The sequence below is a fragment of the Anopheles coluzzii genome, chromosome 3, assembly GCF_943734685.1.
Source record: "Anopheles coluzzii chromosome 3, AcolN3, whole genome shotgun sequence".
NCBI classification, from domain to species: Eukaryota; Metazoa; Arthropoda; class Insecta; order Diptera; family Culicidae; genus Anopheles; species Anopheles coluzzii.
The window spans coordinates 39,269,993-39,342,081 of NC_064671.1; the positions used below are offsets into that span (position 1 = coordinate 39,269,993).

The 72,089-nt window shown below is 40.6% G+C and overlaps 1 protein-coding gene and 1 long non-coding RNA gene across 2 annotated transcripts; one reads left to right on the forward strand and one right to left on the reverse strand.

Moving 5' to 3' along the window:
• Positions 1–7,859: 7,859 nt before the first annotated feature.
• Positions 7,860–29,030, reverse strand: LOC120958290 (neural-cadherin-like). The gene is made up of 8 exons (XM_040380976.2): positions 28,944–29,030; positions 28,640–28,804; positions 13,886–14,023; positions 9,394–13,013; positions 9,142–9,312; positions 8,808–9,049; positions 8,500–8,709; positions 7,860–8,242 (listed from the first exon to the last, which is right to left on the reverse strand). Exons 2-8 carry the CDS (start codon positions 28,787–28,789, stop codon positions 7,992–7,994), a joined length of 4,782 nt encoding a protein of 1,593 aa, XP_040236910.2. The 5' UTR covers positions 28,790–28,804; positions 28,944–29,030; the 3' UTR covers positions 7,860–7,991.
• A 15,912-nt stretch (positions 29,031–44,942) lies between these two features.
• LOC125907536 (uncharacterized) lies at positions 44,943–45,776 on the forward strand. Its single transcript, XR_007452754.1, has 3 exons — positions 44,943–44,997; positions 45,075–45,151; positions 45,460–45,776. It is a non-coding gene; the product is annotated as an uncharacterized LOC125907536 (long non-coding RNA).
• The last annotated feature ends 26,313 nt before the right edge of the window (positions 45,777–72,089 follow it).

Below are 72,089 nucleotides of genomic sequence, written 5' to 3' on the forward strand. Positions count from 1 at the left end.
CAGCAAAGCAACAAATAAAAGCTACAACTATCACGTAGTCCAGTCGACTGTAGGGATTCAGATGGGATCGGAATCAAGCTAATCGAAATCGATCTAAATTTCAGCTTATCTAGAGCTAGACTTAGCTACGATAGATGTAATTAGAGTTAAGTTAGAAAGTAAGGAAGAATAAACTGTCTCTTTGATCGACAAACCACCGAGTAGTACGGTTGACTGTGTGAAGCTCCCATACGACCATTACAAATTATGCTCTGAATGGCGAAACTATTAATGGGGTAAAAATGATTCGTGATTTTGGTGTTTTTCTAGATTATGCTCTAATTTTTCATCTGCACAATGAGGATATTATAAATCGCACAATTAGAATTTTAGGAATTATGTTTTGGATAACATGGGATTTTAATGATCCTACTGCTTGAACCTCATATATGTAATTGTAGCTTGATGTATTTAAAAAAATGCGTTTTTGTGGAGTCCTCACGAGAATGATTTAATGGTTAGGATATAATCCATACAACGGAAGCTCCCTCGTTATGCTTTCCGGGTGTTTCGCTGAACGACCGTTCTCCACCGCCACCCGTTTCATCGCGTGGTTTGCTACTAGGTGTCACGACGTTAAACAACCACAGAAACATCCCCAGGCTTTGTTTGCAGCAGGAGTTCTCAATAGAACGATAGACGCACCGCGTATTCTAGAGCAAATTGATACTGACGTACCAGATCACCAACCCGACACCGTGTATTTGTCTCGATCGATCGAGGTAACACGCATTAAAGGGAAAATAGTCCTAAATAGCCCATGTTTGAGAAGATTCAACTTCACCGCTGATTTGTAAGGCTTTGACATAGCTCAGACCGTCCATTTCATTTAAGGGTCACGTAAAACATGTTAATCAAATTTTATGAATATACATGCACGCGTAAAAATAAATTGTTGCACCCGTTTAAACCGGTTAGTTTCGATTGCGAAAACAAATCTAGAAACCCTCAGTAAACGTTTCTTATAGCCAACGAAGAAGGAACACTTTCTGTTAAAGTTTAGCCGGTCGAGTATTTACCACTAACGAAGGATGATTGGTTAAATGGGAACACCATTGCGTAACCATCTAAGCGGACATGGCTGGGAAAGTTGAATCTGCCGAACTGACAAACAAAACGGTACCATGCTAGCGACTCCCGCTTCTTGCAATCCATTTTCTTTGGAGTTCTGAAGATTGTTTAAAAATTCTCTTAACCAAGTGTCCGGCAATGTCCGGCTTCGGGCATGAACAAAAACTTGTCGTTCCCGTTGTAGATATTGGTCGGCGGTGAGTTGTCTGCAGTGCTTCACCGGAGAGCGGTATTTTTTAAAGGAAAATTTATGCTAAATTGTTGTTTATAGTTTTCTTGGCTAGTCCTGCTATAGCTCCCTGAAGGTAAAAGATTACAACGATGAACCACATAATATTGTAGACACAGTAATACGAATGATGAATAATGAATAATGAATAATACGAATGATGAATAATACGAATTTCTTGTGACGCATCGTTCTTTGACGCTTGCGGGCTTAAATTTACTTCGTTCAGGACAAAAATCAAACACCACAAAATGAATGCTTCCTGTTCATTGAGTGAATTTTGAAGTTAAAATGGTTGCAAGGAGGAGCCATTTTGTGAGGCATTTATTATCCATTGGTGTTCGATAAATGTTGCGTCAAACCGTAAGAGGTCAAATTCAAGTTTAACATTTATTAAAACTACAAAAAAAATAATTCAGTTACTAATGAAGGAGCATCTTAATGGTTTGGAAAAATACTGTAAGTATCGTTTGAAGAATTCTTATATCCAATTGGATTTTTACTACCTGGTTTCAACGTACTCAATCATTTGACTCGTTTATTTTTTGTTCATGTAGGGTAAATGTACCAATAGTGGTGCAATTTGTAGTGGTACCGATGTGTTTTAATGGATTTAAAGTGTCAGGAAGGATAATTTCTGAATATTTTAAGACATATATTTCGGAAAATGTTTTATCTTCGCAATCACAACCATTTTTACCCTGAAATACATCAAATTTACTAAAAAATACATATTTTTGTGACTGCTTCGTTGTACCTATGGTGGTATGGTTCCTATATGGTGGTATGGTTCCTATAGTCGTCGTATTGTGTTCCTATAGTGGTGGTAAACAAAGATGCATCAAAAATGGTGTATAATATCAATGAACCTTAGTTTAGAAGCTGTTTTCGTATGAATGGCAAGGATTACTGCCATAATATTTATTTTTTGCGTAATTTGATCGTAAAAAAAAATGTATAAATTTGATTGATGAAACTATTCACTAAAGTACTGCATCACACCTGTCGTCAACCTACACCCGGAGGAGTGTGCTTGATTTGAAGTCAATTTTTCATTCTGCCAGATAACCGAATTTTGGCCTGTTTTTGGTAAATTACCTACATAAATTTGTAGGATTGACTATCCTGCTATGGGGGGAAATCAATTAGTCACTGAAAGCCAAAGCCCACTAGTGGTACAGGCAGGCCTTGACCGACAACGGTTGTTGAGCCAAAGAAGAAGAAGAGACCTACATAAATCTCATTTCTGTTGCTTATTTTAGTGAAATCAGTACATGTCAAAATTTTCCTCGAAAAAATCTAAAACGACCTGTTTTTATTGATTTTATAACTATAACCACTATAGGAACATGCCTGTTTTGTGTACCTATAATGGCACTACGGTAAAAAACACTTAAAAATTTATAAATATGGTAAAAAGGCAAATAATTTTAGTAAAACAATAACATTTCATAACAGTAATGTTGAAAAACTAGTAATTGCGTGGTTATGTGGTCGTTTAGAACGTTAACAGAAAAATGAGTTTCGTTATGAAATCCTAAGGATTTTGGAAAAATGTTGACACATTTCACAAACTAATGGATATTTCGGTCACTAAATAACGGAATGGCCCCATTTAACTTTTAAACCCTTTGTAAAAGGCTAAAGAACATTTCACACTAACGTAAATAACTTAATTACTTTTAATTTGGCCTATAAACCGCATTTTAGAGCAATAGCACCACTATTGGTACTACCACCATTATAGGTACACTAGCTGGCCCGGTAAACCTAGTTTTACCCCACATTTTATTAGTTGCCGATTAAGTATTTGAAGTTGCAAATTACTTATTCGGCAATACAACCGCTTTGCTTTGTTTACACTTGCGAGTTTAACATCAGTAACCAAACATGTTTATGTTACAATTATTAAAGCAAGCATATTTGTTCGTTTTGGAACATCAAACAGCAAATAGGACAAAGCGAAATAGCATGTATTTTTTAATTCATTATTCCCAAACTAAAGTACTCCATCCTTACACCGAGTGTAAACCGCGCTTCACACCGACTGTCAAAGTGCTTTATACAACAACAACAATGATGTCCTTTGTATGGGAGTTAGAAAATTGCTAATAAATTAAGTTTAGTGCAACTTCTGAAAATGATGTGAGTCTTAAAACCTATTCTCATACCACCATAAGGTGTGTGCAAAGTTTCGTTGAAAATGATCCAGCCGTTTCGGAGTTTGCTCGCGACAAACACCGTGACACGAGATTTATATATATATAGATTTACCCTATACAGGTAAATTTTTAATCATTTTTGAATTTCACATTAATATCATATTGCCTGCTACCTGTTATTTGTCGTAACAATTTTTTCTTTCATTCTTAGAAATATTTTAAAAAAATGCACATGTGGGCAGATTTGTTTGTATTAATTTTTTTTATTAAACTATTATTTTATACAAATTACGTTCTTCTCCCATGTTTTTGTTTTTTTGTCTTTGTGATTTTTTGTTTTTTTATTCTTTTTGTCTGTCCCTGAACCACTTGTACCACAATATATATAAAAAACCTATAATCAAAACATGACTCACAAACCAATTCTTAGTTGAGAGTGCGTCTTTTTCCTTCCAATAAAAAATCACGCAATGTTTTAAATGACTTGTTCACTTGGTAAGTTTTGGTTGTCTTCTGTAACTTTTATTTTCTCTGTGTATCATTTTATGTTTCTTCTATAGTTCGTGTATGGCCTGTTGTAATATTTGCTTTCTTTTGGACTCTGTTTTATCCACACGCCACCAAATCGTTCGTATGTACTACCGTGCTTTAAAATTTACTCATTTGTTCATTTGTTTATCCATCATTCAAGCACAAAAATGATCGATCGAAAATGCACCTCTTATCGTTTGTCAATTACCATTGGAGTATGTAGGGGAAAGCGGGGCAAAATGGGCATGTTAAGCAGTTTACTGAATATTCCTTTGAATATTCCACAAAACACAATTTTTCTTTCATTAATGTATGCCTCAACCATTTATCTATGGATTAAAATTGCCACATAGAATAAAAACAACTTGAAAACATGAAAATAATGTATAATAAAAGTTGATGTTTTACGAGAAGCTATTTTGACACGCGGGGTAAAATGGGCATAGCCCTGGGGCAAAATGGGCATATGTAAACAAACTGTGAAACGTCAAAACACTGGGGCAATTTGGGCCACAACAACTGCGCTTAGGTAATGGTCTATGCTTTTTCGTGAAATGTATTTTTCGTTCTATCTTTTGATTTGCTGGTCAGAAAAGCCCTTAAAATTCTTCCAAAAATATGTTATCAAGATTAAAACAGCTTTTAAACGTTTAAATCTACAAAATCGAATCTTATGAAGCTGTGTCTGTTATCATTTTGAGGCGACAAATACAACACCATAGCCTCACCAAGCGCCGTATGTCAAAAGCATCTGGCCATTTTGCCCCAAGCGTAACTGCCCATTTTGCCCCACGTGAAGCACATTTGTATTTTTTGTTATATTTAAAAAAAATACGCATTCAATCGCCTTGCTTTCTTCAGACAAATTGTAAAGAAATATCATATCTTTAAAAATATATCATGTAAAACTTCAACGCATCCCTGCGACACTAGTTTAAGCTTATTTTAGAAGTGGCTAAAATTACATCAATATGCTGCTAAACCATATTTTGCATTTTTCTTGGTTATTTGTTATGTAAGGGTTATGAAAACTACATGGTGTTCATAGAACACTCTAATGAATACATTTTGAGCATTGGAAAGTATCTTTGTAGTCAAAAAATGCTGAAATAGAGGGTGCCCATTTTGCCCCACATGCCCATTTTGCCCCGCTTTCCCCTATGTATGAGTATGTATGTGTATGTAGTTGCCTTTTTGATTTATTTTTGTGTTCGTTTTTGGTGGGAGGGGGGAAATAAATTTACTGTTTATTTTTGGTATGTTATGTTAGAACTCCCTTCATCTCGTTTACAAACACACACACACATACACAATTAGACAAATTAACTGTATTTGCGCTTCGATCAAGCATCGTACAAATTGTTTGAGCTGGTTTCCCTTTTTGATCAACGCTACGAGTCGTTCACGTTTCATTATTCCTCTTCGTTCGCCGTTCAAAAAACTTGAAACTATTGCTAGATGAATGATGCATAACAACTTGAGAATCAACAATTCGTTCATCTTTCGATAGTCAAAGTTGCCACACCCGAAAAGCAAGAAAAGCACTCCTTCTAACCAACATACCACCTCAAATGGATTATAAATCAATAAAGTAAACACGACTGATCCTTGAAGCGTACTGCGGCGGTAGCTTGTGTGTCCAATAATCTTATAAAATATGTAAATGTAATGCTCAAACAGAACATAGATGAAAGAGATCGATATCGATAGGAAGTCCTTTTATTGGCGTACCAAACATTATCAACCATCTTTTCAGTGTGCTAGTTGTTCAACGAAACTTCACTGCAAAGTCTGGATACATTTTCGCCTTGGAGACTCTTAGGGTTGCTGAGTGAAAGGAAAATGCTACAAATTTCACTTCACTAAGGTTCATTCATTGCAGCGATTGAAGTTGTGTCGTGCAGCACGTTCGAACAATTCTCAAATTTTCTTTTGATCAACTTTTAAAATACCCTGCTCCTCCTCTCGCCCCTTGTTCATCAGTATCATCCTTATCGTGCAGTTGATTTACCGGATCATCGTTTAAAGTGATAGAAATACTCATCATAATTGATTGAAAACACAAATTACTCATTACCCTGCACAAGTGAGTGGCTTCATTTATCTTACACTAGAATGGAGCTAGTTCCATTGATCCTTCCGAGAAAAGATGGGTGTAATTAAGCTGTTGTGCAAAACACAATGGAATCCATAGTTGTAAGGTTTCTCAATAAACAGAGGAGAATATTTTAAGAGACGTTTCATTCGAAAACCAAACCATCGACCTCAAATCGACCGATATGTGGCATTTTAGAATTAAGCATTATGTGGCTTTTTTCATTCTTAAAGCAAGGTCTAAAAATATAAAGAACCAAAATCGACCCATGTCCTATCGAAGTTTGACCGAACTACGGTTTCTTGTTATAAGCTTGTGCGGGTGGATTTGTAGATGTCTTTGCTTTCATTCGTGCATAAAAGTTTTTATTCGGGTCAAACAAGTAGGTTGTCTGGTAGTTTGAGAGGCTGGTGAGCACGTGTTTGCTTTGTAATCTGTACCGGTCCCCGGCTTTTGTTTCTTTTGTCAGAATTTTTGATTGATTTCGAGGTTTGTTCGTAAATTTTGTCCACTTGCAGTCCATTTGCAGGTGAGGTTGTTGTGCGCTTATTGGTTCGTTTGATTTTTTGTTTCTGCTTTGATTTTCTTGGGATTTTGTTTTGTGATTTAGAAATATTTGGAGTTTTCCTATTTCATGGAGTACGGAATTTTACCTTGTCAAGGTTTCTTGAGACCAATACAGAATTCTATTGAGCAGAGTTTTTGTCTCTCACTATCTCACCGGAAACAACGTTAACGATTTTAAGGATGGGCTACTTCTACCAGTTACTGCATGGGTTTCCTTTCACAGGATCATCGTCCATCTATAACGTTGGCGATGCATTTACCAACATGGCAATATTGTTTCACTCGCTGCGTGAGGCTTTTGAAGGAACACGTGTACATTATAAGTGTACTCGTGTACATTAGTTATTTTCATAAAAATGAAAATTTGTTGAATATTTTGACCACATTAGCTAATAACCCCGTTGTTGTGTCATTTTCTGCCCTGGAACATCGGTTTTTTTTGCTCGTTTTTCCTTTCTTCAAGAACTGTCCAATGTTTTTACAGTGTCTTCCTTCGCACTAAACTATTACGTGTCTGTACGCAACGTGTAGGTTGTAGATTTGATTTTATATTCATTAATTACAGTATACCGACCTATCGTAACCGAAATATTTACAGTGATGCGCTTTTCCTTACGCAATCAAAGCGAGCATATGATGCTCTTGTTTTCTGAGCAATGCAACTCTGCGTGTTGCACCGTTTGGCTGTTTGTAGCTTCACGGTACCAGCTATTGGATGTTGATAGAATCGATTTAAACTGCATCTGCTCCAATATACTTAAATTTTTGCAACTTCTTCACTTCTTGCAAACTGATGCACTGCTGAAAAACAGTGTTGAAGTCCCGCTTCGGCTCGAACGACTGTGTCCACATCGTAAACGGGGATTTATATGAGTTTATGGATTTTAGTGACTATTTTACAAAGAATATCTTCCGATTAGCTCATACACCGCCGAGAAAACCCCTAAATCGTAAGTCTTATACGACAAATTTGTTCTTTTATCTCCTTGGGGGGTTGAAAGTTTTGAACGCAATTATTTATCTACAAGTCCGTGCGCATCATTCAGCTTCGTCTGACGGTATGTCATGATAAACTAAACGAGCGTGCACAAACGTTGATCTCAGGAACAAAATACCTACAGCCCCTGCGACAGATACAGCTACTCTTAACTAACATCTTCATCTTCGATCTGCAGTTTGCTTGGTTCGTAAATATTGAATAATTTATCGAAACGAGGACCACATGTGGTTAAAAAGCTAAACTCATGGGGTTCATCGTCCGTACCTGCGGTGGAACAGTAGGAACAGGGAGGACAGTTTAGGTGTTTGTCGTCGTGTGCTGTTCGTGGCAGGTTTGGAAGATTATTATGGGTTTGGGCGATTTTTTTGATTTACCTGACTGTAAGGAACTTAGCGAACCCAAGGTACTCCCACAACCTTCGTGGGCGTAGTTACGCAGATCGTCGAATGGCCCGGAGGCTGAGTCGATGTCAACGCGTCGCTTCCGGTTGTCCAGGAACACGTCCACCTTGCCGACGACCTGGTCGGACACGACGGCAATATCTGGACATTTTGGTGTGTTCATGGAATGGACAGAAAATAATAAAACATTGTTAGGAAAGCATTGTTGGCCCACGGATATAAATGAGCTTCCCATTAGATTACAAACAAAGAACTGACGCACACAAACAACACGTAGCACTGATTCAGCAAATAATAGCAATTAATAGCAAATAAATAGCAGGCGATGCTGGAGAGGGTAAATCGTGCAGGTGCTTGGCGCATAACTACCTAAATGGCACATGCAAACGAAACACGCTACTTACGTACTGGCGGTGCCTTATGTTGAACGAGCTCTGGCAGCGGACCAATCGGGATCTTGAGTGTCTTCATGTCAAACGCGGTCATGTCGTTCTCGCCACCACCTTCGTCGCAGTAGTTGATGATGTTCTCGCGGATGTCGTCCTTGGTGACTGGCTTCTTTTTGAAGTTAGCTGAACGACGCCGGGAGCAGGAAAAATAAACAAACAGGAAAACTGTTGCGTGTAGCAAGGAAGACACAAAAACAAAACTTGTCTTTAAAACCGATCTACAAAATAATGTTTAAAGCACATCAAGACACGCTTCCACTTACTAATGATCAGTAATAGGCAGGCTATAACGGCGGCCAAGGCACTGGTGCTGAACTTAAGCGCTTGTCGTTCCTTCAAAAACTCACAACTCGCGCCCCAGTACGAGTCTGGACAGATGCACTTGTACTTTAGGCGCGGCTCCTGGTTGATGCAAGTGCCTCCATTAAAACACGGATAGTCCAAACACTCATTTCGATCGATGCAGGTCTTGCCTTCCGGTGAGATAATCATACCATCGCCACAGCTGTAACGAAAGAGATGGAATTCAAACACTAGCTGTTAGCTGTGTGACCAAAAAGACACACGATCTTTCACAGTGAACATTGAGCTACTTACGCGCACTCGTACTTGTTCCATAGGTCGACACACTCGAACGGATCCGGACAGTACGCGTTCTGGCAAGGATTGTTGGAGGAACAGTAGCGGTCGATGTTCTTTGCCATCGTGGCCTGACCCCACTGGGTACCGTTGGTGGCTGGCGGAAGTGGCAAGCTTTTACCGTCCAATCTATTGGCAGGGCAGGAACAGGAAGAGAACATTATAAAACAACACCCAGAAACGCTTTGCCGCCATACCCGCTAGACTTACCTGATATCGTCGATGCAACTCTTCTGATAGTCCGATTTGACATCGTACGTCTTGACGCCAGTGAACTCAGGCTTGCCGCCCGCATACACACCCTCTTGCTTGTCCACTGACAGCCACTGATGTCCGTCGAACGAGAAGCTTTGGTTGAAGTTAGCACCTTCACCCCCGTCCAGTTCCAGGATGGCCGCTGAGCCGTACCTTTGCACCTTCACCACGTGCCACTGTCCGTCGTCCACCTCGACCGCAGTCAACGCTAGCTCTTGCTCATCCACCTGACCCGTGTTTAAGCTGTACCGGAAGTACACCTTGGCACCCTTCAGCTCAATGATGCCGTACTCGCGCATATGCTGATCGCTGATGCGGAACAGCTCGCCGTACGTTTCACGCGTGCGGAACCGCAGTTGAATCTGCGTCACGAACTTATCCGGCTCGAAGCTGAGCGCGTACTTCACGTAACTGTGCTTTTTGAACGTGGTCGGCGTGGTCGGCAAGCTGCAGTACGTGCCCGTCCAACCGGGATTGCATTCACACTTGGCCTCGACATAGCTACCGACACACTTGCCATGCTCGAGACACCGGGCGACCTGTGGATTCAGATCACACACCTCCTGCGTGTACAAACAACCGGGCGCACTACCCTTAGACAGTCCCGGGTGTGACAGGTCGTACAGAATTCCATTGTGCTTAAAATTGCGTATGCACCCTTCGAAACCGACCCCAACCGGCATGTACTGCCAGCGGCTGTAAGTGTAGTCAAACTTGTTCCTAAACACACCGCCAATCTGGAGCGGCGTGTTGAGATTCAGATATTCGTTGAACTGCGGCACCTTGCCCAGCGCTTGGCAGGTGTGGTCGACAAACTGGACTAGGTTGCCGTCGTCGCTTTCGGTGATTTCTGCCGTCTTGCAGAAATCGACCACCATCTTCACCTGCTCAGTGTCCCAGAACAGATCGATCCGGTGCCATTCGCCATCGTTGAGCGGATGTTTGGTAGCGATGCGTAACTCTAGCGTACCCGAGCCGTAATCAATGAGAAACCGAGGATAGCCCTGCTCCAGCTCGAGTGCAATAAAGTCGGACAGCTGCTTGGACGTTTCGTCCTCCTTCGGTGGTTTGATAGGTCCGTTGTAGAAAATTAAACCATCCGGCTTCGTTGTGATGATCTCGACGCTAATATGCGACTTGTCGCACATGTCGAGCGGTGGGTACCAGGCCCAGCCACTGCCGCGGAAGCTACGTACGACTTGCTGACAGCGGGGCCCCGTGTAGCCTGGTGGACACGAGCACTTGATACCCGACTTGGAATCGGTGCAGCGACCGCCGTTCAGACAGGGATGGGATTTGCAGGTCTGTTGCTGCTTGTACTCTCGCGAGCTGCATACACACTCCGCCGTGGAGTTGATCTGAACCCCAACCAGGGCGGTTTTGTTCGCATTCACTAGGCAGGGGTTCGATTGGACCTTGATGATGCTGGTGCACGACCCAGCACAGTCCGCATTCTCCAGCAGGCACTCATCCACGTTTACCATCGTGATGCTGATGCCCACCTCCTGCTCGATTTCCTCCTTGTGCAGCAGTATCACGCCGTTCAGCTGCACCGCCTTGTAGAAGTACGCGCCATGCACGGCGAACCGCACATCAATCAGCGGCACCGACCGATCCTTCATCTGCACACTGAAAACGTCCACATTCTTTACGTCCACGTTCAGCAGCTCCGCCAGCTTGTCCCGGAACCGCTCCAACTTGCTGCGGAAGATGTTCTGGGTGCGATAGTTCCAGATGCGTATAAAGTCCTCATCCGTAATGCCGATCAGCCGGATTGAGCCGGAGTTGACGATCGCCTCGTACGAGATGTGCTTCACCACCACCGACATGTTCGCGTACGATTCCTGTGCGTGCTTGCGGTCGTAGATCTTGAAGCGCAGCTTGTAGCGTCCCTCGCGAGCACCGCGCCGCATCGTCACCATGCCGGATTTGTCGTCTAGCTTGAAACGTGGATTCTCGGTCTCATCCCAATAGAACAGCTTGTTCGAGGTGTCCCAATCGTCGAGATCGTTAACGAACACACGCCCGATCGGTGTGTCTGGCGCCTGACCTTGGTAGTTGTACACGATTACCTCCTTGGAGCCGGGCTGCATGATGTTATCGTTCAGATCACCGATCGTGATCGTCAGCGTGCTGGTGCCGGTTTGCGGTGGCGTGCCGGAGTCCTTGATAACGATCGGAATGGTGTACTGCTTGCGGTATTCGCGATCGAACGAGCCGAGCGATGAAATGATCGCCATACCGTCACCCTTGTTACTCTGCTCCACCTTGAAGGACGTCCGAATCACATCGTCTGCGTCCGGGTCCATGCGGAACTGGAACGGTGCTCCGTTGCCCTTCAGTCGATCATCCCTGTCAACGGCGGAGATTTCGATAATCTTCGACGGCGGTGAGTTTTCGAGCATAATGGGCCGATAATCTTCCGCGAATACCGGCGCATTATCGTTGATGTCCTTCACCAACACGGTCAAGATGGCAGTGGCCGTGTGCGGTGGAACACCGTCATCGGTGGCCAAAATTTCAAGTGAGTGTTTCGCCATCGCTTCCCGATCCAGTTCACGGTGGATCGTCACCGTACCTTCCTGGTCGATGGCAAACTGGCGCTTCCGGTCTGTAGCACGGTTAATGCTGTAGGTTATTTTGCTCTTACCGCCCTTGTCGATGTCGACCGCCTTGAAGGTGCCCAAGTTTTTCCCCACGTCCGCGTTCTCATACACAGCCGCCTCGATGTGCGGCTTCTTGAAACGAGGCGTATTATCGTTAATATCCTTCAACTTCACAATCACCCACGAATGGTCAACGTGGTATTTGTCGCTCTCGTCAATCTCATCGTTATCGATCACCTGTATCCGAAATCGAAAGCCATTTATCTGCATCGGATCCTCGTAGTCTAGCGGCTGGACCACCTTCAAACTTCCCGTACCGTCTGCGTTCTTTACCATCGCAAACTTATCCGCCCCGTAACCGCTGCTTTCAATGATTTTATACTGGAAATTGTTTATCTCATCATCGTCATTCACCGTCACGGTCAGTATCGGTGCCTCGGGCAGCGCACTACCGTCGGTTTCCTCCACCTCGACAAACCACTCGTCCTTGGTGAACCGAGGCGGCATATCATTCAGATCCTTCACCTTGATGGAAGCTGTCCCCGTACCCTTCAAACCTCCGCCATCTGTGGCCACTATCTGCAGCGAGTAGTCGGGTGTCTTCTCCCGATCGAGACAGCATACCGCCGTCGTGATGAGTCCCGTGTCCGGGTTGATGTCGAAGATCGGCAAACCAGTATCCTCTTGGATCGCGTTCTTCTCGATCGAGTAAATGATCTTCGCGTTAGTGCCTTCGTTGATATCGTCATAGTCTTCGGCCTTTATTGTCATCACGTGCATGCCGATGGTGCCATTTTCGGTCACGTTTCCATACGCAATGCCGTTCGTGAACTGGGGCGCATTGTCGTTGACGTCTTTCAGGTTGATCTGTACCTCCGTAAAGCCCACCAAACCCTCGCCTCCTTCGTCCTGCGCAAAGACGGTAAACTTCCAAGATGCTCGTCCGTGTGGTGGATCTCGGTTAAGGGGCTGAACATTTGGAGGAAATGTTGGGGAAGGAGAACAATAGGCAAAAGAGGAAAAACAAGTTATTAGTTTCCATCATCACGGATCTCAAAGACTGGAATGTATTATTCTATTAAATAATTTCGAAATGAAATTTTGTTTGACTTCATAAAGACTAACAAAACTCGGGACATTGCTGGTCCGTTGCGTCGGTTTTGTTCGTTGCGGCAAGAGAAAGTTTACAAAATTGCTTTATTTAATAAAATACAGTATTTATTTGAGGTTTGTTTACTTGTGCCCGGTATATCGAGTCCGATGGATTGTACCTTTGGTCCCACTCGAATCATTTCCAGACCCGGCACATGGCACAAGCGGGAAGTTTTTCAAAACTGTAGAGGAGACCGGAATCCAGTTTCACCATCGAAAAGTTTCTCCGTAGATCCAAGGTTTAATTGCACAGTAGAGGCACATTAACTCTTGCAGACGTTTATGTTTTTATACCGGAAATTACCGGTGGTAGAAAACTGTTCCAAAAATGTTCGACGCTCAAAATATTCCAAAACAAAACAGTCATCTTACCTCTGTTCAGGTTTCAGATGGCAAACGGGTTGTCCCGTGAACGTTTGCCCCGCTTCGGTCGAATCTTATGAACGTTGCGAACCCAAAAGACCCATTCTCACGGGTTGTCCCGTGAACGTTTGCCCCGCTTCGGTCGAATCTTATGAACGTTGCGAACCCAAAAGACTTCTCCCCGTTTATTTCAATGTTGCCACTTTTTTTTCTATTCTCACTTTTTTTATTTCTTTCAAGGTTAACTGCACTGATTTTGTTATGTTAGCCAATACAACGTGGTGGTGCTTCCAACATAGGCTTCTGAGTCTACAATTTTGACCTACCTTAAGTACTAATATTTCCCCCGTGGCCTTGTTGATGTCAAAGTTGCTATCGGAGGGATTTTCGATGTCAATACCGGGCCCGGTCAGGAAGTAGATGATGTTGTTCGGCCGCTCCACGTCAGCATCCGAGGCGGTAACCTGTTCCAGGCGAGGAAAAATATATCAAAAGAGAGGTAATAAGTGGCCAGTGGATGGAAAATAAAACCGAAAAGAACACCAAAACTTGACCAAAACCTGAATTTGGAAAAATAGACAAAAAGGAACACTTGTTTCTACGAACTAACGAAATCGCTCAACAAAGGAAGATTGACTCAATGAAATTCAGAAAATGTAAAGCCGCCAGGCGTACGATAGCCTTTCTCGAAAGTTTTGCTGTGTGCCCTGCCAAGCTCAGTCAGTACCGTAGCAAACGTGAACGAAAAATATGAATGCTTCGTGAGCGAATGATTGGCATCACCATATTTTACCGAATGATTTGCTCGTCCATATCGGTGAGATCAGACAGATAACATGACGTCTGCCAGTTGGAAAATTAATTTTCATTTATTACTTCAAATTGCACTGCTCGATGATGTTATATACTAAGGAGTAATTCGTTTGGTTGGAGGTGAAATCGTTCAATATAGTTTCCACTAACACAGCAGTCTAACGTGACGTTCGAGTCCAGCTCGAACCTGGAAGATTTATAGTAGCTCGAGCCAGCTATGACTTCATAAGTCCATGAATGTTGTTTCAAAATGGTTGATTGAGTTGTAGCAATTACATTAAGTCTGACTTGGTCGCTGGAGGTTGTTATTGATTTCTGTTTGTTTTATTGCCTTTAATACAAACAAGACGAAGAGAGACATAGATAAAGGAAGATAATGCTGTGTTGATTGATCGTTTTGGAACGGCCTGTACAATTGGTACAGGCTAAGTAATTCTCATAGGCTTGGCTCATACGCAGGGTATTAAAATCGATCCTAAGCGTTAACTCGTCTCTCATAATATATTGAAACAAAAAGTCAATGGTAAATAATATCATCGTTAAGGTAGGATTGATCTTCTACCTTTTGCAACGATCGTAATTATTCTCCACGTGTTCGACACAAGGAATGCTTGATATAATGGCACGTACGACACGTACCATCCGTTAACAAATTTGATCTGCCTCGTCAGGAGCGTTGAGCCGGCCTAGATTAAGGGTTTACCCCGTTACCTGCGATGCACCGAGACACTGTGCTTGCGAAGTTAGAGTAAAACAAACCTCATGTTTACTGATGCAATTACATCATTACACTGACGGAGGCACAAATGGATGCACGGAAGATAGATAGACCAATCAGTTGGATGCATCGCGGTAAGAAGAGGCCCGTCGAGCACTTAAAAGCTAAGTTCCATTACATCGTCTGAGCAGCGCGTTGTGAATTTCATCATCGCGTTAGCGCATCGGCACTGCAAAGAACTTTTCCATTGGACCACTCCCAAAAAGTTCCCCGCTGCTTTAGCGCACCGTAAGCACTGTACAATCGGTTCAGTAGCAACGAGGGCAAAATAAATTTCCCCCTCCGAACACGAGAAGAAGCGTGCTAATCGTTATATTATATGTTCATCCTGTTTCTTGTTTGATTCCTGTTCGTCCCATTCTCATGAGACAGAGAAGGTTCAATGTCGTGCCGCTATATCCCGTTTTAGCTGTATGTTTGTGTTGCAGCAACGAGAAGGCCGAGCATTAAAGTGGCATACAATTGCGGAGAAAATTGGCGTCGAGTAAATAGAATAGAGTTTTTGTCTCCATCAGCAAAGAGCTGTACGCCTGTGTCCTCATGGCAAGTGCAAAGGAAACAAGAAAAAGTAACCGAAAAGCAGCCAGCACGACACAACCAGTTCGCTGGTGGTTATGTAAATGTTAATGAAATTTCATTCTCCTCGATAGCTGCATAACTTTTTGTCTTCTCCTGGTTTCGTTTTCCACGTGGCGACACTTTCCTTCCCCAATCTACTTGTATTTTTTTTGGCCTGTGGGCCAGATTTTCCATTCTAAAAGTTTGTACAGTTCTCAGCGTTTTACCCTGTGTCGTTGCGTTGTCGCCGTCGGTGCAGCTTAGAGTGGACTTCATCACGTTCATGCTCACTCGATCCTTTTAATGGTGCACACATTGTGTCAAGGACACGAGTGTGAAGGACACCTTAAGTGAGCTTTCGGACAAGGCGTGCGAGTAAGTGCAACATACCGACGCCAACCGGAAGCAATGTGTTACTAGTATGTATTTATATTCATTAAAAGTTTACTTTTAGGATTTCACGCTCATTTTAGCCAGTATTAAAAGCGAACTGGCCTGGCGTTTCCCCTACGGAAAGACAGATGGAGTAAACTTACAATCCCAGTTGGCCCAGCAGCCAGTTGGCGAAGCGTTAATTTTCGGTGATAGCCTATTATTAGATGGAAAGCATTTCACAGGAGTTACTCGACGCGGCGACCGGATGTAGCTGGCTGACCAGATTTGCAAAGCGCCTGCAACATAAAATAGCGATCTGGTTTTGCGAAATCGCTTGTCAACAACAACAACAACATCTTTACCACGTTATAAGATTGTTAAAATTTATCCTTCTTTGGTCCAACAACCGTTGTTGGTCATGATCTGCCTGTACCACTTCTGGGGTTGGCTTTCAGTGACTAATTGATTTCCCCCCATTGCAGTATAGTCAGTCCTATGTATGGCACCACAGTCCATTTGGGGATTTAACCCATGACGGGCATGTTGTTAAGTCATACGAGTTGACGACTGTACTAAGAGACCGGCACATTTATCCTTCACCTCGTTAGGAATGCGAGCGAAGGGGTCCCTTTGACGTTTAATGAAGCAACCAATGGCAGTACGTGTCATTCGATTACTGACTTATAACGACATCAAACAACTGGAGCGACGGGGACGTTGTTACGGACAACAGGATAAACTAGACAGCGGGTTGGAGGATTTGGTTCCATAGTTGCTTTGATTGAGCACCTGTTGACGTCATTATCATCGTGATCGTTTTCCTCGAGCGAAAAAGGCTGCATGCAATCCAAGTCACGTTGTAAAGGAATCATGCGTGGCCACCAGAGACACGGCACGGTACTCGGTAACAAATATTATGCTTTTGCTTGACTGAAAGTGCCTTTACTTCTGTGCAGGGAAGCGAGAAAGAATTTTTCGAATCGAATTCGAAGAATTGGTTAGTATGCAAAAAAAATAATTTATTTTTGTTTGACGTTCAGTATCGGTTCAGGCAGCCACTATCTCTTGTTGCCTCCATTTAAGTGGAAGTAATAATTAAGACAATAATTTTCAAATAAAAGGTGTAATTTTAATAAAAAGTCAAAACAATAATCAAACTTTCGTTTCAGTACCAACTCTGTACCAAGCCAACACTGACGACGATTCGAAAACACGAAAGTGGAGACTAATTTCTGAATGCTTCCTAACATAAACAAACTAAATTTGGTTTGCTTTAATCTGAAAAAGCTACCCCCATTGGCTTTGAGCGATGCGAACTACCAAAAGCATGTTTATTTCATTCAACCTCCTCATCAGTACCACCGTTTCTTTCACCATCGCCACAAGGTCACCAGTAACTTTGTAACCGTTCAGTAAACTATCTCATAAATTAAATACATGTTTTTCAATGGAATGCTCTTTCAACGGGTGAGTGCGTCGCAAGTGTCGCAGTGGTGCAATGGCATACAGCCCTGATAAGCCGGCTCATCCCTGTGTCCATCGGAAGCGTTTGCGTTGGCCCAGTGAATGCGTGAGGCTGGTGTAATGAAGCATGCCTCGTTTTACGACCAACTACCATCGATCAAGAGCAGAAAGGAAACGGTCAGAGCCATAATTGAACGTTCGAAACCAATAAAATTGATAAGTGTCTTCCATCGTACGGAGTTCATTTATTTCACTTCACCCCAGGAAAGTGCTGCCAAAAGGCTGCTACCATCACACATGTACGTCCTTGCTGCAGGGAGTATCTTTTCTAAGCCTTTATGAAGCTAATAGAAATACAAATTATCTTCTCAGTGTCCAATGGTCTTTGGGCGGATTGTAATAGTTGAAACTACCTATCGATGAGTACCGGGCTCTATCTGCAGTGGGACACTATGCCACGTACGCACCGTCGTTACGATTTTGGGGAAGACAAGTGCTGTGTTTCTGCTAACAGGACACATTTCCCTCTATAAGGTACTAGGCCACGTGCGCATGTTTGATGAGCTTTTGGGCAAGACAAGTGCTCTGTTTCTGCTAACAGAACAACTTTTACTTTGATCACAGTGCACGTCGTGGGGAGAGATGCTTACGAGCGGGCTAGGAGATAAAGAAAGACGAGATCTATCTCGTGAGGCCACCTTTAGAGTAATGGTTACCAAGTATGTATGAAAAGTTTGGTAACGGTTTTTCACTATTTCTGTAAAAACCTAGCGCCATGCTGGTTGTTTAATGTGAATGTGAAAGTTACAGTATTAGGCAGCATGTAACATGGGTACGTATATGCAACCTAAGAAAGTCTCCAGCATCGTGCTAAAACAACTCGACATTTGATATCTGGAAATGAGTACTTCCTCCAATTCTGAGGTAATCTAACCTATGCAGGTGTACCTTGGGAACTACCTTTGTTTGAGAAAGTCCTTCATTCATTCATCTTCCAGCCAACTGCGGTCAAATGTCAACCGAGGCAAGATGAAGCTGCCTTTCGCTGCTTTTGCGAGTCATGAGCAGATTAGTTTCGTTACGCCTTTCTCTAGTTTTTTAACACCTTTTTCTAAGCCGTTTCTTGTTAGTATGGGACAATCAAACCAAATGGAGAACCACTGGAAATGGACCGTATTAGGGCTAATAAAAGTTACGCTTTATTATATAGTTTAGCCGCTTCTTCGGTTCTTCAGGACCTTTGTATGCTTGCTCTTCTTCAATGCTTCCAGCTTTCCTATCGATTCGACATGTTTGCAGTTCATGTGTTGCGATCCGCAATTGAGGAGGCCATGTGTGGCTTAGCCTTTGGTGCAACATTTTACGTAACTGTACGGACGTGATTTGTCGGTGGCGGTAGTCGTGTTCTTTCTCATTTTTTGGAACAATTTGTTTTCTTGGATTTGTTTTTTACTCCTTTCTGTTTTGGTGTTTCAAAAATGGTTATTGCCATTGTTCCATAGGCGGTTTGATCGTGTCTTGAGTCTTTAAAACGACACGTTTGGGAAGTTTATAATTCCGTTGAAGGTGAAACCATATATTTCTTTCTCGGAGTTAGCAGAACCACGGTGAAAGTGTGTTTGTGTGTCTGTGTGGGACGTGAGTAAATTTGTCGTAAAAGAGTGGAATTGTTTTTTTTTATGTTTCACGGCATCCGTGCACGTCCCATGTGCGGTAATTCTAACCAGCCCTAAGCAATATGGTATGACAGAAACACTTCGTCTTTCTCTCAAATACAAGACACAACGGTTTTTGGGTGAAATAATGAAACCAATAGCAGTGTGTTACGTGCAGCACATGACCTAGGACAAAGCGAACCGGATAGCTTTAGCTTGATGACAGTACCGAACCAGTACACTGGCTAAATATTGTACGAGAATGTTATGAATCTATCTTTAACTACCCAAAAGTCGTGTAAGGGAGTGCATGTATGTTTTACGGAATGTATGATGCATAACCGTCGATTGCATGGTATGTTTCGTAAGATAGAGTACGACCACCTTTACGACACCATTCGGTGCTTGGGCACGATCTCGACTTTCCAGTTGGGATGGGTAGCAGTGAGTTAACATAAGTGAAGCTAAACAGTCTTCGTCACTTGACTGTTGCAAACATTTTCTATCAGGTTGTTGCGTGCCATAGGTGGATGAAATCGTGGGAAAGGGATTATGAAGGTGGGAATGGGAGGTAAGAGAAATGTTGGCATTGTTTCGGGTGTTTGATTGCATGGAGAGGATGCTCCATTCCGTTGATTAATGATCGGTGGAATCGAAAAGCTCGTGGAACGCGCAGATAGCAAGGGTACAAGTTTGTTCAAAGCAAAATTATCAACAAAATTGAGCTATTGAGTGCTCGAGAATGGAGTATGTTCAGGTCGGGTAGTTAGGAAGCTGGTATTTGAGTTGTTGTGAGGAGGAAAAGTCTTCAGTTTAAGAGCCATAACTTGAAAACTTTGTAAACTATGTGGGGTTTTGTGTTAGTCGATATAACAACTTCCATCTTATAATTACATTATGTTAATCGTATGTTCCTTATATACTGATTTGTAATTGTGCTTATGTATCTTTAAAATAAATATAAAACTTGTTATATATGTATCATTTAGCTTTTCCATATAATTTCTATCAATGACATTTCATAATCATGTTTTCTATTTTTAACTGTTATCTAAGTAAATAATTGTGTAAGACATTCTTTTTGTCAGATTTTTTTTGCGCTTGCATGAACTGCATGAAAGTGCGATATTTACTAAAGTATCGTCCGTGTTGATGGACAACGTTTGTGCTTATTTAATTTTTCGTGCGTTATTTTGTAGTGCGGTATCAATAAGAGCGTCTGACTTCAAATGACTGCATTTGAAAATTGTACGGCATATGCAACATGGCTTCAGTTTTGTACAGCATTTTCTACACAAACATAGTGCTACAGTGCATGCACCAGGTTGCTGCCTTGTAAGTAAATAAACAAACAAACAAAGCAAAAGCACAACATGTCCAAACAAAGAGCCAAGCAGAAAAATTCTACGCATCACTCACAAAAAGATGCTGCCTGCTCAAGAAAATACAAACAAATGAAGAATCCTGTAGCGTTGCACTACAGGCTGGATCGAGCGGGCATACTGTCACGTGGCAGTCTTTTATTTTGCGTTTGCAGTGCAACTGGGCAAGATATATTACTATGTTACCAGAATGCAATTGTTGTTCCTGTTGGTAGATGGAAACATCGCTCATTTTCCGTACAGCACAACATTTCACTCCGACAAAGCATATTGTTTGTTTGGCGTTTGCCGTTTGTTTCTCTATTGGAATATTCTCTAACCGAAAGCTTTGCTGCTTGATTTCTTTTAGCTGCTGCCCCACTGGCTAGCCTTATGTGGAATTGTATACACTTATAAGCGTTGCAACTTTGTATGCTGTATTTCTCATAGATGCGTAGTCTTCTGGAACTTCAGCCCTATCAAACCAGCAAAATATAGGAACAGTTTTGCTGTTTGTTTTACTGTGTCATTTGCAGACGATAGGTACGGTCAAACAAAGTGGTATAGCTCAGGGCCGGTGAATATGTTTCATTTGTCGTGAAGTGGTGTTTCACATGGTGAGGCAAGTGCAGTTGCGAGACATAAATTGCACATGAAGTTGGGGTAGCAACAGAAGAAAACAAAATGTATAAACAGCCCTTCCTTTCTCGAGCTATCCTCCAGCACGCAAAGCGAGGGAAAAATGTTTATAAAAAGAATAATATATAAATGGTTCGCCTTTGTGGAGTCAATCAAAATTTTGAGAGCAACGGTGGTGCGCATGCAGGCGATGATTTTGTATATGTTTTTTTTTTTTTCAGATGATTTAGCATGTTGTTCGGTGCAGCTGGTTGTATAATCAGACGACAGCGACAAGAGTGTCCCACAGCGGAACATAATTCAATGCACAAATGCCATTCCCGTACATGTATGTACAAGCTAAACGAAACGTGAAATTCTGCGAAAGTGTGGCGCAAGGGTAAGCACAGCATGACGCACATTAAACAATAATGGAGCAGACTATAATGGAAATAGCAATGGATCAATGTTATTAATATGAATCAAATTACATTTTTGCTGCGCAACAGTACCTGATTTCAGCGAAATCATACTATTGTAGACAAGCTTTTGGTTTTGATTGATTTTGTACCCTTGCTAAACGAAACAATCTCAATATTGACGTCTATCACCTTGCCATCAAAGATTGATAATTTCTTACGATCAAAATCATTGGAATCAAATCATTAACAGCTCTTCCTGTCGCGATGTTATAGCTTCCTATTTATTGTCCTAATGATAATTCTACTTTCCGTGTCCCATTAGCAAACCATCCCAAGTGCTTCGATAACGGTCATTGAATCTGGTCATTTTCCATTAAAAGCCAATAGCGTCCGCGTGGTTCACCTTCACTAGAGTGACAATAACCATTACCGCCATCGGACAGGTATGAGTTAACTATCTGCTCACATTGCAGTTAATATGCGAAAGCAGGATAGTAGAATATTCCCATTTTTCGGAAAGTTTCTCCCTATCCCGATATACTGGGATCCGAGACTTTAGTCTCAGGGGACATTAGTTGGTAGTGGACAATGGCTCACAACGTTTGCCCCTTTCCCGTTCATCTCGCATAGAAGCTAAGCCTCAGAAAACTAACGAAAAAAAGCATAACGAATCTTATCAAATTGCACTTTTGCTTCGACCAAAACCACAGGCAGGTGAAATAGGTTTCGTACCCGGTTTGTGGTGGTGGTTGGTGATTCCAATTTTACTGATATGGGGGCCCTTTCCGTTTTAAGTTTGTAGGCTGACATTTCAGCCTGTCAGCTGTTTGCATTGTATAGCAGTTTTCGAGCAGATATCTAAATGGGTATAATATACAGGTGGGGTTATCCCAAGGTGTATCCATATAGAAAGCTGAATGAAGATTTAAAGAGTGTTTTGAGTATTCCTCAAGCCTCTAGAAAGCTTATTTGAACAAAAGTCCTGTCAAAAAGTGATATTTCTGTCAAATCTCATATAAAATCGGCACGCTGTGATCCGACACGGCCCGGCCCGACGCGAATCTCTTGTCTGCAGTCCTACGTTTTATGGCATTGTCCGATGTCGTCCGGTACGTGTAGCTTGGCCGTAATGCACCTTGGGATGGATGTAAACACCAACTTGTTTTGCCATTTTTCGATCAGTTACTCGAATCTAATTCTAGCTATGAGGCTAGAATAATCTAGGCTGAAAATTGCAGGCTAGTTTTTTTGTGTGGTTTTGTATGGAGTGTTGACATGATTTCAGCCTCCAACTGTCAAAGTCCATACAAAAAACTAACTAGAATCGTGAAGGGCCCCATGGTCAGTAAAACCTCGTTCCTCAAGCGACATGGAGTTCGGTTTTGTATCGAACTTCCGTCCCTGGTTTGTTGGGCAAATGAAACAAACCAAAACAGGAAGTGTGATGGTTTCAGCTCTCTACTGCGACTTCCTTCATTAGCCATATCGGTAAATGAAAAGGCCGGAAATTGTGTCACCCGTTTGTTTCGACCCGAGTCAGCGCGTCCTCGCCAAAACGCAACAGAGGCAAGGCTCTCGAAAAACAGGCTGGACGTTGATTCGAAAGGGTTTTTTTTCCGGATGTTTCCTTTTGGTAGGTGACGGTGAGGTTGAGCTTGCATCGGGGAAGTGAACTTGCAGGGAACGAATGATAGTGGTTTAGTTGTCATTCCAGTTTTCAACGAACGGAAAACGATGTTGAAAATTTTATTCGACGCCCTTCAAATGCTTCGTAACCGTTCCGTGGCCTTTGTTACAAATTCATATCAACACCCCGATGGCGTGCAAATGCGAACGTGACGGTGTCTGTCGCTTTGCGATAAAAGATCAACCGAACAGGCCGTCGTTTTGTGACCATTGTCCACAGCGCGCTGGATGCAAGATGTCTTTCTCGGGTAACACAAACGGACCGTATCGGGTTGGGGAGAGACGCATTGTCTAGCTGGCTGGACATCCCCAACAGGTGTACGTAAAACTTTCCTTACCAAAGTATTACGGTGTGGTCTTAAGAAGGTGAACTTTACGCAGTACAATGTCCCTATTCCAATAGCCGGCAAACAGCAGTCAACCGAAAAGTTTGAACGCTGATACAGCACGAAAGGAATAGTCTTTCGGTGGCGCTAGTTAGTTCTTTTCCGAGAGTCTCGGTATTCATGATGGCAAGCTTTATAACATTCCTTCCGTGCAGTTAGATTTTTTGGTCAACCGTGTCCACGTGGTTCGTCCCAAGGGCCTTGGAAGGAAGCGTAAAGCTAAAATACATTATTGCTTGTTTGCCAAAGATCGATCCGAGAGGAAGCCAGTGCACGTGAATCGTGATGGCAGAGAGAGCAATGTTTAAGAGAATTAAAATTGTATACTAGTTAGGTAGGCCAAATGACTCAGGACTCATGCGAGTCACAATAAGTGGAAACAGTTTGCCGTCAGCAAATTTTTTTCAAAGTTTTGAACTGAAAATGAAATAGTTTATGATTGCTTTAACCGATTCGAACACTTTAAGTGAATTTTAAAAATGCTCCAAACCCATAAAACAACCGCCATCACATGTTTTGTTGAATGAAGTAGAGGTAAGCAGAGGTGCTGAACTTTCAATTCGAATTCCAACGTGAATCAAGCTACCGAGTAAGCTTTACACAACTTACTATAATTGTTGTGGTTTAGTTAATAGTCGTTCCACCGAGCTCTTCACCGGACGCCAGCTACTGAAATTGTGGAACGAGCATTATTTATGACGTATACATTGAACAAAACGGCTAAATAAAACTATTTCAAACACATTAATCCCAGTCCAGCATTCCCCTTTTGAACAAAAACCTGACCCGACGAGATAAACCATACGAGGGCCAATACCAATTTCCAAAGGTTTTATTGGCACCGGCTAAACGAAAATCTCTTGCGTGCTGAATTTGCGGTTTAGAAGGGTGGAAAGGATTTTTCCATACACACACTCTTTCTCCATAGTGATCCTGACCTCGACTAGATAGGGAGATTTATACCATCCAATGAATTATCATCTTCGGCTGCCCTAAACGAAGAATGTGTACCCCAAATTCTTCACACTATCCTGGCCAATCAGTGAACAGCTTGGTCACCAAAACTCTACGTAGAATGGAAAACATTTGTCCAGCCTTGCAGCTTTGGGGAAGTATTGATAAGTGTGAAATAACAACAATAGCAAAAACAGACCCTAAACCTTACGGAAACAAATGAAACGAGTTGATGATTTTGGTGCTTGGTGCCTCGCTTTCAGCGCAAAATACCATGAAAACCAGCTTAATGGGTATGTCGTTTTTGAACATTTGTTGTTTTTTACCGTTCGAGTGCTTCCATTTGCAAGCACTTGATCCAGTCACTATGTAGTAAACTACACTATGCAAGTAAATTAAAGCTCCAATTGCATGGAATTGTTTGTTTGCCAGGGAAGCAATTGGGAACCGACCAACAACAATGGTTGGAGGAAGCGCATTGAGTGTAGCAATTGGACAGATAGTCAATCGATTCCTGAGTGCCGAAAATCGTATTAGTTTCGATTCAACTGATTAATTATTGCAAACACTCGCTCCTTTGCGACATCCCGTAGGCAACCGTAAAGATAGGAACGCCAATGATGATGATGATGACTATTGCATTACCGCACAAATATTGATGAGGAGGAATAGATTGACTCGGTGTTTGACTCGGGCATTACCCAGATACCCACAAATCATACGGGGTTACAAGCCGGCGGATTTGCAAATTGCATTTGATTGTAATGGAAAATGAGCGTCATTTGTAATGAAAGCTAAGCGCATTACTGGCAATTCTATTCGCGATCCCATTCCCAATCGATTCGCGTGTTGAATGCATTTTACAATCGCGTAGAATGGCACTAATGTGCAAAATGATGTGTCTGTAAACGCACTCATTGCGACAGTTGCTGGGTGGTTTTAAATACAGTGAATTGGCTATTGGTTGGTTTGGCCGATTGTTCACAAACGGGTTCATCAATTATATGTAGCTTCAACTCAACTGATGAATAATTTAAACCTGTGCATTTGTTTTTACTTCCGTGTTATGTTTGGATTGTAAAGAAATTATCTCACACGGTAATCAGAAGCTTCAAAACATGATGATTATTCATTGTATTCGTCTTGCATGTGGAGATTTCTTTTCTATTTCATCTATGGTGACACTATAAAGGTGGCGCTGTGGCTACCTGCAGGCTCATTTTTGTCACTCGAAAAAGGCAAAACTTGTTCTTCTAGATGGCAGACATAACAAAATCCGCATCAACTCATTAGCCACATCCATACTTCATAAGTGAACGACCGCAAAGTGTTTTACCGCAATTAAAGATAATTAACATTTATTAATTTAAAAACTTTTATGCCGCACGGTGTACCAAAGTCACAACGCTTTGAATCCTCCCGAAACAACTATACAGAGAAAGTATTAGATTTTGCCAGCAAAACTCTGCTTGGAGCTAGAAGTGTGAGGCATGCGAGAGGCTTTACTTTTAGTTATGTGTGTGCCGTCGTCCACCCGTTAAAACGAAGTGCTACCACCGTATGTTGTGTTGCTACGGACTTAGCTCTCTGCATATTTTGAGTAACTTTGTACAAACTTTCTTAGATTTGGCTTTGTGTGTGTTTAATATTCATTGAACAGTTTAAAAAATACTTTGTTTTCGGTCGCTTGACTTTTGCTACTGACTTTCTCGATGGCGCCTATTTTCGATCAGCTGATTAGGCTTGACCTCACTTGACCCTGTTGCGCTGTAGAATTTTGCCATGATTAGCTCTATTTTTAATAAGCTAGCTGTTTAGCCTTTGGGGACATCTTGTTGTCCTTATCTATTTTAAATCGCCATCTGGTGCTTTCCCTCGTAAGTTATTTGAGCTATCCTTGATAGCTCGTTGTTTTGATAAACATTACGGCTGTTGATCTAAGATTGATTTCGTGCTAACATGTTGGATGGAATTATTTCACAATCGCATTGTTAAGCTGCTTACAATGATTGTGGGAGCTGGAGACAACGAGATTGGGAACAATACAGCATGTTCGGCGCAAAGCAGCATGTGCAAAGGGATTTGAAATGTGTATGTGTGTTTTGTGGTTTTTTAAAGTTTTTTCTCATTTGGTTTTGGTAAGCGTCCCTTTGCTCCCAGTGCGTTATGTGGGGCTAGCATTTCCAACTGAAAAGCCATATTTTAGCGATTCAATGATTTTTACCCGGGAAGCATTATAATATCTCAGTGATTTGGGAATGTGGCCGGCTGGTGGCTATTTTTTCTTCTTTTATATATTCCTTTCTTTTTCTCTCTTTCCCTTTCTCATACTCTCATAAAAAAATGTCATACTTTTTGTATTGTATATTTTTATTGCGGTAACTGGCACTCTTCGTACCAGCCATGGTCTTCCCTGTCCCTCCTTGTACATTGCTCTAGGCACTTCGCATACCATGCTTGTGCCGTTGACCGAATTCCATTTGCCACGGCCACTGAATCTTTCTCAGGATTCATCCCTCAGGGACTCGGGCCATTCATTTTAATTTTTATTTTTTGTATGCATACTTTACATTTATTGTTATTTTTCAGGATCTCTCTGTTTCCGTTCGATCTGGCCGAAACGTTTCCGGGAGTACGTAAGATTTTGCTTCGTGCTGACCATGCTATTCCAATGAACCGACCTCTTCGTCGCCTGTCGGTTGAATATTTCTGCTTGCGGTGGTGCCAATCCCAACGATCACAACAATAACAAAAAAGCATCGGAGGGAATGCGTCTGGGGTCAAAGTTTATGGTGGCTCGGGGCAGTTCGTTTGCAGCATATCTCTCGTTCTGTCCGTAATGGATAATGGGTGGTCGCTTTTGGCTGAATTATTAATTGGCAAGTGAGAGAGATAGAGACAGAGTGGTAGTTGGAGGTATATGTAAAGTGTTGCACTGTGTTGGGGCCTGAATCGATGTCGATTGGAATGTGAAAACCATTGATAACGGGTCGAAAAATCATACTGAATTCATAATTAGAGCCGCTCTCGCCCACGAACCTTCAAGTCAGCACACTGATATGCCATGCAGAGGGGCAGCCTATTGGAGCGGGTAAGTTATTGCAATTCCACCACACCACTATCTAGTTCTAATGACTTTCAAAAATTACACCCCGCAGGCACAGCCCACAAACACACTTTAAAACACTTTGATTCGGTCAGGTTTAAATTGCATTTTATATCTCTTTATCATTTTGAGTATTCTCTCAAGCAAAATTTAACTCATTTTGTAGGCAAACACTCCAGAGCATAGCAACATCTAGGGCGGTCTCAACAGAGGATGGTGCCCATTGACTGTCCTTCTCTAGCTATTGACACTTATGCAGCTGTAAATTGCAAACTCGTTCGATCTGATATTGGGGAATCTACTTGGGGCTGTCCCTTAGCACACAGAAAAAGCGTGAGTGTGCCCATTAGCCAAACAATTGGATACACCATCATTGGAATTATTCGACATGGATGGTTCGAAGCAACATACGTTTCCAAGTGATTATATTTTGCAGGCTCAGCTTAATCGGATACTGTGACCCTCGTTAAAAATTTCCAAGAAGGACAAGCAAATGTTCCGATGGGATTGTGTGGAATACACACACACACACGAACACTTCTCAAAGCAAACCGGATGTGTGAAGGGAAATGAACGCCACAAAGGCTCGGTGTAAAATGGACCCAATTCGGTCATCCCAATGAACGGCTAGTTTGAAATTTGTTCAGGAGAAACACGCACACCCGTATTGTCCGCATTTGAGCAAAGGTGCTAAACCATTTCGAACGCTTTGGTAAACTGGTGAAAAGGCAGGAACAGCCCATATTTACCCTCAAATCAAGAGTTTGTGTTGGGCGTTCTTGTTATCCGATACGGGATGATATTGAGAAAGATAAGCACGAAACCATATCCTTCATTCGGTACGAATGGATAAACGATACTGGTCCCTGGATATCCCGACGAGGGTGTATTTTCCTTCACTTACCCGCAGCACACGCTTCGGCAGTCCTCGATCGTCCTCCTCGGTGATTTGTGTGCGGTATGACGATTTCTCAAACACCGGTGGATTGTCGTTTACATCGCGTACGTTGATCAGAACGGTGGTGTAGTTCTCCTTAAAATTATCCAATGCCATCAACCGTAGCTCATACTGTTTGGGGTTGCATGGTCAGAGGAAAGGACAACATGGAGTTGCTTTATTGAACGTGCACCGGGGGTTGGCGAAGAAATGTGTCAAATCGCACGCATTTGCATCAGATGAACCACAGAAGGTATTTATTTGGTCTTACCTTTTTTATCTTCTCATAATCCAACGCCTTGGCTACGTGCAGGGCACCGGTTGTGTCGTGTATGGCAAACACATTGCCTATGTTACCGCTCGAGATCTTGTATCGTACACCGGACGCTGTAATGAAAAGGGAAAGAGAAGGTTAAAGGATGATTATTAGTTCAAGTGTGCCGCATTAAATGAGCTTTATTACAGGGTTTTCGAGGATTATATAGACATGTTCAGCGAGTTGGAGATTCGTTCAGGCATATAATAGACTCTTTCAGCGAGATATAGAATTGTTCGGAAGTAGGTGTTGTTGCGATTCATGTTCAGCGATTCTGTAGAGCTGTCACTTTCGTACCCCTTGGACTGCAAGTTGGATCATTCTCATCAGAAGGTAAACAAACGGTTTTCGAAAAAAAATATGCTTTTTTCAACTAATTTATGTATTTAACAGCTTGGAGAATGATTATTAGCTACTTTTAGGACATTTAAGAATGAAAAATTGAACCCTGCGGCACAGTGTGTAAACAAAACAAATGACAGCTCTATAGAATCGCTGAACATGTCTACACCTACTTCCGAACAATTCTATATCTCGCTGAAATAGTCTATTATATGCCTGAACGAATCTAAAACTCGCTGAACATGTCTATATAATCCTCGAAAACCCTGTATTTCCCTCAAACGCACAAGGCGAAGCTGCACGAGTCATGTTGGTGCGCTGAGGTGTTTCAAATTGTGTATGATAATTAGCTCCTCCCATCAGAAACACATGGCACATGCTGGATGCCAGCATTCCTGCATAGTCAACTACGTGTAGAATCAGCGTTATATGCACTGGTGAGCTAAAAAGCCTCTCCTTTAGCATCATATGCTGTTTGTTAGGCTATTTAGAAGGTTAATTTTAAAGTTGGCTTTCGACCAACGCACTAAACGGTGCACAATATAATTTGATATTCCGAATTTATCCGGGCCAGCTGGATAGGCAGACTTATGCTAATTTCTAAAAACCAAACCACGCTTCGATTAGTTCAAGTCCTGAACAAACCATACAGTGAAATTGCGTTATAATGTTTAAGTAGACACTTTAGTCCTTTCACCACGTTACGAAATGGATTGAATGTGCGTGCTGGTGCGTGTTGTGTGCGTTGCCGAACGGATACAAACCATACACTTCCGCACTTCCCATTAAGAACATATTTTTAGTTTCATCTATTTATATTTAAAACAAGTTTAGCTTCAAAAATGTATTATTTAAAATAATGATTGTTCCTGCCTTGAGCAAAAAGTATGTGCCCAGAAACGCCTGTGTGTGTGTATATGCTCCTTGTAGTGTTTCCATCATCTGTCTAGTAGCATACATTTTTTTATTCGGAATTGTGCTGCGACCCAATAGCAATGATCAACGTGCTCTCGCTACCACAATCAGCGGCTTTGTTGCATCGTTCCAAACTGTAGAAGGCTGCAACTGTTTTTCATTTAATATATTGTACATCCCAGTTGAGCTTCGTGTTGGTTCACCATAAAGTGTTGCCGGCGTAGGATTTTGTACTGTGTGATTGGATTTATTATGTTTATTAACATATATTTACATAAATTACTGCCCCAACGCATCGTCCATGTCTGGAGGTGAAGCATGGCCTTAGAGGGAAATGTACATACATGTCGCGGTACGTGGTACAACTCACGCAAGCTTGCAATGCAATGTTTTGTGTTCCAGTTTTGTGCAGACCCGGTGTTCGTGGTAATGTGGTAAAGAAGAGGTTGAAAAATGGTATCATTGGACAGAGGCAGAGACGCCAGTGTGCAGTGTTAGAATCAGCAAAACCATTGGGGAACAGTTTTTGGGATGAGATTCGTAGTTCTGAAGTGATTGTAACAATTGCCACCAAGCAGTCTCCTTTCCGTAGAACACTCTGTTTAGGGTGTTAAACTTCCTCCTCTTGTTGCCTTCGAACAATAGTTTAGTTTGAAAGCGGAGTGTAGTAGTTTTACATAGTGAACGCTTTGAGTTGATTAGAACCAGTCGTGTAAAATTGAAACCCTCTTGAGGAAAACATGCAGACGGGGCGCACACTGAAAGCACTGTGGTGTACACCGTGGGGACAAATTAAATTTCCCTTCCCAAACTTTACAAATTCGATGGTATACTCGCTTGGGACGCTGGCTGCCATCACCTCCGTTGAGTTGTCGAATTAGACTACATTTATATTCCAGCGTCAAAAGTAACAGTGTCATGGTGGCGAGTGAAAGCGTAACTTTGATTGAATTTCATCACTCTGTGCCACTTTCTTTGCGCTACACAATAGCTGCCCTTTGGAGGTGACTGGTGTAGCGGAGGTCCATGTCGCGCACAATGAACGTAATTATCGATGGTATGGAATTAGAAAATTGTGCAAGTAGTAACGGTAGAGGGATGTCATAGCTCCCGCATGATGTTCATTATAAGTTATTTGTTCGTCAGGTTCGAAGGAAGATTCTTATGAAAATTCAATGATTAAAACAATAAGTTCATTGTTTTGCAGACCAGATCGCAGATAGATGAAGCTTGATTAGATAAGGTTAGAGAACGGAGTTTAAGGTAAAAGCATGAGCAAACATGGTGGAATGCAATGCACTTTAATTACTTTCGTTGCAGTTGCTAAAAGAAATGCTTGAAATATCTCTTTTGTGTCTCTTAATGCTTTTTACATGTAAACAATCAATCAAAATGATTGTTATGTACTTCCGCAACACATTAGACGTTACTACAAGGCATTCGGGAAATTTAACTTTTATTAAATTTATTGAATGCAAAGCATTGGCTACATCCCACAATCCATTACTCTTTTTGAAGATGATTTGTGTGCTACATTTTTCACTCCCCTTTGCCACTAACCTTTCCGTAAAATTCGTAGAAAACGCTTTAGTAATTGTTGTTTTTGATTTGTCTGCCATTTTCCCCAATTCCTTGGAGACATTTTGAATGATGGTAAAAGTGTTTCTTGACTGTGAAGAAATTCTTTAGCCACAGGTAGCATCAAAATAATAAATGGGGTCACCATGACGAAGTTTTTCCAACACAATTGAACCGTCACAATTAATACGTTTGACCGTCCCTCATGCGGGCTTAGCTTCACAAAACTGGTAAGTGTTTCCGGGATTCGTAAAGGAATCTTGATGTCATTTTTTGCAGAGGGAATCTTGATGTCGTTTCACTTTAAGCGAAGCCTCTTTTCATCAGAGTGCGTTACCGTCCTAGCGAAATAATGTCAATGTGACCGTTATAAGCTGATTATCGATGTTTCAGTGTTTCATTGTTGTCCATCCTGTATCTAACGTGCATGGAGCTTACAGATAAAATAATCTTTCACAAAAAAGAATCAAATTGTATAGCTACTAGTGATGTGTTGGTCTGTTGTTATAACATTCTATAACATTCCGCAAAGGATCATTATTGTTCTAGCCAACCTGCCACATGCCAACGAAGTGAATTTGAGGCTGCTATCCACAGCTCGGTGATTTAATCCCGCTCAATGGTTAATGCTTCATCGCTCAATCACAAGGACGAATGAACTTTTGATGATCGAACTACTAGTTCGTCCTAGCAGCGCGGTGCATCAACAACTGGCATCATTATAACTGTCAGCTCGAATCATCCGGTGATGGAGCTTGTAAAAAACTGAATGGCGTTTTACAATACCTTTTGGCCTGAACAAGAAATAGAACAAAGCTGCTACCTACGCGCACTTTACACTGAAAACGACGAGGAAGAAAAAAGTGATCACACCGAACCTTTCAGTTTGAGCACCAAATAGCAAGTGTTAATTAAATTCTACAATTAGAGTTTTTATAGTATGGGCTAAACGTTCTAACGTGGGAAGAATAATTTCCCTAATTTTGACGGATTTGTCCATATTGTTAAAACTCTTCCTTTTGACGCGCCTTCGCTATCTCCCAAGGAGGTGTCTCGAATGTGCTGTTGTCAAGTGCTATAGATGGAAATGCTATCCTTTTTTTAATTGCCATTCGAATTGGTTGCATTGATTGCAGGCGTAGGGATTTTTCTTTGGGCAGAACTGTACCTAACACATGAATCTTCTCTTGCATGTTGAAAAAGTATCCCTGCATTGCCAAGTGGATAAGGTTTCTGCTTATTAATATTTTTACCCGAGCCTGTATTTTAGGTTAGAATTTTAATTATTGTGAGAAACATGGATGCGAGATTTTCCTACGCTTCTCAGAGTTGGTCCTTGATTGAAGATAGTTATGCATGCACGTAGTAATCGTAGTTTAAACAACTTTCCTACTGTTTTCCTAATTGCTAGAACGTGCATGTCAAGAAAAACCAGACGGCCTTACTGGATGCGTGGCATATTCCCAAACGTGTGCTGTTTATCGCGCCGATGCCAATATGTTTTTCAGGGCTAACACTTGAAAATGGTCACACGCATTTTGAGCGGTTTTAAATTCGAAAATAATATCCGTTAAGTTTGAAAAATATGATCGTCGTGGCAATCGCTTGCCAAGAGAAATTTAACTAAATAAAATTTATAAAGTAAAGGAGTCGCGTTTGCAACAGAGTTTTTAAGTGACACGAAATTCCAATTCACAAATTTGGAGTAGAATTGCCTCAAAGAACGTGTTTACAGTTAAACAGTGAGAATAACAGAATCCTTAATGCATTTCCAAAACAATTTTTGACAGCAGTTTTGTATAACTGATACAATTAGTTGAACTTTGCCAAAATCTTTGCCGTGAACAATGTTAAGTCCTCAAAAATGTGTAAAAGTATAAAAACAAAATCAAACCATTGACATGCTCACAAAATACCATCTTGCTACCTCAACAGATCTCCTGGACACCCCGTTGTTGTGGACAAAATTAAGCTGAAAATTATATGCCCACTGTCATGTCGAGCGTAATTTTATTTGATGCCTTGGTACAATGGAATAGAACCAGACTCTTCACAACGTTTGTTAGTGCTTCTTTCAACTTTGTTGAAGTTTTGTATTGTCAGTTTGACATAATGGATGACGGTTGCAGTAACGATGAATCCTTTCCCGCGGCGAGGCTGAAACTTGTATCACCAAATCGACTGCTGGACACAACGTTCGCATTTTTTTATTTATTCATATTTTATGTTTTTGTTATGCATATTTTGTTGGCAAGGCAATTGTAATTGTAATTATAATTCTTGGAGAAGCTTTGGTCCACTTCTAGGAAGGTGCACAGGCTGTGGCTTTTCCTGTTATTTTCAAACAAAAATATAAAAATTACCTATTTCAGGCAAAATAAAAACATGTTAACCCAGTGCATAACTTCACTGTTGGTTATTCGATTTATAGCAGGTTATTGACAGGTAAAAAATTAAGTGCTGGCAGTAAATTAGGAAAACAAGGAAGGTTTACCGGCTTGAATAGTTTTGTACAGTTACCAATTTTTTATTGAACATATCGATGCCTTAAACAACCGTATACTTCTGTAAAACAAAAGAGTGATTAGCTACCGAACAATATATTCATCTAATGCAATGCGTATGAATGAATTTGTTTGCGTTCAGATATTTGAAGGACTCATAAAACCCCAAAGGCAGCAAACATTTATGGTCTCATTTTGAAATCTCTGCCTGAGATGAAGATGGTTTGATGCACTAGTGTGTGTGTGTGTGTGTTTGCGTATAATCCGTTTTTCATCTTCCCTAGTTTCAATGACGTCCATGTGATTTCTCTATTTACAATTATCGGGTGTCTCCTGCTGCCGGTGCGCAGCTTCGCTTGCCAGCCACGAAGAAACCTCAAAAGCTCTTATACTTGAGATGATTAGAGAAGATCGTGTGGTTTGTTATTGCCGATTGTTTGATGTTCGTAACAGTACATTAAAGTAGTACGTACTTCATTTAAAGCCCTTTACGTTGGATCACACTAGACTGCGGCACTGTGGCGAGGTTTTCCATCCAGCTTCGATTCGAGGTTTAAGAAAGCCGATGTCTCATCTACTTGATGCATGAAAATCGGTTATAATCACACGTGCACACGCAAGATACTCATACATAAGCCTTGCTTCTGGTACTCCTTTCCTGCCACTTTCCTTCGAATCACTCGCAGCAAGAACAACGATTTGAACATCTCTCAATGCTTCAGCGGGATGAATGTTTAAATTGGGTGTATGGTTGGGACAGGAAATTTACTTTTCCCTTATTCCATTGTGCGGTATCGGTCGAGCAAGCTGTTCTGCAGAACACGTTCGACGATATGCGATTCGCAATGCACCAGATTTCACGCAAGTCACTTACAGCAATCACTTCACCTTCGAGCTGTTACGTTCTAGTGGAATGAGTTGTTTTGTTCTCTCCCATTCTGTGTGTATGAGACTTGCATGACTTGTGAGTGAGCGTGATAGTGTTTTTTTTTCTTTATTCCAGTCCATCTTACCGACATCGCAGTTGAGCCCAGATCTCACCTCCATGGGAAGCGAATCCTTGCATACTTATCTTGTTCCATTATCCACGTCCTTACTTTTCACGTGTACTGCTTTTTGATGTTGTTGTTGCTTTGCAAAACGCAAACCAATCATTCAACGGGTTAGTACTTTGGTGGGAAAGAACCGGTTTCTTACTAATGGTACGTTACCAACTGTTCTTGTAGTGAGTCTTATTGCCCTCTTTCTCGTCCTCCCCTATCTCGGCCGTATTGTTCATCAAAGCTTCATGGAAGAGTATGACAGTCCAGTCCAGAAAAAACGGGTAGCTACTAATATTTCATCCTCTTCGGCAAAGTGAAACGTGTCCCTAGGATAATGGCATGAACAGTGATAAAAATCCATGCCAAGAAATATGCAAAATTTTCAAATAGAAAAAAAATGGTACAGCAAGCTTGCAAATGAATAAAGCTTTCCATCAACCAGTTATCGGGAGTTTTCTATTCGATTTGAAATATAATTTATTTATTTTTTTAACAAAATTATCTAGCCATGTTGGCCTCCATAACTTAATACGAGATTCCTTACTTATATAAACACTGAACTCATTAGCAAATAAATAAAAGCTGACCACAAAAATAAATTGATAAAATAATAAGAATTTCACTCGTCAGTAAAGGCTTCGCAAAGTTTGTTTTAGTACATTTATGCTTACGCTAGGATCGACAATGCTGTTAACAGAGCTATACGAGTTAATCATTCTCAAAAGTGGATCATTGGAACCAAATACCGTAGACCTACAATCAGTACTAAAAAAGGGCCGTTTCCTTAGATTCTTACTAGGTTCCTAAACATTAATTTGTTCTAGAATAAACGGAGCGTCATTGTAACCGCTGATAAGCTTATAAATAAGTAAATAAGTACACTGTGCCGTCATTCGTCTATGTTGTAGTGAGACTAGTCCAAATAACTTGGACCCTAGCACGATATGAAGGATACACAGATTCTCGAGACCATGGTAAACGGTAGTAAAGAGCGCGCTGTATCCTTTTGAGTGCATTCAAATATTTTGTGATTTTTTCGTTGTTGTATCCCGTGCTCTATTCAGCTGAACATATATTGTTGGCATTTGAGATTATGTTTTGAATTTTTTTAAACATTGTACAAGAGGATAAATTTAAACATCGAGCTTATTTTCTAATGTGTAACAGGTACGATAAGTGAATTGATGTGATAATTTAAAGCAAAGTAAAATAATTATATCATACAAAAATGATATATTTTTTATGAAGCACAAAACTTATGCCACTAGTACTTATTAGCATTGACGCTTTAAGTAACGATCTTAAAGGAAACTCCGATCTGTTTAGGCTTAATAAAGGAATGGAAATAAAAGACAGGATTTATGACATTATTTTGAATGATTTGTACATCGTGTCCAATTCATGAAGTTACATTGCTTGCAAAAGCACAACAACTGGCGTGCACAAGCATCGCGACAAATAGATCAAAATGTATTAGCCAGCGTCTCGGGAGCCAGTAGATGCTTTAGCACTGCAGATTTACGCCCTTGGAATTGCAATCAGTGCCAACTCTCGCACTGCTCCACTCTATGGGACAACCAAAACGGGCACAAAGCAACTTTTGTCATTAACAGTTGCTTTTCTGGTTCCCATTCTCCCATCGATGGGCAGGCTACGAAATAAGTCGTTGGGAATGTAGAACAGCATGGCAAGCAAAATGGCAAATGGTGGTGAAGAGATGATTTTTCATTGTTGAAAAATTTCACAGATTTTATTTTTTTCATTGCCGTTACATTGGCATAACATTCCAGTTTTGCCTTTTGCATTTTGGGTGCAGCGGGTAAGTGTGATTGTTCGTGGAATTTGAGTATTTTTTTTGCTAACTTCCCGTGTTGGTTTTGTGTAGGGCCAAACGAATGAATGTAAACTGATTTTAAGCTATTTGGTTGCTGGCTCTCCCCTGAGTAGAAGTTGTCTATGTGCATCGTTGCGGGCGTTGCGCTGGTGTTGGATGGTAAGAGATCTTGACAGTGCTCACAGCGTTTTTGTGCCATCAGTACAATGGCTGTAATCTAGGATGCGGAAGTCAAATGGCTGACGAGAGGATTTTTTGCGACAAGTGCAAGTTTGCATAGGCATTTTGTGTTTCCAAAATTTACGATAGAAACAGTTTTACATAGAGAAATGGTTGAAGTTGAAGTAAAGAATTCATAATGAATTCATATGAATTTTAAACAAATCAGTTAAAAATAAAAGCTTTCTTTTTTATTTATGAATTTTAAACAATTCGGTGAAATTATTAATGCTTTGTTTTTTTATTTGAAAACTTCTTTGTTTGTTTAAGCTCTTTGCTACAAATTTCCAAATTAAAGCTTAACAATCAGCATTACGTGTCTTTTCCTTTTTGAACCTTCCATCATGTTATGTTTTTTTTCTTTCTTGGCATTACCTTAAAGGACATTCTTTCACAAATTTCCAAGCCCTTCCCTTGCGCTAGTCACATTTTGCTCGTTGTGAACGTGTTAGCATTAGTGCGAAGCGTGACAATGATGGTGTCATTTATTTTAATTGTCATACCTCGCTTCTGGATTCAAATCTACATTCGCTGTGCATGGGCGATATCATCGTCCTCACTGCCAGTGTGAAATGTGTACTACGAGGATAGGGTCAATATTAAACGAGACCACAATTAAGCTCATTTTTGGGAAATTTAAAGCAATGAAACGAAACGAAAGCAACATCATCCTGTGTGGGACACATTTTTGCGTCAATGGTCGGGCTAATGTTAAACTCTTTCAGTAGCAAAACATTGCCGTACATAATGTGTTTAATGGACAGTATTTAATAAACGATATCAAGGATTAAAAGGATGTGATGGCTATCCAGAAGCCCGTGACCTGGAACTAGAGTTGTAGTAAAGAAGTATGTACTGTGGTGTGTTGCTTTAAAAGTATTTAAAAAAGCTCCCCAAGGAGATTGGTCATGTGTAAGTTGTAGACTGTTTACATAGGTTATACTGTGATAGGATTGCTAAGAAATTCAATTATCATTGTTGGTATTGTGCGTGTTTCCATTACTTAGCGTTCCTTTTGGGAAAATCCACTTTTAAAAATCAAATGAAAAAATGGATGAATTCTACCTTTTTGTACTTCCTTTGTCAATAATCGTTGTGTTTCATTACTGAATAGATCGAAACGATAAATGGGTTCTTTTCTTTTTCTTTGCTTTTCTTTTGATACGCTGACGACAGGGACCTTTTGACCGACCAGTGGAGTCATGAAATACACTTTATTCATCACCTCCCTCTTCGTGTGCGTAGACGATTTCTTCAGTGTGACATGACAGATAAACTAGGTATTACATAATAGCTGTAGAAAATGGGAACCAGATGGATTTTGCAAAGATGGTAGGTCTGAGGCATATTTCCGTGTAAATTAATTATCGTACAGCTGGACCGGAAATGGACGAAGAAAAGCTAACAAGCCTTAACTGGGCCTTTTAAGCTTTGTCCATCTTTCTGACCAGTTGTAAGCTGTCATTGATCATCATCGCTCTTCCCGGTTGGGGGTCGGACACAGGAATGAATCAGTGTACCGACAAACAGGATTGTGGTTCTTCAGAAGCAGTATGCATTCGAGCACTATATGGAAGAATATAAATTTAGTCCAATACCAGCATGTAGCAGCACCGAATTGGAAAAATTGATATAGGAATCTCCGAAAGCACACAAAGGTAGATTTTCCTGAGCAGTAGATCAATAAATTTTCCTCTGACAAAGGTTGATTTGCAATTGATTTTACCCTCCCTGCATTTCTGCTACCACTTAGTCTACCCAAAGGAATCATGAATCCTTCATCACTGTCAATGGCAAATCGTGGAGGCCCCGGGATTGAAAAACTTGAATTATTTAAAACCCGGACCCATCTGCCCATAAAACGTGAACGATGCATCCTTAAATAAGATTGATGTTGAAGGTATATAAAGGGAAAGCGATAATATTTTTTTCCTTTTTCTTTGTTCATTATTATTGATAGGGAAACATTTGCAAATATTTGCGTAACCGCTTCGGTATGCGTCAATCCCTCGAACAGTAGGCGATGTTGTTTTGGCCCGAGGTGAAAACATGTCAAAATAGCTTTACCTTTCTTGAGAAAGTAGGGCCGAATAAGTGGAAAGATCGCCGCACAACTTTTCGATCTTTAGAATAGTTGGCTTGATTGGTTGGTTTTGATATTTTGATATTCCGTTATTACCCCTATTTGGTCACCACCATCCTTAGCCATGACCATGTTTACATCCAGCCGTTTTGGTATAGAAGGACAGGTTAATAAAACACCCGAGGGTAGACAGGTCAGATGATATAGGTGAGTTATCGATAAGTCGTCCGACTACTATACAACACCTGCCCCAAGGAATGCTAAGTTTGATAAATAAAATGATTTATGAGTGAACATAAGCTAAGATAGACCAGAGGCCCCATCACCCTCTCTTTCAACAGTAGGCCTTTCTCGAAAAAGAGCCCTTTCTCATACAGTTTGCAACCATACTACAATCGAATTGACAGGACTGAGAATGGTGGAAAAATAAAGGAATTGATAAGAACCATCCCTTAAAGATAAAGTTTCACAACAATCCTTTTCTACCGGTACGTTGGGGGATAATAGGCAAACCATTCAAAAATAATTAAAATTGATTTTATGATTTGAGGATTTTGATCTATTAGTGACTGGTGGTCACTGCAATGGTTGGTGCGGTATCGTAAAAATTAAACTTGAACTGGCTTTTAACAAGAAAAGCTTTAAAAGAACCACTGGACACTTTAGTTTAATAAAAACCCCTGCTGGCACTTTCCCCAGAGAGTAAGTGTTCAGCATTATCGTTAAAGAATGTCCGTTCAAACGTTGCGCACTGTTTTTAAGTGAAAAAAAAATGTGACGATGGAAAATGTATGTTTCTCTGCAATGTGCTTTAACGCTTCAACATGTTTCGCCTTCGATAGCGTTGAAAATAATGAAGTTTCCTAAAAAAAAAAACTAGACGGTAGTGTCTTAAACCTTGGAGAGACAGTAGTGTCATAATTAATTTGCACCTGTGCATATTAACAATAAGAGAGGGATGCCGTCAAGCAGGAAGGAGCTTTATTGAAACAGCCCGACGGAAATTAAAATTTTAATGAATATAAATTATGAGAAAAATTATCTCGTTAGAAAAGTTGCCACCAGCACCAGTTGGGCTGACAAGTTATCCTATAAATTGTTTGTTAAATATGCTGGCTTAATAATTTCAAGCTTGTTCTGCTTTTAAAATGTATCAAAAGAAACAATACTATGTATTCATTTTTGGTAATATCCTAAAAAAATTAAACGATGGAGTTTAAAGATTGTGGGAATGATATTCCAAATCCTAAGCAAATACCCTTTATTTTCAAAATTTTGTAAAAAAAACGGTATAAAATGCAAAAAAAATACTTTTTTGCGCTGTTTTCATGTAGAAAAAGTAGAATAGAAGAAGTAGAATATATTTATTTCCATCATTCACAAAAAGCTTCGGGCAATAACGACGAGCAAAAAATAAAAAAAAAACAGATTCATAAAAGGGTTACGATAGGAGCACAATATTCTTTGTTTAGATTGACCTTAAACATTGTTTGTTTTTTGTTGATTGAGTTTTCACTTTACTTTTTTTCATCAGTTTGTTTGCATTGAAAGCAACTCAAATAAATATTTCCATAATTACTTTCAGCCGTGTGTGTTTTACAATTTACTATAAAAAATCTATACTAATTTTCTAAGTATATTGTTATTTTATTCGTTTACCCAGCATCCATAGCGAGTTAACGAAGGTTGAAAGCATTACGGAAAGTTATTTGCGTTTAATTTATTATAAATTTGTTTATGAATAATATAAATGTGTGTTTTGGCTATTTTTAAAACAAGGTTTTTGTGCGACAATTAATTATTAAAGCACAACCATTGCATGTCTCATCAATTGCATCCAGTATAAAGTTTATTTTTTACGCAAAACAAAATAAATAACAAACTTTATCACTTGCAATCTTTTGAAAATTCAGGTTTCTAGCTCATAACACGATTGCAATGAATAAAATCAAAAAAATAAATGAACTAGTGGATAGTTTAGACTTAAACAATCACCCAAACCTTCGAATCGAATTACTTACTAAAGTGGATACATAAATTTACACGAAACTATTTTACTCACCATCAAAAAAAGAAGTACGAGCGCTGCATGTCATGCATTAATTAATTGTTATTAAATTTAAACTCGTTGAAAGTACACCGTGATTCCATACATCAACCAATAATAGAGTTACATGCGCAGCAATGATATTACCTTTTCATTTGAGTTTCTTCACCGTACAGTTCAGGTTGATTGAGTTTGTCACTGCGATCGACACGGTAAATGTTCGACATTTAAAGCAATTTGTAGTTTTAACCCACAACGTGCTCAATAGTAATAGCCAAAACAAGCGAACAAAAATTAACTGATTTAATCAAATTAAATTGAATGAAAGCAAAGCATAAAAAGAGGATTACTATTACAAATGGTGGTGGGATGGACCCAAATGTCAAATATAATAGCCATGCGATTGAACATACACACACAAACCTACGCATCTGATTGGATGGTAGATTATTTTCATCTGAGCCGAGTACTGCTACCTGAATCGGTTGATAAACTGTGATCGCGTTCAATACGTTGGGTATGAAATTAAAAATTTGATTGCCTGCAGCACATCATCTCGGAGTCCCAAGGACAACCCACCGCCACTCTGTTTGAGATGACTTTGATTTTCAATCGTTTTAATTAATGGATGTGTGGAACGGGAAAAGGTCAGTTATTGTCCATTTCCTTGATTAAACAGTTGAATGCTTAATTTGAAAGGATTTCTGTTTTTATTTTTCATTCGTTATATTCCACTATCATCTATAAAACAGTAAACATAGATGAATAGAATAAGCGAACTTTTAATTATATATACGCTATAAACAATATTTCAGCATTATATCATACATCTGCAGACATTTGGTAGATTATAAGTCCCTTTTATCTTTAAGCACCTTGTATGAGCGAGAACCCTATATTTGTAAGCATCTTGTATGTGCAAGCACCGTCTATTTGTAAGCACCATGAATTTTTTGCGCGTTTTTTTAAGCGTTTTTATTATTATTTTTATTATTATTATTATTATTATTATTATTATTATTATTATTATTATTATTATTATTATTATTATATACTTTAATCTTCAACGGGCCGTATGGCCTAATTAAGATAAGTAACAGTTCATTTAAAAAACTACATAGCAAAAACAAGATTTGCATCACAATTCACTGCGTCCACGGCAAAAGCCGGAGACGTTCCTTGAAGCACTGAGTTGAGATGTCGAAGTCGAAGCAATCCGAAACAGTGTTGAAATCAGCCGACATGCGGAAGATAGGGTCAGACCGACCAGCGCTGGGACGGGGTTGAGCGAGCCGTAGAGTCTCTCTAGACCTAAGTGTTCGAGATGGTGCATAGATATCGACTCGATGCAACAAAGGCGATGAGTCGATAGAGCCATTTAGCAATCCAGCGATGAAAGAGCACTGTGCATTGCGTCTTCTAACCGAAAGAGGTTCAAGGCCTAGAAGACGGCACCGCGCAGCATACGGAGGAAGATTATTGCGATCCTGCCAGGGAAGTAGGCGTAGGGCATATCGCGTGAGCTTACGTTGAATCGCCTCCAGAATACGCACGAATATTCCAGAACCGAACAAACGATACTTTTGTAGATAGCTTTGATGCACATGAGGTTGCGGAATTCATTAGTTGTCCGGATAACCACGACAAGTAATTAATTTCCTCTAATTGATTAACGGTAAGCAAAGTAAACAATTGAGGGGGACCTCGTCAAAGAGGGGCCCCGGAATCTTTAGTCCATTATCCATAACAGTTGATAGAATATGGCACTGTATTAGCAAGGATAGTCCCGTGGGTGATGGATGTTGGGGCCATGACCCTCACGTCAACGTGCTCTGTCGTAAACAGGCCAACAAAAGATAAATAGAGAGCGATTCGAGAGAGAGAGAGTGTGTTTGAGTGTGTGTTGTCTGCTGGAACGGAATTCTTCTAACAGCAAGCACCCGAGATCGGTATATTCAGCAATTAAACCACTGATGTGGTGTTTTAAAGTTTTTCAATAACGAAAATCCGGAAACAATATATTATGCCTGAACACACACAAAATGCATATGCGAGAACAATGAGCACGATAGCACAGAATAGTGTGTATTTGTGTGTGTAATATAGCAGAAAAAATGACAGCAAAGGAAAGCAGGGACATTCTCGAGCACACTCCGTCCGATGTTACGTTTGCATAGTTTAATCACGAAGTTTCCTGCTTCTCCCTGCTTTTCCTCGTTTCGGGAATGATTTCGTCGTATTCTTTGTGTCGTCGTCGATTTCGTCGTCGTATGTGTACATTACATTTGACCAAGGATATTCAGTTAGCCATAGATTTATCCACTTCTGATAACCATTTGTTGAAAGGGAGTTTTGAAAATGTCGATTTGTCAAAAAAAAAAAATGGTCAAACGATTTGTGTGATTAGCGGTTTAGTCAGACATGGTTTGTCCGTTGCTTGCGCTTCAAGTTGGTAAAATTCTTGCACCATTTGGAAAACAAGTGTGCACATTTTTGATGGGTATGTTTGCAAGTAAACTTATCGAAATATGATTGTTTTTTTTTTCTTCATATTTCACAATGTGCCATTTAGTGTTTGGAGTGGAAGAGAAAAACAATCTAGCTAACAAATGAATTAGATACAAAATTGCTTTTTTTCTGTTTTTGCAGGGATCTCAGCTTCAAAATGTTTGTTGGAATAAAAAAATATAAATAATCTTGCACATGTATGTGAATAATTTAATACTGTTTAGGATTGAAATGCGCCAAAATGTAGGCAATTTGTTGTACGCGTGAGTTAAGCCATAAAACCAATAGCAGCGCCATCTCGAGGCAATGACACAACTACTCCCCTTTTCACAATAGCGCCATCTACGTAATTAGTTATGCAAATTATGGGTTCAAAGGGTGGTGTCTCGACTAATAATTAGGAAACACTTGTATGTCCACGGAAAGAGGGGAAATTAAGCCAGCGTACAAACCCAAAAATGTAAACATCGCTACCGGAACACAGCACGTACCACAATAAGTACCCCAAGAAATACATGCAGAATTTAGTTAACAGCACAGATTTTGGAGCTTGAATTTAATTCTACATCTTCATATCACCTTGCTAGCAAATCTTGCATAGAGTCCTTGGCGGGTAGCTCTTGCTTGACACTTGTTAGCGCTCTCCGGTGAATATGGTAACTGTGCTGATTTTTGCTCCCATAGAAAACTCGAGTCGCGAGTTTTAACTATCTAGTGTAGGGCGCAATCCTATACATTTTGGTCCTTCGAACCGGATAGCCGGAAACCCTGAAATTCCGGTATGTTACGTAGTAAAGTGAAGTAACAGTGAAAAAGTGAAGACATGCCAACCAAGGCGGTAAACATTCTTCGAACCAGTGACGACGACATCTAATGCAGAACATCCCTTCGTGGTGCGCGTTGATTTGGTCAACGGCACACGGCTGGCCAGCGCAGGTTCATCCACTGGCAGCCGATTCTTCCCTTCGTGGTGCGCGTTGTTTCGGACAATGGCACACGGCTGGCCAGCGCAGGTTCATCCACTGGCAGCCGACTCATCCCTTCGTGGTGCGCGTTGATTTGGTCAACGGCACACGGCTGGCCAGCGCAGGTTCATCCACTGGCAGCCGATTCTTCCCTTCGTGGTGCGCGTTGTTTCGGACAACGGCACACGGCTGGCCAGCGCAGGTTCATCCACTGGCAGCCGATTCATCCCTTCGTGGTGCGCGTTGTTTCGGACAACGGCACACGGCTGGCCAGCGCAGGTTCATCCACTGGCAGCCGACTCATCCCTTCGTAGTGCGCGTTGATTTGGTCAACGGCACACGGCTGGCCAGCGCAGGTTCATCCACTGGCAGCCGACTCATCCCTTCGTAGTGCGCGTTGATTTGGTCAACGGCACACGGCTGGCCAGCGCAGGTTCATCCACTGGCAGCCGACTCATCCCTTCGTGGTGCGCGTTGATTTGGTCAACGGCACACGGCTGGCCAGCGCAGGTTCATCCACTGGCAGCCGACTCATCCCTTCGTGGTGCGCGTTGACTCGGACAACGGCACACGACTGGCCAGCGCAGGTTCATCCACTGGCATCCGACTCATCTCTTAGTGGTGCGCGTTGACTCGGACAACGGCACACGGCAGGCCCAGCGCAGGTTCATCCACAGGCAGCTGACTCATCCCTTCGTGGTGCGCGTTGACTCGGGTAACGGCACATTGCTCACTCAGCGTGAGATTCATTTCATCATTCGGCACATCTCATTGGAAATCAGTGTATCGCAAAGAATCAGCGTCGAATTAAGTAATGCCAACAACTCGATCCACATCGAAGCGTACGGAAAGCCAAGCAATGCAATCAGAAAACGCAACACCTCAGCCTGAGATGCAAGCCTCGCACTCAAAAACACAAGCTGAAGCCATGGAGTCCAAAGCGAAAGCAGTTGTTGAACAATCATTCCATGATGCAGAGTTGTTTACTAACCAACGCGAGCTGAAGATGTTGCGACTGCATCATTCTAGTCAGCAACGAAAACTCGTAAAGTTGCTGGAAGACGTCACAACAACACCAGTAAATGCAACTACATACAACGTGAAATACAGCTACCTGCAAGATCTAAAAGCAAAGCAAACAGAGATCTTTGAGAAAATAGTAGCCCTGGACCCAATAGACCTAGAAAACGACTTTTCTGACGACGAAGCATGTGCTTGTATGTACATGAAGTTAGACACCATGATAGCAAACGGAACTCCAATTGCTGCACCTATTGCAGTGACTCCTGTGGTATCTTCTTCATTACATCATCTGAACATTCCAATGCCAACATTTGATGGAACATATGAACAGTGGCCTAAATTCAAGGCCATGTTCCTGGATATTGTGAAGGAATCTAGTGCATCGGATGCGGTGAAGTTACATCACCTTAACAAGGCCTTGATTGGAAAGGCTAGTGGCGTGCTGAATGCAAGTCTCATCGCAGGCAACAACTTTGCAAGTGCATGGCAATTGCTGGAGGATCGCTTTGAAAATCCTCGCGTGATTGTGGACAGGCACATCGCGGGATTATTGCAGATGAAACCCGTGATCAAGGAGTCTGCACGCGGGCTGCGTGAGTTGCTGGAATGCTGTAAAACTCATGTAGACGGTCTATCCTACATGAAGAAAGAAGTTGATGGAACCAGCGAATTAATCATCACCCACATCTTGACTTCATGTTTCGATCCTGAAACAAGGAAGCTATGGGAGAGGACAATGAACCGAGGAGAGTTTCCGAAGCTAAAGACAACATTGGAGTTTTTATGCAGACAGTGCGAAGTGCTGGATCAGTGTGCCTCTGAGAGAGGAGAAAGAGGCGACAAAAGCAAAATGGTGAGCGCCAAGGTGTACACAGCTTCCATTCAAAACTGCAAGCTCTGCAACGATGATCAGCACAACATCGTTCACTGCCCTGAGTTTTTGGCGTTATCAACACGAGAGAGACAGATCAAGGCTCAAGAACTTCATCTTTGTTACAATTGCCTTGGGGCTGGTCACTCTTCACGACGATGCGAATCAAGGAGGACATGCCGTAGATGCAATAAACATCATCACACGTTGCTTCATTTTGAGCAACCTGTTGAAATGCCAAGTTCTGAACATGTAGCAACCGCGTCACATCAAGAAGAAGAGACATCAGGCACAGGGTCATCATCTTCAAGCAGCCCATCTTCACCCCAGATTGTTTTGAGTGTGCAAGGAGCAGCAAAATCTACCGTCCTGCTATCGACAGTGCTTTTGAACATCGTGGACGATCAAGGAACGAATCATCAAGCTCGTGCACTGCTAGACAGTGGCGCACAATCGAACTTCATTTCTGGACGACTGGTGCAGCTGCTACGATTGCCACGGAAGATAGTGAACATTCCGTTGTCGGGCATAGGTGGCAGTTCAACCATAAATGTGCGACATTCAGTAAGAGCTACAATACGATCACGTTGTTCCGAAGACGCCTTTACTTTGGATATGTTGGTCTTGGCCACCCCGTCGGCATCTTTACCAACCCAACCGGTAGACATCAGTAGCTGGAACATCCCGGAAGACTACATCTTAGCTGATCCCACCTTTAACCAGCCGGGACGTGTTGACATCATCCTTGGAGCAGAATTGTTTTACGAATTCCTGAAGGAGCGCCGCGTGTCATTTGGTCTGCATCGTCCCGTATTGCAAGAATCCAGATTTGGTTGGATAGTCAGTGGCAATGCACTCATCGAACCAGCATCTGATCCAGTAGTGTGTGCTACAGCTTTAATCACGGACAACTTGAGCATGGTGGCAGCAGAGGACAACGCTGAAATGTCCTTGTCACATCATCCAGTTGTCAGCAACGCAGTCATCAGACATCGTAGTGATCTTCAAAGTGGCCTGCGCAACGGAGTAATCGAAATTCAGAATGACGAGTTAAGGGTCGGACGGGCCAAACGAGAAGGAGCATCCGTAGCTGACGTCATCTATCCTAAATCATCGGAGAGAGCAGCTGAGGCATCTACCAGTGATTCTACCGCAGTCTGTCTTGGTAGCAGTGACTTTGGTGGCGTCATATCAGTAACGGGTAGACCAAGAAACCACGATTGGGAATTTTGGGCACGATTGGGAACTTTGAGCACGATTGGATACTTTGAGCACGATTGGGAACATCACTATAATTGATACGTACATCAATTTCATCGTGCACACGTGTGCCATTTTACATGAATTTTGTCATTATTTCACAGAGTTAGTAATCTTTCATATTCAACTAAAGGAACATGAATCAGGGTAGATCTAACACAGATCGAGATTGCTTTTGCATGAAATTAAATTGTTCCAATTTAAGGTGGCAGGATGTTTAGGATTGAAATGCGCCAAAATGTAGGCAATTTGTTGTACGCGTGAGTTAAGCCATAAAACCAATAGCAGCGCCATCTCGAGGCAATGACACAACTACTCCCCTTTTCACAATAGCGCCATCTACGTAATTAGTTATGCAAATTATGGGTTCAAAGGGTGGTGTCTCGACTAATAATTAGGAAACACTTGTATGTCCACGGAAAGAGGGGAAATTAAGCCAGCGTACAAACCCAAAAATGTAAACATCGCTACCGGAACACAGCACGTACCACAATAAGTACCCCAAGAAATACATGCAGAATTTAGTTAACAGCACAGATTTTGGAGCTTGAATTTAATTCTACATCTTCATATCACCTTGCTAGCAAATCTTGCATAGAGTCCTTGGCGGGTAGCTCTTGCTTGACACTTGTTAGCGCTCTCCGGTGAATATGGTAACTGTGCTGATTTTTGCTCCCATAGAAAACTCGAGTCGCGAGTTTTAACTATCTAGTGTAGGGCGCAATCCTATACAAATACATTTGATTGAAAAGATTGAATGTTGATTTTTGATGTAACGACCGATTTAATGTTATATTACTAATATAAAAACAAATAACTAACAGCCGTGAAAACAACCCCTGCTTTCACCAACTTATTGTACTATAGTAAAAATAGAGGCGAAAGAACTCCGCAGGAGCCAAAGCCTCTCTAAACCATACTAACAACAACAACAACAACTATAGTAAAATCAGAATGCGAACTTATCGTCAATTTCCCCTCCTTATGAATTGCTTGACTCTAATTTATCGGATTATTTACGCTGCAAACAATTTTAAAGCTCATGTTTCATTTGCTTTAGAAAGCTGCAAATAGATTATTCCTCCATAAACCGTATCACAGGATGTACAGTCGCGGAAGTTATGTGCTATTTTCTAATAAGGTTCAATAGAAAGCACAAGCTGTTTCTAGCAATATGAAGTAAATCAAAACCAAGCGCTCTGTTGCTTGCTGGTGATTGCTAATTTTTAGCAGTCGGTCCCAAACTCGAAAAGGATCGTTATGCTCCTAACGATCCTGAATGAACGAATGAAAAATTAGATCAACGGATCGATTTAATCTGAAATGATTTGGTCCACTGACTGTTGAGTCATTAGCAACACCACTTTAACTATTGTCGATTTCGTTTCCGGCTTTTATAGGTTATTGCCATTTGATTAAATAGTATAATGTGCGAGACTCTCGAAAGTTGCCTTTGCTCTGCATTTTTTATGAGTGGTGGTTCAAACGATTCATTTCATGGAATCAATTCCGTCCCGTGGGTGCAGCGAGTGCGCTAGATCGGAGTTGGAATCAAATCCAACCCGCGGGTGCAATGAGTTCAGGTCGACCCGTATGTTCAGGTAGGTTCGGATCGACCCGCCCATCACCATTTTATATAAATAATGGCTTTGCCAAGATGCTCGGAACGATGAGAAATGAATCTATGGGAGAAACATTATGGATTCTCATTTATTTCTATCAAAATCTTTTATCCAATCATACCAGATATATTGATGTCATCGTAACTAGCTAAAGTGACATTTAATCACCATCATGGAAAGTACCGTAGACTTTCGATTGGGTGATAAATTGATTGATACTGTTTGACATGGTTTTGTAACAAACATAAAACGGAATTTATGTCTATGTAGAGCATGAAAATATCGAAATGATTGTAAGAAGCATCATAACTTCTCGCACGAAATTCCTCTTTTATTATTTGAACTATTACTTTTAACCGGTGTAAGTGAGCACCCCAAATCTTTTTTTCTAGAAAGTTACCAAGTTTTTTCTTTTCTTTTTTAGCTTGAATAAATCTTTTTTTTTTGCAAAATAAAATTGCATCTTCAAAATACCTTTGGACGCGATTCCATGAAGGCACTAGCTCCTACATAAAACATGCACCCATTTTGGTTTTTCCTATTTTATATACGCACACAGCACACAATGTGCATTCACTTTGTAGGCAAGCTACCCGTGTTTTGATTTTTGATTTTCGTTAACATTTCGACTTGCGAGAAAAGCAACGGTGCTTGAATTGTTTGAGTCAAGTTTGCTTGGGAAAAGGGTGGTCTTTTCTTGTTTCGGTAAATGTTTGCATGTGTTTGATATACTGCATGGTTGGAATCAGCGTATGAGTTGTCAAAAATGACCCGTTTGCCAGTGCTTCAGCCGTTGTTACGATGGCGTGTGGTTGTTCGATGGTCGAAAACGTATACAAATATACAAATGTAGCTTGGTAATAAATGCGCTACTCGTCTTGTAGCACAGCATGGCCTAGCAAACGTTAAAAATGAGAAATTATTACGAGCGTGTCTTTTGTGCCGGGGAGTATTGTCGCGTTATGCGTTTGCAGGAAAATTTAAACAGGAAAAATGGCTCGTTGGTTTCAGCATTTCACTTACACGGTTGCTTTCAGATGAAAGTTTATTGTTTATGTGTAAGAAATTATTTTTTAAGGTAGGAGGCAATAATTCTTTCATTCAGTAGGCTTCTTTCATTACACACAGTCGGAGGTATCGTTTTGGGAAATTAACATATTAAAGAAACGGAGCAGTGTTATGAAGGCACGTCTAGGCACGTTTTCATCTAGTTGATTATTTTTTGCGTTTTTCAATAAACGTGGTAATAAATCAGAGCACAATTTATTATTTATGTTTTCGTGTTCTCACTTTCAGAAGGCTGTAAGCGTATCGGAAAATGGAAACCATAGCCAAAAAAAGTGTCGTTATGGATGCTATATTTTGTCCTCACTTTCCCTCTCCCTCTTTTTTATTTCCCCTGCTTGTACATAGAATCCTGTTTAAGTCACTTTCTCTCTTTCACAACAAATCTACACTGAGTAATATTTCCCCATACTTCGTCTTTTGTCGTGGTTTCGATGCGGCAACAAAGTTAGCAACCTGAACCCGAAAAGCTCAAGCTGGAAAGCGATAAGCCTCTCTCATCGGACTGCATATTTTCAGCCAATTCATTTTTCTTTTCCCTTAATACCTGTTGCAATTTTGTGTTGGGACAAACGATCGGTCTGTTCGGTATATGGAACTCTAGCCATCCAAACAGTCTTGTTAGCAGTCGTTGACAGTAAACAGCAATACATGATTGTTGTCTTGTTTTTGGCGTCAAGTGCCATTTCAATTATCGTTTTATATTTTTAGTGACTCACAAATCCGGAGGGAGACTAAAATCTCTTTATTTCCTTATTGAACAGATCGGGAGGGAATGAAAGAATGCAGATGAAGGAAGATTTAACAAGAAATGTAATATATAATCACAATTGTGCTGTATCTTAGATCAATCCAAAAATAAACTGCATTTAGTAAAGTGCAATAGGTTACCATTTGTGCTTTCCGCTTTCAGTAAATTCAAACGTGTAACCGTGAGGCCAGACGAGATGAAATATACAGCGAAATGAAATATTTGAAAGGCGAAATTTTTGACAGGTAAAGCTAAAGGGATGGGGGAGATACAACATCCGCTTTCGAAAATCTCTTAAAAAAAGTATCTTCTTATGCGGAACATTTACAAATGGGAAGAAATGATGAACTATTGACTGAAAATTAAGGAAATACCAGATATTGAAGTTTGTTCATGGATTTAGTTGCGATTTTGTACACGTTATTTGTTTACACGGCACATCAGCTGGTTGCTGTGATGCCTTATCTGACAGACATTACACCTGTCAAATAGTTCATTTCGCCGTATATTTCACTTCGTCTGGCGTTGCGGTAAGAGTTTTCAACGAAAACAATACCTGATATGAAATTTAAGGGTGTTACTTGATAGCATTTCCAAGTGTAAGTGTTTTCGAATCTCGGAATTTAAAAGGTCCACCAAGCATTTAGATTAAAAATTATTTTTTGATCAATAAACTGTGGATACATTAAAAAAAAAACATTTAGATTATCATGCTTTAGACTTTTCCAGTGCCACCACAACCATCATCAAAAACTAATTTCGAAAGTGAGACCAAGAACAACCAATAGCCACCTGACACAGACCGTTTCGTGGTCGCTCAATGTGGTATGATAACGATAAAACCCACGCACAAACAACACGTTCGTCTGCTTCGTATCACAACTCAGCGATCCAATCAATTTCGTTGCGTTATGTTCATTCCTAAAATTTTACCAGGATAGTGACCTTTTCGTCGAATACCCACAGCTTGTTCGGAATTAAATCGTTGCTTGCTATGTATATACCGTAAAATGCGCAGGAAAATGTAGAAATCATACGGAAGAGCTGGTGTTTGCACCTCAGCTATCATTTCCCGCAGAAGCACAGCCCAGAGATTGCTCCGTTAATTGATAACGTCGTCATCAGAAAGGATTAGCAGCGCGGGTCGCTAATTTATGGAAAGGGGAAGCCACGTTTCACGCACCAACTGTATGCTACATCTACTACTGGTTGTGGTATCGTTCTGGGCGATGGCCTGTACAGTCATCCAGCAGAATAAAGCGAACCATCCATTTTCTGTGCTTCGTTCTAGCTGCTTATCTTGACAGCGGAGCGTTATAACGCCATTCAGCCAGGAAGTTGTCGGAAACAACCGTTGGTTTTCCATGCAGGATTACTGGTTAATGAAGGAAAACGAATTGTGTCGGTGCAAAAGTGGGACTTTTTGGGGCTGATAGTGAAGGAACGCCTGTCCGGAAACGGTGGTATTAAGGCTCAATTAGTTGCTAGTTTATCATTGGATCAGCGTTCAACGTAGCACACTGGCTGGTAAATCCTGCGCTGTTATTTTCAGGGCTCTCATTTCTCATTCACGCAGATATTGGTTGAATTCTTGACGCATAGTCTTGTTCGTGTAAAGCTGTTGCCGGATAAGCCCTACACAGAAATGGTTATGTTTGATTGGTTAAAGCAAAAGGATATTCTGCACTTTGTATAAAGTGGCAAGTTGCTTGCTTAGAATGGGTGGAATTGATGTGCAAAACTCATAAGCCAATCAGCTTTCGGTTAAATGTCACCCTACGTGGGAAACATGCCGGGCATATTCGTAATTACAAAAACAAAAACCTCGTAGCGCTAGCAGCTAAAGGTACAATGAAACCAATGTTTTTATTCTTTACTAAAAAAAATTGCAAGTGTGGGTTTGCTTCATTCCCAAGGCACATTGAGCACCGGCCAATATGTCAATCAGCAAGCGACGTTAAATATTCTTGTGAAAATAAATGAATAATTTAAAGCAACCGTCCCACAATTTTCCTAGTGCCTTTAAGACTAGAAAGAAGAAAGAAAAAAAAAACACCCGTTAAAGCTACCCGGCCCTAGCTAGAAGAAGTTAGCTTCTTCTGCAGGGACAAGTGATTTTTAATGGTTCTTTGAAATGTAAGATCCTCCTAGATCGTTCTTCGCTACTTTTTGTTACGCTTCACCCACAGACTTTCTGATTCTGATGGGGGAGTGGGTCATGTTCAAAAGGGCGAAGGAGTCGATCTGATAAGTAAGGCAGCTTGTAATGGAAAATGTCTCAGAACCTTTACCAAAATCGTTCTTCGCTATCGTGTATACCGTTCCACGGCCTATAATGTCACGCCCACGGTCTCTGAAACCGCCGAACGGGAGTGGTCATATTTAGTAGTGCTTAAAAAAGTTTGCTTCAAAACGGTTGTCACAATCTGGCCACGAGTAGATTGTGTTTGGTTTTTTTTTATTTTTTCTGGTGACTTGGAGATCACCACTGTTGACTGAAAAATTGATAGTAAATTGAAATACTTGCACTTGGTGGGGGTATTTGATTCAAATTTTACCTTTTTGGCTTTTCTCTTTTTTCACGTTGTTGCGTATTGAAAGCAGTTTCATTGCCTTTGTTTTTAACGAAAGATACCTTTTTCTGACAAAAACAATTACGAAATAGAATTCCCGGTACGTTTCTTAGCAAAATGGTGCGCAATTTGTGGATTTGTTGCATTGCAGCAGAAGAGCGATTTTTTGGTTGCTTTTCGCTATTGCCAAAAACGACTCTCTGAAACTGTTTCCATGAAGTAGTTAGCATTTGAATTTCTTTCCTATGAAAATTGAAGCTGTGATGAAAGCAAACAGAACAAGAAAAAAGACACAGGTAGGGCGAAAGTTGAACAAAGGAAACATTATTATGGAAATTGAAACTCACGAAAATTTCATAAAACCAGGCGTATCAATCTATAATTTTCAACTTTACCTTCCTTACTTCCTTTTCTCCATTCACCTAGCACAGTTTCATGCACTTATGTGAGAAATATTTCAATTTTCAATAAATTTTAGCGAACGCAATGATGTTTATTTGTCGGGGGTCGAGCAAAAACTTACACCACAAAAATTGTTGCTCCATCGATAAACTGTAGCGCTCATAAATGTTTAATCCTTCGCGCTTTGGGATGGGGAAATTCTTTCGCATGACTTATGGTGCATTAATAATAAATAGCGTTGAACAAGTTTTGATATCCTTCCTGTATTTCCCTTTCAGGAATAAGCAGGAATAAGCCCCGGCTGAAAATGGAGCCGCCACTAAGCGCTACATCCTTTCCAACAAACGATCTCCTATTTCGTGTGCAGTTAATCATGTTCACTTCGCTCCCTCGCCCTGACGAGCGGTGGTAGCACTTCCGATGACTATACTTTGCCACCGTCCATGGTGCCCAACGTCTGCCAAAGTGAGCGATGAGTTAACTCCGGTTGGCAAACTTTGCTCGTGAATGACCGATAAAAGCTAAATTATCGCTAACATCATCATTCATTAGCTCAACGCCCAATTGCCCTCGCAGGACCAATCATGGGAAGGCAATGAGCCTTCTTCGTTTGGCTGTAGCGACATGCCTTCTGTGCCATTGCACTTTGTTCTATCCACAAAGCAGAACCAAAATTTGCCAAAAAGTTTATTTGTTCTCCAACGTTCAAAAGTACGATAGTCTGAAGGATGTGATAATGTGCACAATATATACACAACGTACGGGGGTCGCTCGCTTTCCCTGCTCTCTCGTACGAGTGCAATAAATAATCGTGAATGTGTTTTGGTGTTCAGCACACACACACACACACACATTGAAGGCTCGCTTGATGGTGCCAATAGTGTGCGATTAAATATGTTTCCCGTCGCATCATCTCACACCGTAAACCGGCACAGGCTGTACGCGTGCAAGCATTTTTGGTGCAAAAAACAGACGATAGCTCTCCCGGGTAAGGATTGGAGTCTGTTTTGAGGGATGTCGCCTGTCTTGTATTGCATATGCTGCCGTGAACTGACCGGTTCGATACGACTTTTGTTAGTGATAGAATGTTAACCCGGGGAGAAATAATTTCACCCTTCAACATGGAAGCCTTTCGGTTTTGGGGAGTAACCAAGGAAAGAACTAAATGAAAACAGGAACGAAGTATTGGCATTCACAGGAAATATGTCTGCGGCCCTATTCCCTCCCCCTCCCCCTCTCATCACCTAACCGAGCAACGGACAAGGGCTACCGGAAGTATAACTCACACAAAAATGCAGTCAAATAAAAAAAACATTCTCTAAAGGAACAGCGTAGAGAAGGGAGCTGTTTAAGAACATATTCGTTTAGCGCTCGGTGAAACAACATTGAATTTTTAATAATATTTGTTGGGACCGAATGCACTTATAGCTAATGGTTTGCCGCACGGGTAGAACAAACTAGGGGGTTATGTGGGTGAAAAGACAGGTTGTAATATATGCGAATGGATAAAATAATACGAACGTGTGAGAGAGAATTACTGTTGCCGGAAGACTCTCGTGCAGTGGCACATCTTGCTCCAGCAAGTATAGAACGCATGAGATGAAATACTGCGGAAGATGAGTGGTGAATAATTGGATTGTTTGTGGAGGGTAGGGAACAGTGATAAGATATTTTCGAGTGCACAAACCACTGTCTAGACAAGCCGTGTCATGAGTTTATCTGTTGCAGATAACTCGTCGGAATATAAAGTACACTTTACAGGATTCTGATTGTTTTTTCTCCTACTGCTACGAAAATTGTTCCCTAAATGTCCTTTTTTTAACCCAAACAGCATCTGTTTGTGTTTGAGTATTCTAGTACGGTGTTTAATATTCCCAAGATGATACTACAACAGCAATCGGCAAAGTGTGACTCGCGAGCCACATGCGGTTCTTTGATATCGAGATGGCGGCTCTTAACCGTTCATATATTTCATAGAACTTTCACACATTTTTGCTCTTCGTTTAACAATTTGGCTCTTCACGTGAAACTGTACGAACATTTTTGTAGACTTTGGCTCTTTCGGTCGTAAAGTTTGCAGGCCACTGTACTTCAAAAACAAAGTCACACAAATGAGCTTACTCTGGAATGCGGTAAGTACGAAGAACAGGATACACACATATTACCAGGCGTAAACTATGTACCGGCAGTTTAAAAAGCAATCATTTTCTATTTTTCGAGTAGCGGCACCATGTTGTGTTTCTGTTAGAACACTTGTTGAAGATTATCGCTGAAAACATTGGAAGGGGCTGTTTAACTGTGAAACTCCTGCAACCAGAGCACCGGTCGCTGTGGAGAGTGTGATAGAAAATTATTTTTTAATAAGGACATGCCTCAGAATGGGATGTTGCAAAGGAATACCTGTACACATGCTTTATAGGTAAGCTTTTCGTAGCGGGATCGAGAGTCTTCTAGTGATCGGCTAGGAACAGACCAGCAGACATGAGTTGAAAATTAAAAAAAGACAAAGAAAGGTTACACAAGCACCATTTCCATGCTCTGCAGAATCTTCTTCAGTTGCAAAATGTCGGCCGAAATTTCTACAACAAGAAAAATTAAATGTAGACAGGGGCGTGGTGCTGCACCACGAGGAAAAAGTTTCCGAATCCCTGGATTCCGGTGTCATTTGGCTTTTGTCTCAATCTTTGATTCCACAATTCGCTACCTTCACCAAGTGAACCGTTGGCCATTAGATTAAGAACAACTTCGTATCTAGACCGTGCCGAGCATTCAGTAGCAAATTGAGGCCGGCCAAAGTTGCTAACAGAATCTGAAAATGCTGGCACCATTGGGTAGGGAGTAATCATGAATCTTAATATAAAAAATTCCCTAAAGTACAATAATTATTTCCACCAGTGGAAGGGAAAAAATTGTCGCTATATTTTTCACCTGAAATTATTCAAACTGCTAAATTTTGACATGTTTCGAAACTGCTACTCTTCTATAAGCTTTTATACTTCAACGGCCCTTTAACCTTTATATACTTCGTAGAAACTCCATATATTTTTACTATTGTTTTTACTATTCAGGGTATTTAGATGCAACATTACGGGGATTTGAATAGGAATAGGCTATTTCAGTCGTGAAGTCTTTTTTACGACAAATTTTTGGCCTTCACAATATTTACAGCATTTACTTGGCGGTAAGTAAAGTATTTTGAAACTATGCACTTTAAACCAGTTTCAGGAACCGTTGTTCAAATATGAATATGTCGCCACGGCACTCGCCGAACGTGTTGAGCACGCCAGACTGGCATTTATCACGGGAATCTTAAACGGAACCATCGACTATCCCGAGCTGCTTTCAAGGATTCATCTCTATGTTCCTACCAGAATACTCCGTCGCCGGCCAATGCTGGCAGTCGCTGAAATCCGAACAATCTTTGGCTCTCGCAACCTCCTTCTTTGTATGTGCCGTCTACTAAATTCAGCTGACGATATCTATGAACCTGGAATGACGATAACGGAGCTGACATCACTTTCAAGTGTTCGGAATGCGTCCAACAATAACTATATATATATAACTGTTCTGTTTGTTATCTAATGTCTATTATAAACAAATTTTAACTCGAGAGAGCATCGATTAATAAACACTAACCTAAACTAAACTAAATAGTTTATTTTGTTTTCTTTGAAGCGAATTTGACTCTTATTAATGTTGAGGACGTATTGCAGATCTTGGGTGGCTGTTGAACGTACGATTGGTGAGTATGCTGCTTGCCTTAGGCATTAAGTATGACACATGAAGTATTTAGATCTTTGACAGCCTTTTAAGAGCAACCTGGACACTATATGTTATTATTCAAACGATAATAGATGAAAATGAGAAATCACATTTTCCACAGATATTGAGAATAACTTACTAACAAATCCTATCCCATCAATATTATGGATTCAGCATTTTTTTTCAGTGGAAACAGAATTTGAAAAATAAAATAAAATGGGAAATAAATAATGAGGTTAGGAAGATTTATTGCATCTTACAAAACATCGTGTATTTCTTTTATATAATAATAGGATTTTTCTTGTAAACTTTTATCATATACAAAATAGAAATCCTAACATAATTATTGAATTTGGATCAAAAATTAAATGTTACTTGATCAGTGAAGTACATTCCGGGGAAACGTTAGGGTATTTATGGTGTTTTGCTTCACTAATAACAGTACAAAATTCTCCGTGCTTCTCTCATCTTTCTTCCACTCTGGCTATTTAGTGCAGTTTTACTAATTCGTTTAAGGATGAATGTAAGGAAGGAAGGAAGGAAGAAAGAAGGATGACTATAAGGAAATAAATCGTTTACGGTTACAGTGAAACCCCCAGTAATAACCGCAACTTGCAGCAAAGGTGTCAAACGTCTGCTTCTGCTGCTGCTGTTCCCCTACTGTTTCCACCGAATGTCTTCGGTTTGTAGCTACCACCCTGGCTGCCGCAAGGATGCAGTAAAAGATTCACACTTGATTGCTCGTATTATTCTTCAATTGAAGAATGGTGCTACCGCTTAGCACGGATAATTCATTAGGCGTGAGCTAAAGTTTGGCGGGGGGAAAATCGCTGAGACAAATAGAGTCTTAGTGTTAAAAGATTTGTTTCTGCGCAAATCATTACACCCTAGGCACCAGCTGCAACAGAAGAAGCGTTATTAATGAGTAGTGTTATGTCCTTGGTGTCGCATCAGGACGTACTATCGCTGTACACGCCAATGATCCTTTAATTTTTGCAGCCCTATGTTGGCATATATAGCCCCTGATGGGCATAAATTCAAATGTAAATAAAATTAATGAATTTAATTTCATCAGAATTGAGCTAAGCACAATTTGTGATGCTCGTTTTCTTAAAAGCCTTAAACATAATTTGGCATGGTAGATATTCGTTGCACAATCGGTCCTGTTTCTCTTGAAATGGTCAAAGATCCTTTTTTCCCCTCTGTGCATTTGATGCGTGGTTTAATTGCCAGGAGATTATATTTACTTTCTTACTTATTCGGCGCTACAACCGCTTTGCGGTCTTGGCCTGCCTCAGGAGTGTCCGAAACCGCTCACGGTCTCGCGCCTTCGTCTGCCAGTCCGTTATCCATTAATGGCGGACGCCTCCAGACAATCTTGCCACCTCCATTTGGGCCTACCATGCCTCCTCTGTCCTTGTGGACGGCCTATACAGTTTTTACGGGCAGGGTCGTCCGTTTCCATGCGTACAACATGGCCAGCCCACCGGAGCCTGGCGAGCTTGATACGCTGCACGACAGTGAGGTGGCCGTACATCTCGTATGGTATCGTCATTATAATAGCTCCTCCATTGTCCTTCCACACATACGGGGCCAAGTATCCTTCTGAGCATCTTCCTCTCGATCGCGGCTAAGAGGGTTTCGTCAGATTTGGACAGTGTCCATGTCTCAGAGGTGTATGTGAGTACCGGTACTATATAGGTACTATATAGTCCCAGCTTCGTCCGTCGCTACAGGTTCTTTGAGGTGATCTGATTTATGTAGGCTGTAAGACCGGTTGGCAGCCAGCATCCTTGCGCGCAACTCAGTTACCATGCTGTTGTCGTTGCTGACCTTTGACCCGACATAGGTGAATTGTGGGACGACTTCAAAAGTACGTTCAATCATCTGTACGTCACGCCTTTGGAAGATATATTGCAAATTAACGTGGATTTGCTGTTTGTAGGTTGGCGCTGATGTTGCCATAGAAGCTATTTAATTATTTGATTTTAAAACTCTGTTTTATATTATTATTGCATTCTTAATTAATGGCAGCACGTTCTCCAACAGTTTGTAAAACGTGCTATGTGCTTTGTCAGAAGATGTCCACATGGGCCTAATGGATGACGTTGACAAGGATTGAGGTTGAGTACACGGCTGCCTGAGGTGTTTAAACGTTAAATGTACGCCTCGTGGGGTCAAAATCTTTACTTACAATGTTGACAACTGAACAATCAAACAGGCTTTTTCTGAGATTTAGCAAGCTCAAGCGACCCAGCAGGGAAATGAAGAAAATTGTATAAAATTACGCCGGGTGTGAAAGTGGGATAAACTTCAACTTTCACTTTACTAATGTTTATTTATTTGTCCATTTGAGTTCATTTGTTTACATGCTATAATTAATTCTATAATTAGTCTTACCTTTATCCAGTCTCCTTTGTTTTATTTTTGGCAGTTTCTTTTGTTTGGAAGTATTTGTTAGATACAAAAATTATTTCTACTTAAAAACTTAAAAAAAGATAAGTTTTATGAATTTTTAGTGAATTGCTGCTAATGATATAACTATTTGAAGATTCTTTCAATTTAGCTTATAACTTTATCTTTATAATTTGGTGTAGCAAATTTAACGACAAATTGTTAAAATAACTCGCTTTTACTACTTTGAATATATTAAATTGCAAAACAAAACTTAACATTCTAAAAAAATCTTCATTTTCATTTACTTTAATTGCTTGTGCATGAGCCAACAACTAGAATTGAAGGATAATTATTTCATAAAGTTAAACTGTGTATCAAATTGCTTCACTCCTGAATATTTCCTTGAAATCCAATTCCTACGCACAACCAATTTCAGTGCGAACGTCTATGCATGAAGCAAAAGGACGCCAATCATGTCCTTAAAGAAACGATGACCCCATACATTTCACACGAAAGCTTCCTTTGAAACTGTACCCCCAACTGTGGGTTTCTTTTCTACTCCGGGTTTGGGTATCTTCTATTTCCCATACCTTTTTTTGCTGCTACTCCACGCATTTCTGGATTTCGAAGGAAATTCGATTCGCAGCAATGGGAAATCGTTATCAAAATAATTCAATTAAAACATTGTTTCCGGCATCAACACCGTTCACCGGGCCGTGAGATTTTTGGCGACGACTGTTGATTTATAATTTCAATTTAGCCATTCCTGGGCGACCCGGTGGAGCTAGCAGATTGAGTTTGCGTCTGTGTAGAAAAAAGGCTGTCAGGAAGATGGATGGGGGTGCCAATCAACGACACGGACACAGATGCTTTTATTTCACGCTAGTTGGAAGCTAATGCGAGGAACGGATTCTTCCACAGTGGGTTGGGTTGAATCGATTATTGAAAGATTCCATTTCAAACGCCAGCGACATTCCATTTGGTATTGCGTCTGTTGTTGTGTTCAGTCGTTTTTATCTTAAACCTTTGTTATAATATCAAACTCTGCATTTAAAGGATACTTTGGAAATCGATGAACTTTGACCGAGTTATCTAGCAGCTGATTGATGCTATTCCCTTCCAAAGTGACTGCATTCAAACGAATTAGCATTTCTTTTAAAAGCACGAGGAGCGAAACGTTCTGCAGCTACCGGTATAAGTTAAATATTAAAAATATACGCTTGACATCCTGAATCACATGAAATTTCACGCCAACGTAGATCAACTGCAAAAACATAATCTTAAAAACACATAAAGCTCATTTGAAAGCATCCATATCCTTGCTAAATCAGTAGTAAACACCATCAGTTGGTGACTGTGTTTGTGGTAAGGTTAAATTTTCTTTTTCCCAGCTTCCTTCATTTTATTTTTCCCGCCTTAGGATTTACTAATGAATTGTACGTAAAAAGAAATAGTTTATGAAGTAATTATAATTTCAAATCAGTTTTCTAATTACCATCCGGTGAACTATGCTCTTATTCTCGCGAATGTGCAACAGAAACTGGAATTATGCTAACAAAGGACTATGGAAGCGTTCATTAAAATTCGGTGGAGCGATCAGGGCTAAACGAACGATGGTGGAAATGCTCCTATGGTGAATTACTGGCGTTTTCATAACTGGCTTTGTTTGTGTGAGTGTGTGCTTGTCTTTTTTTAATCAATTCCCGCTTTTTGTTAAGTGAAAACTGTGTTTCAGCTACTGCCAACGAGAAAGTGGATGTGCTTGCGTTTGTTTTAGTTTTCCTGAAAAGCATATCAACGAACCATTCGTTGACAAAGGAATGTGTGCTTGTTAGCTTATCCTCAACACGTCTCAATTCTCAGGTGTTAGGTAAGCGGAAAAAGTACATGAAAGCTGATGAATAAGGAAATTGTGTCTGTGATAATCTTGTTTCCCGCGATATGATGGGAATAGGTGGGAGATTCAATCTGTGCTTTTAAGTGATAAAAACAAACGTTATCGCAAGCACTTAACCTTTACAGCGTCGTTTACATTGTGAGTAATTTAATTATGTAAGATGCCTATAGTACCTTGTTTCAGTGATTTTGAACGAAATCCGCTTACCATCTTTTCTCGCAACAGTATATCCAAGAATGTACCTTTCACTCAGTAATGAAATCCGTTTTTTTGGAAGGTAATTAATATAAACTAATGTTTTCATAAATTTTCTATGCTTGCGTGTTAACAGGTCGCAAAAGTGTCAACATTTGTTAGTGTTTGCTTTAGGGTCAAAGACAAATATATGAAAAGCCCTGTAAATTATTCAGAATAGTGAGTTGGTTATAGTATCAGAAAACCGGTCAATAGCCTGAATAGGTTACGGCTCCAATGCCTAAAAGGACATTCCAGAAACCATGCGGTAAATATTGTGACAAAATGTTGCCTATGAAAATATGACACTTTATCCCTTGCTATTGGCTAGAACAGCGGTTTTCAACCGGTGGGGAATTCCCCCCAAAGAGAATTTTTTAATTTTTTGGGAGGGATTGATGGATAAAAATTTCGCTAAATACCATTTGTTACCATGCTCTCTTTCCGCTCAAGAATTTGTGAAGGGAATGAAATCCTACATGCACCCTATATGGGAGGAAAAACAGCAAAAAGTTCCTCTGGGCTAGAAGGTTTGAAGCTAGAGGTTTTGTTGATGAACGTTTTGCATTGTAATCGATGGTAGAAAGTTTACCAGCGTACATATGTGCTTATCAACTAACTTAACAACTCACTTGAGTCAGAAACAGATTTGCAATGACCCGCCGATACATATTTGCTCGTGATTTCGTACCACTGGTTACGACATCAACAATTTTCGGTTGCCTCCCATTCCAAGAATTAATATTTTTGAACCCTTGTACGGGGTACGGGTATGTGTGTTGTTGTTTTTTACCCTATCCTGCTGCTAACCACCGTTTGCTTTTAATTAATACTATGCAGACCTCAGCCATCAGTACGTCTCAGGACAAACAGAAAAAAGCTCAGCCCGGTAGCGAGATCATATGTTTCTCTTCTACCGGCAACCAGTTTAAAATGCTTTTTGCAAACGTGGCACTAGTAGTGAAAGTATCGCCGCTTGGGAAAAGAATCAAAACCAGGGTCTTTAGTACCCGAGGGGCAACACTAACACTAATCCCATCGTCACATCGGTTATTTCGTTTGGAGTGGGAGGTGAAACCTTGTTTTCCTAGTCCGGCAAGAATATCAGGTCCCACTCAGATATTTGGCAGGATTACGCTGATCGAAATGCGCTGTAAAGTCATCCATCGTCTGCTTTCGGAGGTGGTTTGAATGTCTTTGCCCGTTTTCTTCACCGAATATCGGGCTGACCCAAAAATATGCCGTATAGTACTATTTGTAGCTATAACGTTTAATCTACTCAGCTGAGCTGAGATTTTACCAAAGACAAGCAAGTTATTTTCCTTTGATTCCGTCATTTCGTCGTCCAGACCGGTACTAATTGGAAAGAGTGCGCGTGTTTGGTGCTTGGCAAATTTTAATCCTCGAATCGAGTCCATGCTTGACCATGAAAGCTACAAGCGTGTTCATTTGCTCGAAGCGGAAGTTACGGCGAAGCAGCCGGTTGCTTGTAACTGACACAGGGAGTAGTACAAGTGGTACAAGAATTGGTAAGACGACTGCAATGACTTCAGAATTGCACAACTTTTGATGGCAATATTTTGTAGCGTAAGCGGATGTGACGCGTGTGCGAGGGAAAGTACATGCGACTGGTTACTTCAAGGGTTGGTGAGATGCTGAGCAGGCTTGCCTTTTTTAATAATTACTCATGGTTCTTCTCCCAACACATCGATATAACGCTTTGATGACGTTCCGAGGTATGCAGGTATTAGCTCCAGCGTAATGAAGATTGAAATGAAATGTTTGGTACCCAATCAAGGGCGGGGAAGAAGCAACGTATGAGCAACGGATTGGAATTTGTTAAGTATGTATCTCAAGAAAGTACCTTTGTACCTTTGTAGTATGTACCTATTTTGCAAGATTCTAAATACCTGGTACTCGTCTATCTGAACGCCTTTCCGTTTTGCTTTGAACCGTTGTCCCAACCATTTCAAAAACATCAATACTCGACATTACTCTCGACAATGATTTGTTTGATTTCTTAACGGTGAATGGATTTGTAACTAACGAGTAGAGTACGAATGAGGATATTTGCGCAGCACTCGATCTGTGTATACACTGAGATGGTGTACATATAGCACAACACAGTTCACACCACATCTTTTCAGGCAAGTTCGCTGATCAAATGAAATATAACGGTGGCAGTAAAGACGAGGGAATGTAGCAAACTAATTATGAGAAAAAGTTGCAGGAAAGCATTCATCAGTGCATGACACGACTTCCAGGAAAATTATGTACGATGTGAGGGTAACCCCCGAAAAAGTCAAAATGACAGGTAGATAACGAGGGCATAACAGCAGGCGATGAGCGCCACAATCTTACCGCGAGCGTGACCGTGAACAGAAGCAAAGCTGAACTGAATACACAGATTTCATTGAATTAATACCTAAATCGCTCGTTTCCTTATTTGTTACAGTTATTACATTCAATTTAATTAAAATATGCGTCAATCTTACGAATGCAAGGAGAAGTTTGCTGTACGTACCGTGAGGATCATTCCCCCGGAATCAAGCACCAACGTACTAGGTTTGCAGCAATTCAAAAATCTTACAGACACCGATAACGCTACCCCTTACAAGACGCGACACATTATGTACTACAGCTTAAACTACAGCCAAGGTTCCATCATCGGACTTTGCCGTTGTATCGATGTAATCCTTTTTACTTAAGCTAAAGGCCGGGGTACACTGTCCGTACTCGCTAGTGTAATTTCAATTTTCACCAGCGCATCTGGCGGCGGCTGACCGAAGGATTTTGCCAAACAATTTGGTGCCGCTCCAGAAAATTCGTTATTTTTTTATATTTTTTACTTGAACTGGATTGAAAAAGCTTTGTAATTCATAGATAAATATGCTGTGCAAGTATTTCAGTCCTTTTCGCATCAAAAAACGGTGAAAAAACTAATTAATTTTGAGATCCGGCGCAACCATTCCCCCCGACGACCAAAAAAAGCTTCCACCAGCCGCCGCCAGATGCGCTAGTGAAAATCGAAATTACACCAGCGAGTACGGACAATGTACCCCGGCCTTAATACTTTATACTTTAGTTGTTATTTTTCCCCAGCTTTACTTCCTAGCGTAAGCTTCTTCACGGAATTGAAGAGTACTTTGAAATGGTGAATATTTGCAGAGGGGAGCTTAAGAAAATGCTCTGCAGCTGTACTGCAGCAACATTTCGACATTACATCGCTCAGGGATGTTGCTAGAACCAAATTAGGTGAGGATTGTGAGGGGAGGGGGAGGGGGGTGTAATTTTCGTTTAGCTCGAATGCCTGGAACAATTCAAATCATGCCACTGTTGGACTGTATTGAGAACGCGACTATTTAAATTCAAATTAAATGCCAATGCCATTTAGACCTCAAAACGATCACGTGTGACAGTGACGGAAACTTGTTCTTCCTCATGTTTTAAAACGTGATACTGGCGCGTTGGCAAAGGTCTCGTTTAGTCGTCTGATCGAGCTTAAAAGGTCCTGTAAACACCTCTAATTTTTACAGACTGCTACATAATTAATAAAGCTGTGTGTGCTTCACTTCGAGCCAAATATGCGTTGTGCGTTCTTTCAGAATGGACGGTGTATTAACGACCAGAGCGGTGTGTATACGCTCGTAGCATATTTGAGCCGGCTTGTTGCGTTCGACTATAAACACTTTTGGTATCTAGCAACTTGTTGTGTGTGAAAATTATTCTAATGTCAAACTTTTTTAAATTTTCTGGTGTCACAACCAAATTTTAAATTTTTAAATCGCCACAACGATCTCTTCAACATGACATGACATGGCTGATGACAGCTCAGTGCATCTTTTTGTAGAAGCTTATAAGCGGTTCAATGGACGTGCCGTCAATTCTTGAAATTATTCCCTTTATGACTCTTAGCTAAAACTTATGACTGAGAGAATTATTTAGTACCGAATTTAGGCAACCAGAAATTATTTCCAAAAATCCATTATACTTAATGATTAATACTTACACTTCTTTAATCAACATGACAATCAGAAGTTTTATGATATGAATTAACTTTTTTTCTTTATAGATTACTTTATTAGTATTAATAAACAAACTAAATAAATAGATTGATACATAAATAATTAAATAAACACAGGCAAATACAAGCGGGGACGAATTCATCACTGATTACGTCAGATCCTAAGAGCTTCCAATAAATTAAGGTTAAATGTTACATAAAAGCTTAGCACAATAGAAGAAATAATTATATCCTAAGCATCAATACCGGTTAAAAGATCAGCTGCCTTCATCAAAGCCTTCCCATTTCATGGAAAAATATGATTCTACACTTCCTAGAAGCTATTACATCACAAACAAATCATCTAAGCGTGTTTGACGGTTGAAGGGATAAGTACGTTTAACTGATTGTAAAGCTAAGCTAAGACCTGGTTAATTATACGGTCATTAATTTGCGTCGTTTTACGCACGCACGCGAGCTCCGACACAAGGAAAACGGTTCTAGGTAAAAACGTTTTACAAATCAAAATATTTGCCCGTCACAAACCCTGCACATCAAGAGAGGACCTAATTTGTCTCAACGCTAATTGACAACTTGTTTGGGTGCCTCAAACAGAGAAGAATTCATACTGGTCGCACCCATTTCACGGTACCGTGGAATGAGCACTGATACAGGATTTTGTCTATAACCAGCGAGCAGCTTGTGCTACGTTATTCCATTTTAGTACTTTGCTTTTCCCAATTTACGCACGAGTACAAATGCTCTTTACAACCGCCACCGGAGAAACGAAGCGATGCTTGGCGTCCATTTTCGGTTGTTCCTTTGCTCATATGTTTGAATCACCAAAGCTATATTTATTAAGCCAGCCAAGCTTAACTGAAAGCCGGCGGCACATTTAATCTCCGGCTGTGGATTAGCAGCAAAGTGGATTGAAAAGCTATACTGAATGAAAAATCTGCTAGTTGTCAACCTCGTGCACACCACGGTCATGGCCTTGACTGACTTTCGTAAAGGGATACATTTATTGAATTAATGCCAACCTTCCCCCAATCATACTCCTTGCTAGTGGAAATGGCAGCATTTCTTAATATGCGTGCAACCAGCTTGATTCCATTTATCGATTTACACTTATTTCGTATTTGCGATAGGAAGCCAGGCAGCAACGCTACGGTTACAGCCCGAAGGTTTTGGTGATTGAGAAAATACGGTCGGACCGGCATCGGAAGAAATTGTATTGCTGACTTGGTGGTGTTTCTGACGTTGGTGGTGTTTCTGACGTTGGTGTTTCCTACATACCATCACTGAAATAAACCTTCCCGTTCGTTTGCATTTGTTGTCGATCGAAAACAATCATTGTTGAAATATGTTGCCTACTTTTGATATCACTTTGCTTATTCAAAATTAGTTCAAACGTGGCGAAACCGAAACCTTAAAGCTTGAGATACCAGCTCTTACGCTAGCAAAAACTATAGGGGAAAGCGGGGCAAAATGGGCATGTTAAGCAGTTTACTGAATATTCCATTGAATATGCCACAAAACACAATTATTCATGCATTATTGTATGCCTCCACTATTTATCTATGGATTAAAATTGCCACATAGAATGAAAACAACTTAAAATCATGAAAACAGTGTAAAATAAAAGTTGATGTTTTACGAGAAGCTATTTTGACACGCGGGGTAAAATGGGCATAGCCCTGGGGCAAAATGGGCATATGTAAACAAACTGTGAAACGTCAGAACACTGGGGTAAAATGGGCCACAACAACTGCGCTTAGGTAATGGTCTATGCTTTTGCGCACCGTTTCGTGAATTGTATTTTCGTTCTATCTTTTGTTTTGCTGGTCAGGAAAGCCCTTAAAATTCTTCCAAAAATATGTTATCAAAATTAAAACAGTTTTTACACGTTTAAATCTACAAAATCGATTCTTTTGAAGCTGTGTCTGTTATCATTATTGAGGCGACAAATATAACACCATAGCCTCACCAAACGCCATTTGTCAAAAGTATCTGCCCATTTTGCCCCAAGCGTAACTGCCCATTTTGCCCCACGTGAAGCATTTTTGTATTTTATGTTATATTAGTAAAAATACGCATTCGATCGCCTTGCTTTCTTCAGACAAATTGTATAGAAATATCACATCTTTAATAATATATAATGTAAAACTTCAACGCATCCCTGTGACACTGGGTTAAGCTTATTTTCGAAGTGACAAAAATTACATCAATATGCTACTAAACCTTATTTTGCACTTTTCTTGGTTATTTTTTGTGTTAGCGTTATGAAACTTACATGGTGTTCATAAAACACTCTAATGAATACATTTTGAGCATTGGAAAGTAGCTTTGTAGTCAAATAATGCTTAAATAGAGGGTGCCCATTTTGCCCCACATGCCCATTTTGCCCCGCTTTCCCCTACTTCAAAATAGCAAAACGAATTCCTCAGCAAACATTCCACGCAACTGAATCGCAGCATGTTTGCGTGCGAAATGTCTCAGCGCGTTCCCTGCTTCTTGTATGGAGTAGAGAGTGCTGCTTGTTTCTTCAGTGATATTACACCTGTTCTCACTTTCCTCTGAATCTTTATCCGGTTGCTATGGATCGCAATCCATGAGAATGGATCGCAATCAACTACATCTGAATCGTTTGCAACTACGTCTGAATCGTTTTCAGTTACGTTTGGATCGCTCTCAGCTACCTTTGGATTTTACGGTAGCTCGCGCAAATCTCGTTTTAGCGCACCGTTTATTTAATGACCATTCGGCGTACCTCACGATTCTCCTCATGACAGACAATTTGAAAAGCAACAATTTCGTATTGTTCTATGTTTGAACCCAATTGAGAATATGTGTTAAAAACCCAGTTTTGAGCTATGAACAACATTTGACAGATTTGTCTGCTTCTACGCATCAGAACAGATTTCCTCCATTCTAAAGATGGTATATCCGGGTGTACCTCAAAACCCTGAACAAGACTAAATGACCACGTAGGTCGTTACGCTAAAAAGAAGAAGATTGTGCTGGTATGTTTGGAAAACTAGTTCTAATAACCAAAAACGTATGAATGGTGATGTAAGCTTCATATAAAAAATACGATAAGATTTTATAATTGAATGCATTAATTGTTTAGTTCTTTCCTTGGGGTGCAAATGTGTCCCGCGGTCACCAAATAAACGGTGCGCTAAAACGAAATTTGCGCGAGCTACCGTAAAATCCAAAGGTAGCTGAGAGCGATCCAAACGTAACTGAAAACGATTCAGACGTAGTTGCAAACGATTCAGACGTAGTTGATTGCGATCCATTCTCATGGATTGCGATCCATAGCAACCGGATAAAGATTCAGAGGAAAGTGAGAACAGGTGTATATGCCTTTTTTATTCGGCGATAGTACAATGAATGCTTTTTCGAGAACAGTTTCCGTCTTGTAGCATTTTTCTTTCAGAAGTCTACTGATAACCTTCGCTCTTCCAACATAATGTTTACACACTGGATGCATATTTCACTTTAAAATCTTCAATCTTTAATACAACGACTTTGATTACGAAGAGGATATACGATTTTCAGCTATTGCGTACCGTATATGCAGATGATGTTCAATACAGAAAGGATAAGGTGAACCACACAAAGTCTGTTTGCTGTTCACAATTCAACAAGAAACTTCAAGTGGCAACGGTTAATGTTAATGAGATACAAAATGTTTTATTGGACATAGCTTTCAATGTGATTGCTTGTGTAATTACACATGTGCCTGTGACGTGGAGGTACATCAACTTTTAGGAGTGAAATTGGGTATTTAGATGGTTTATCAATACATTTTTCCCAAATCTGCTTTACATGTGATCGTGCTTCAAATGGACAGTTGGTGTGTCGTTAATCACATTAAAATGATCAACTGTGTTTCAGATTAAACCTGAGAGGAATTTGTATGTTTTTTTCTTAAAGCTTGTTTTTCATACAAAGCACACAACTACACAATAGCAACAACAAAAAAAAACAACAAACAAACACGATGAACAAAAACTTCCTGCTCCAAATTGTTTTGTTTCCTCATTCGAGTACGCTTTTATTTCCAAAGAAACAACGCCCTCCGAAGAGTTTTTAATCTTTGACTATTGAGAATGCGCGCCAAGGCTACAAAAAATTAGGTTCGCTTTGGTAGGGGATAAAAGTAAACATACTAAAAATTTGTTTTCTTATTTGAAAGTAGCCGGTACGGATAACGGTATGGTACCTTCGCACTCACATCAACAAACAACCCCACATACACACCCACACATATATCCAGACAAACAGAGGAAAGCGTCATGCGTCATGTAAAGACGGACGAACTCGAATGCATTACAGCTGTAGGCTACTCAGCAAAACGGTGTCGGGAGGAGTAAGGTACACAATAAATGGAAGTAAACACGACTTCTTGCTCAGGCCGACATCGTGCACTCCCACGGGTACAGGAAAACCAACGACCTTTGGGATAACATAAGGTATGCTTTTTTACTGGGGACTCTTCGTCCTTGCACAATATGTCATGCTTTGACGCTCTTATCAGAGTCTACAGAAAGTTATCTGAATCAAGTGGCAAATATTTGATAACACATTTATTATGTTTTTTTTTTGCTGACTCTCTTCAAGATAACGGCTTTTTTAAAATGAGTCTAATTGTTTAATGTTTCTTACTTTGTGAATTGAGGAAAAATCTTAATAATTATTGTTTTTAATCACTTAATATCAACTTTTTCTCTTGAATATTTTTTCAAGAAATTTTTTTGATTGTTCAGTATGCTGTATACATACCTTCACCGTGCGTTTTTGTGCTGACGTTGAGAAAGTTGTGATTGATTTCCACATTTTCGTCGATGTCCACCTCATAGATGACCTTTTCGAAAAAGAGTGGGTAGTCGTTCTTGTCGGCAACCCCTGTTTTGATGAATTTAGTAACTGAAAGGAAAACAAAACACAAACACAATGATTTCGTCAGTTGGTGGTTCCAAGCTTTTTTTATTATATTAAACTATAGTTATTCCAATTGTTTGCCACGACGGCTGTACAACAAATACTTACACCTAAACCTTATCTAGCTAAACCATAATACTTAAAGCTATGAACTCAAACTGTTCGCTAAAAATATTATTACGGCTGCATGTAAACAGGCATGGCGAACAAAATGAAAAATGGAAGAATATTTAAATTTTGCTTCAAATGTCGT

Excerpts from the sequence above, each read along its gene's own strand:
- LOC120958290 (XM_040380976.2), bottom strand. The coding sequence starts at position 28,789 with ATGGCATTGGATAATTTTAAGGAGAACTACACCACCGTTCTGATCAAC. Across the intron at positions 14,024-28,639 it reads TGCCGAAGCGTGTGCTGCGG|GTTACCGCCTCGGATGCTGA; the intron begins GTAAGTGAAGGA and ends CGCCTGGAACAG. Across the intron at positions 8,243-8,499 it reads ACATAAGGCACCGCCAGTAC|GTCCAGATATTGCCGTCGTG; the intron begins GTAAGTAGCGTG and ends ACACACCAAAAT.